Source organism: Capricornis sumatraensis, chromosome 23 (genome assembly GCF_032405125.1).
Source record: "Capricornis sumatraensis isolate serow.1 chromosome 23, serow.2, whole genome shotgun sequence".
NCBI classification, from domain to species: domain Eukaryota; kingdom Metazoa; phylum Chordata; class Mammalia; order Artiodactyla; family Bovidae; genus Capricornis; species Capricornis sumatraensis.
The window spans coordinates 22,276,752-22,348,036 of record NC_091091.1 but is presented as its reverse complement, the minus strand read 5'-3'; the positions used below and the strand labels follow the sequence as shown (position 1 = coordinate 22,348,036).

The window sequence follows — 71,285 nt, the reverse complement described above, 5'->3', positions numbered from 1 at the left end:
CCAAATACCCTACACTAGGGAAATGATTAAACCAGCCAGGGAACATCAGCACAAAGGAATAGTATACAGCCAGTCAATCCTAAATGAAATCAACCCTGAATATTCATTGGAAGGACTGATGCTGAAGCTCCAATTCTTGGGCCACCTGATGCGAAGAGCCAACTCATTGGAAAAGACTAATGCTGGGAAAGATTGAGGAGATGGGGGTGGCAGAGGATAAGATGGTTAGATAGCATCACTGATTCAATAGATCTGAGTTTGAGCAAATTCCAGGAGATAGTGGAAGACAGAGGAGCCTGACACGCTGCAGTCCACGGGTTCACAAAGAGTTGGACATGGCTTAGCAGCAGAACAGCAACAAATTCAAACTGCTAACTATGACACAGACAAGCAGCAGAACATAACACCTTCCTTGGTGAAGATGCTGAGCAGCGTAAAAATATCAATACTCCCCAAGAAAATTTACAGACTGGATTTACTAATCAAAATCACCCTAGAAATTTTCTTGACCTCAGAAAAACATTATTCCAAGTTTCACGTGAAAGAGTAAATAGGTGAATATATCACATAATTTTTCTAAACAAGAGCAATTTTGACTAGATGTTCAAACATTTTGTTATAGAGCAACTAAACAGAAACAGTGTGGTATAGGCGCCAAGATAGACACTGAAATCAGTGGGACAGAAGAGAGCCCAGAAACAGAGCCAGTCACACCTAAGAAATGAATATAGATGTTTGAACGCAAGGGAGAAGGGAGCGTAACTCAATAAACAGGGTTGGGAAAGATTTACCACTTGAACAATAAGTTATTTTATATCATAAAATTTAACACAAGAAGGACTAAATGATCAAAATGATGACTAAGAGGATGCAGGGAAATGACGTACAATGTAATGTTAAATTTTAAAAATTCACAAAAGAGTGTATGTTCTTACTGACTACAGGGGCTTCCCTGGTGGCTCAGACAGTAGAGAATCTGCCTGCAAAGCAGGAGACCCGGGTTCGATCCCAGGTTGAGAAGATCCCCTAGAGAAGGGATAGGCTATCCACTCCAGTATTCTTGCCTGGAAAATCCTATGGACAGAGGAGCCTGGTGGGACATGACTGAGTGACTAACACACACACTCACTGACTACAGTGCTGAAAAAGTACAGGTCATAACCTTGATAAGGATCAAGGGATGGAACATTACAATTGCTGTAACAGTTGATGTTTCAAATTTTTTATTGTTGAGAAGATAGGAGTCTAATAAAATAGGGAAAGGAGAGGTTGTGAGTCATCCCACCTTTCCATTAACACAGAGAAGTTGGGGCTGCTTGTAGAAGGGGCAGGACTACGTCTGCTCTAGCTCAGATGAGGGGACCCCAGCAGCATAGATTCAGGACAGCTAACAGGATACTCACTACCTTCCAAATCTGACTCCTGAACTTGGGCTTCCGTGTCCCCAAGCCAGCTCCTACAGCTGGTTATACTCACCAGCTCCCTAGAGGCTAGATTGCTGGGTTCCAATTTCAGTCATTCATCTAAAAACTGTAAATTAACCTCTCAGGATCTCAATTTTCTCATCTGTAAAATGGGGATAGCAGTAGCACCTATTCTTAGAATCATTATGAAGATTAAATCATTTAATTCATGTAACTCCACATAATAGTGTGTGGCCCAGAGTAACTTCTCAGTTAAAGTCAGTCATGGTTTGGGGGAATTGAAAGTTGACAGAATGCTAAGGGAGAAGTCAGAAACAGCATTCGATTTCTGCAATACCTATGTCTTCTGGGTCTCCAGCTGGTTGTGAAGCTGAGCCCACCTGGCTCTCTCCCTCATCTCGACTGATGAGGCAAGAGAGACTGGGCCAAGAGGGGCCCTCCAGCGCAGACTAAGAATCCAGTGCTGACACACAGGGCTCAGCTGCCTCAGATTCTTCCTCCCTCCATGGGGGTTCTGCCTCCCCTCTCCACCCAGGGACAAAGACCAAGCCAAGTCACCATCAGGGATTTGGGGGAAATAGGCTTTGTGCCTGGGGGATAAAAAGCGGCCAGGCTCTGGGAGCTTGGCTGCAGGCCATGTCTCACTGGCCAGAGGCAGCTCTCCCAGCCAAGAACTGGGCACTCCCCCCGACCCCAGCGAGCTCTGTCCCGCTTGGAGTATGCTTGTGTCCTTCAGCGATCCCTCCCTCCTGTTCAATTCCAGCCACAAGTCTTCAGGCTTACAGGAAAATGGAGATGCTTTTCTTGTACTGTCTTCCCCTGCTCCTCTTGCTAAATCAGGCATAGATGGGTGGGAAGGGTAGGGGTACAATGGTCTGTTTCTCTGTACACTCCTCGCACATAAACCTGGCAGTACCCTTATCCTTTGATGAACACTTCTGTGTTTATTGCTATACGGCATTGTCATTATTACCTTTATTATAATTAGCCAAGGCAGGACTTCCTAGGACCCCTACTTAGTGTCCTCCAGGAGGGGCAAAGAGAGTGACTACTGGGTCCATTCAGGATGGAGAGACATGCAGGGCAGGGCTCTTTAAGAACCAGATTGCAAAACACTTTCTTCTCCTGGAAACCGGACCAGGGGACCCTCTAGGAACCAATGTGATTATAGAATAAAGTGAATGTCAGCCCTGAGGAGGGGCATCCGGAGGGTCAGCTGCAGAAAGAAGAGAAGGAGGAAGCCTGAAAACGGCCAAGGGTCCTTCCTAACTCCATAGTGAGGCTAATCCCACAAACGTGTTGAAAGACTTTTGAAGCCAGACCCACGGAATGAAACCTTCTTTCATTCATCCATTCACTTATTTATCCATTCAGCCAACTTTGTGCTCTTTGCAGACAAACGCATATGAGGACAGCAGCTGGGTGACCACCGTTGATGACCATTTCAATGCCACTGATCCAAACAACGTTTCCTCCAAACCAGTGACTGAGCTGGACAGACCTCCTGGGGGGAGTTCACAGCGGGCAGGCCCAGAAACACTCTCGTTTCTGTCAAAGCAGGAAACAACCACTTCTCAACCTCTCTGGAATTCCTGGTGACTTTGTAGTTAGCCTGTGTTTGTTATTTTTGCTAACCCCTGTTTGCCTGTAGTTCCTGATGATTAGAAAAACAAGCAAAGCAAGCCTTAAACACGAGAAGGGGGACCTATGCTTATTTCAGAGCTCAGGAGCAGCAGAGACCTGGAGAGGTGCAGAGAGAGAGAGAAGTCAGAGCCTCCTCCCTGTCCCCAGCACTCCCCCACGAATGTCCCCAGCCTCCCCCTCACATTCTCTGCTCCTTTCTCCTCCCCCTGCTCCCTGACATGTCCCCTAGTATCACACAGGGGCTCAGGCCCCGTCCCCCTCCCCCTTGGGAGTCTGGCCTTGAGCCTGGGGTGCTGGAGAACTTGGGCTGGGCCTGAGCACCCCCTCCCCAACTAATGAGCATTCGTCCTGGGATGAGCCCTGGCCTCCAAGGGTCAAAGGTGGCAGCTTTATTTACTCACAGCCATGCTCTCACTGCTCCAGTCCTTTCATCATTTTTTATAATGGAAACAGCCCAGTGGCCACAGGCGCCCTGGGAGACCACCCCACTACCTCCCTTCTCCCCGCAGCCTCCAGACACACAGACACTTGTATCCCTCCAATAAGGGCTCAGATTTCTCAACAAAGTACAGCTTTACTCTCAGGACAGTTCTCAGCTGTCGATTTGATCACATTCCTCTGTCTGTTTAGAGCCTGAACCAGAGAGGCTGGGGGTTGGCCTCAGCCTGTGAAAGTGGGCACAAGGTTGTGAGAAACGGGTGTCGTGCATGAGCCTGGGGGTGCATGGTGTGAGGGTGCATTTGTGTGGGAAAACCAAGGTAAGTATAACACATCTGTCTTGAAAACATGTTTGTGTGTGTGAGAACCCCTGTGAGTGTGTATAAGCATGAGTATCTGGGTGTGAGTATTTCTATGTGTGCTTGATAGTCACATATGTGAGTGTAAGAGAATGTGCACACGTGCATGAGAAGTTGGGTGTGTGTGCATGTGTTTATGTGTGAGTTTGTGTGCAGGCTTGTGGCAGAACATGTACACATGTGCCTGCCTGCCTGTGTGTGAGCACACATAGAAGTTTGTGTGCATCTCCAGGTATGAATAGTGTTTAAGGCCGTGTCAGCATAACCTAAAAAGGTCTCAGAACTGTAATGTTAAAGCAAAGACAGACACAGAAGTTAATGTGCTCTACGATGCCGTGTGTATGAAGGATATGTGCGTGCATGCTAAGTCACTTCAGTTGTGTCCGACTCTTTGCGACCCTATGGGCTGTAGCCCACCAGGCTTCTCTGTCCATGGGATTCTCCAGGCAAGAATACTGGAAAGGATTGCCATGCCTTTCTCCAGGGGATCTTCCCAAGCCAGGTATCAAACCCGCATCTCTTTTTGTCTCCTGAATTCGCAGGCGGGTTCTTTACTACCAGCGCCACATGGGAAGCCCTTATATGAAGGATAAAAATAGGCAAAACTAATCCATCGTATGAGAAGTCAGACTAGGGTATTGTGCCTGGAAAGGGGGCATGAGGGAATCCCTGGGATACTGAGAATATTCTTCATTTTGATCAGGATACTGTCTACATGGGGGTGTCTACCTTTTGGAAACTCCCTGAGTTCTATTCACATATATAATAATAAACCATAAGGTGTATAATTTAGATATTGTGTGAATATATGTTGTAATTCAACAAAACATTTACCCCCAAAATGAACGTGAAGACTGTCTCCTGAATCTCCACCCACATGCCTCACACGTGCCCCCGTCGTCCCTTCTGGCCACTTGCTCCGCATTCTCTTCCTTCCCCTCCTCACACCCCCTGAAGGCGGGGTGCCTCGGTGTTTAAGAGGCGTGTGTATCAGGGTCGCTGAGTCTGGGGTCCTCCCCAGCTTCATGGCCCTCCTCCCTACCTCCATCTCACCTTCCTTGGCCTCTCCTTAAAGCTCAGCGACCCCATCTGAGACAGCATCCTAAGGGTAGAGCTCAGATGAGGGGAGATTTGGGTCCATCCTCTAGGAGCCCTCACACTGGAAGTCTGCACTGGGCCAGACCCCAGGTGTACACACGGATGTGATAATGTTAGAAGTCCAGTCACTCTCAAGGGAGACAAAATGCACACGGGAGGGAGCGGGCACTGCAGGTGTGTGTTCACTGTGGGTTTTTAGATGAAAAAAATCTCAAGAGGGTCTCTCTTTGGAAACCCCCAAAGACAGAGCTTGGCCGCACTATTAAAGCTCCTGGGATCTGGTTTCTTAAAGTGAAAGAAGGCGTTCTGGGCTCCCGTACTGTCCCTGTGATTATGGGTATACATGACTGTGTGCACGTGCCCGTGGGTAATGTATGTGGCCACGCATGTGCTTGTGGCTGTATGTTAGGACACGCACGTGAGCCCCTGTGATTCCAAGGGGCACAAGAGCGCTTGTGCTCCACACGGGGGACAGAGTAAGCACACTTCCTTTCAAATTACTTTACCTTGTGAGTCCCACAACACTGGCCTGCCACACATCCCACTTGGAGGTTCAGACCCTCAGATTTCTGCAGGTCTCCAGGACCTGGGGTCTACCCTGGGAAGGGGGCTGTGCCTCTGAGGCAGGAGGGTCAGCTTGGCTCAGCCCTCCCATCCTCCTCCAGGCAGACTCATTCACTCCCTTCCACAGGCTGGCGCCTGCCCTGGCACCCTGAGGAACCTGGCTCTGTCAGCTACATCCCAGGCCCCCCTCCCACCACACCCACCCCCTCACCCCCCCACCCCCGTCCCTCCCTGAACCAGGGCCCCTCCCACCCTCTCCCAAACCTGCTCAACCCGCCCAGCGGCCCAGCATCTCCCAGAGGTGCCTCCTGCACCCCTCTTCAGGGGAACAGCCATCACACAGAACCAGGAGAGACAGTGAGAGCTGGGAGCGGAGTAGGTGGAGGGCGGGCTGACCCCTCAGAAGGGGTGGGGAGATTGGGCTTGCCGTTTCCAGAGCTGTCCTGATGCTTCTCTCAGATCTTAGCTATAGTACCCCCTGCCCCACTGCCCAGGTCTCTCCTGCCAGTCAGGACTCTGATAGCAACCTCTTTTTTCCCACCCCCACCCTCAGTGGCTCGTTCTACCCTGCGGGCTCAGCTGACATTCTATCTAAGTGACCCAGAGAGGCCAACGGGACTTGCCATGCCCAGGAGTGTCCTGGAAGCATGGGAGGGATGAGAGACAGCTGGAGTCGCCACACCCCTTCCCAGGGCTCCCTTTGAGGATGGGGGCCTGGCTCCGGACTCTTGGAATAGTGACCCCAATTTTGTGAAGCACCTTAGGTCACAAAGCGTGGACAGACCCACCCAGTCATCTCCCCCTCCTTGCTGGAAGACAGGATAAGATAGTGTTCCTCCCTGTGAGGGGATGAGAAACATTAACGTGTATACACAGATACACAAAATAAAGAACCATTTGTTGAGTGCTCATTATGTGCCAGGGACTGTTCTAAGAGTTTTCCACAACTTAGCTCTTTTTGGGCTTCCTTGATAGCTCAGCTGGTAAAGAATCCTCCTGCAATGTGGGAGACCTGGGTTTGATAGATGGATTGGGAAGATCCCCTGGAGAAGGGAAAGGCTACCCACTCCAGTATTCTGGCCTGGAGATTTCCATGGACCGTATAGTCCATGGGGTCCCAAAAAGTTGGACATGACTGAGAAACTTTCACTTTTACTAGATCTTTTCACTTCACAGCAATCCTATGGCAAAGGTACATTCATTATCCCCATTTTAAAGACAGGAAGATTTGTTTAAGACCATATCTCCAGTAACTAGTGGGTTCAGACCCAGGCAACACAAACTGCACTCTTAACTGCCACCCTACGATATTTGCATAATTACCCTTAAAGATACACACACCTAGACAAGCCATCTCATATACACAGCATAGAAATACATCATTATCTTCCCTTGTAGCTCAGTTGCAAAAGAGTCTGCCTGCACTGCAGGAGACCTGGGTTTGATCCCTGGGACGGGAAGATCCCCTGGAGAAGGAAATGGCAACCCACTCCAGTATTCTTGCCTGGAGAATCCCACGGACAGAGAGCTTGGTTGGACACGACTTAGCAACTAAACCACCACCACTCATACTTAGTATAAGCCATCTCATATACACAACATAGAAATACATCATTACCCAGATGTTAATCATACCTAACATTCATACAGCAATTCATTTACAAATCACTTTCACACCTGGACACAATACCTACCGAAGGAGGGATTGTTATCCCATAAACAGACAGCAATTAAAGCTGCCATTTACTGACTCAACTGAGGTTCAACTATTTGCTGGAAGTGGTTCATCTTCTCTTCCTTTCTCTCTTTAAATAAAGGTAAAATATGATTTTAGTAAATTAATTTTAGCAGTAAAATTAAAACTGTACAAACGAGAATAAAGTGAAAAGTAAAAGTCCACCTTCTTCCTCCTGATATTCCCACTTGCAGAGGTAACCATTGTTAACAGTTTCCTTGTATATCATTCCAGAAATTGTCAATGCACACAGAAGCAAATAGTACTAGACATTATATGTGGATCTAACCCTTGGGAAGAAGCTTTGCTTCTCCTCTTTTACAGATGAAAATTTCTTAAAGGTGGGGCAGCTCTCCAAGGTTGCTCAGCTACGTCGTCGTTGAGCAAGTGTGGTTGTGAATCCACCTACCTGGCCTGAAACCTGTGTTCTCATTCCCTCTGCTCCCCAGGCCCATTGCATCCTCTTTCACACGCTGGAACTGTGATGTCCAGCCCAGGTGAGAGGCTCCATCACCCCTATAAACACGTCTGGCCCCTGCTGCTCTGCACTCTAGGGCAGGGTGGGGAGCTCGTCTGGAGAAGTTCATTTCCTCCATCAACTCAATCCGGGGGACAAGTAGCTGGGCTGATCCCTGCTAAAAGGAGGGTAGGGAGCAGGCCTGGGAACCTGACTGAGATCCCTGCAGGGTCCACGTCACCAGAGGGACGCGTCCCAGGGTGCCCCTCTCGAGTCCACATTAGGCTCCCCAAGGCCTTGAGGATTAGGGAGGGCTGCAGGAGACAGGCCTTGTCTTCACGGTGCCTCCCAGGCAGGGACACAGGATCAGGGAGCGGGGTGAGTCCAGGGCTCCCAGGAAGAAGAAGGATGTTAGATATAATGTCAGTCTTTAGATACGAACTTCAACCCTCCGCTCTGCCTCTAGGAGAGGCTGACCATGGACACGGCAAGGACTATTCCTAGCTCCTGGGTGTAAGAGGCTCTGGAAGCACCCTGCCCTCTGGGTAAGAATTCTGTGACTGCTCCTGGGTCAGCTTTCAGAAGGACCTCCCCCCGACCTGTCTTCAACTTCTCTTGCTACAGAGCCTGCAAGGGTGGGACCTGGGCAGGTGTGAGTTTCCAGGGTTTGGCTGTAACCCAATGGCACCCCACTCCAGTACTCTTGCCTGGAAAATCCCATGGACAGAGGAGCCTGGTGGGCTGCAGTTCATGGGGTCGCTAAGAGTCCGGACACGACTGAGCAACTTCACTTTCACTTTTCACTTTCCAGCATTGGAGAAGGAAATGGCAACCCACTCCAGCATTCTTGCCTGGAGAATCCCAGGGACGGGGGAGCCTGGTGGGCTGCCGTCTATGGGGTTGCACGGAGTCGGACACGACTGAAGCGACTTAGCAGCAGCAGCAGTAGCAGCAACTGCTGAAGCTTTCAAGACTCCCAAGTGGCTGTTCTGACTCCCAGTGGGCATTCTGACACAGGTGGCCCAGGTTCTCCCTGATGGTCCTTTGTGCCTTGGAGTTACCACCCAGTACCCACATTTCCTGTCCTTATATATAATCTAGAGAATGGGCCAGGGCCGGGATGGGACCACCCTTCCCCAGTCCTCAGGGGAGACTCTTTGGGATAGAATTCTCAGCGAGTTGCCCCCTTCCTATGTGAACAAGAGGGATTGTCCTTCGGGAATGCCTGAGGTCTGTTCTCAGGGGAGGGAGAGAAAGCCAAGGCCAGGCTTTTGAGGGCCACGGGAGGCACTGAGGCTTTACCCATTGCTCAATCACCCTGGGCCACGCTGACTCCATGGGACAAGGCGGCTCCTCAAGAGCTCACCCTCTCCCTCCTCTGCACATGGCAGGGCCTCCCCAGATCCCTGTCACTCCCAGGATCACGCCCACACATCTGAGCATGGACTGTTTTAGAAAGCTCACGGCTCTGCTGAGTACAGGATGGGTGTTTGTGGGACACCCCATTTCTATCTGTTGATAGCACTAGTGCAGGATCTGAAATCCAAGGACACAAGTCTCTTTCCAGCTTGGCTTGACTCTGGGCTAGTCAGTTTCCCACCTTGAGCCTCAGTTTGCCCGTCAGTAAAATGTGATTTGGACTAAATTTAGAATCATGGGAATCTGGGAATGAGCTGGGGTGAGTGAAGTTGGCAGTGGGGGTTCTACTTGTGGAAATTGAGCAGGATCTCTCTCCAGGAGGAATACTGTGGAAGGCAGGGGCCCCTAAAAAGACATCATTGGTCAAGGAGAAAGGAAGCATGTATGTTTGTTATGAGTGTTTTCATGAATGTATATGTGATGTGCACATGTGTACACAGGGGCACGGACTTATGTGTAAGGGTGTGTGTGTGTGTGTGTGTGTGTGTGTGTGAGGCTAATTGATCCCTCCCTCCCAGTTGGGGTGGGGGAAGGGCCAAGAAGGCAGCCACTCATTAGGAGGCAGCTAATGGGCCCAAATGGCCATGTCAGCAAAGGCTGAGCTCAGATGAGCTTCCTCCCGGAGGGGGGAGGGGGAGAGATGTGAACTAGGAGGAGGAGGGGAAAAGAGAGCGAAAAAGATGGGATAAGGAAGGGGGAAGAGTAACGCTTTCCCAGAAGAAACTAGAAGACTCGACATGTCTCCAACGCTGTCCTGGTTAATAAACCCTCCCACCTGCGAGGAGAACAAGCTCTTTGACCAGAGAAGTGGAGATGGAGAACCGGTGGGGGAGGGAAAGGGGGCCCCAAGGGTTTCTGCCCCAGACACAGGCAGACCAGCCTGCACTCAGTCTAGAGACACGAGGACACACACTGCATATCGCACACCCTCAATATGCACCCGTGCACGCAGCGGACCATGTGCCCACCCTGGACATGCCCCTCGGGCACCTGTGCCCACGAGAACGTACGTGTGCGTTCACCCAAGGATGACGGCTCTGAGTCTGGTGCAAGGGAGATACAAATGAAGAGTCCCTGCTCCAGGCGCTGACGTTTAGTGGGGGCAGCGCTAAGGAAATAGACCACTCATGTGCTGTGACACATGCTGTACCGTAGACGCACCTGTAAAGACCACGAGGGGGTCACCTGCAGATCTCCTCGCCTGGAGCCACGTTCAGACTGAGGAGCAGGCAGTGAGAACCGAGGCCTGCAGCCCCTACTCCTCTTCACTCAGCTGAATCCTGTGAGGGCACCCTTCATGTCCCACCCATCTCCACCACACCTTCCCCACACCAGATACCTGCCATTGCTTACAGTTTCTCACTTCCAATTGTGAAAACACTACCGGGCAAGCCCTGATTTTGGCAAATCAGATTCCTAGTCCAGGGACCCCAGTGATGATGGAGGAGGTCTCCAAACTTTACGTATTTCTTCCTATCTTGCACCACTCACAAAGAAGACTTCAGAGGAAATAAATGTTAGGCCCTAAAAATGCTAGAAGACACGTTAAAATTAAATAATTTTGGATTAAAGAAGGCTGTTTAAGACACAAGCTATAAAAGCCATAAAGAAGAACACTGACAAATATACAACTAAATTTTAAACTGCTATGTGATAAAAGGTCAGAAATTGCATAGAAAGACAGGCAACCGAAGCATAACAGATGTTAACATCCAGAATAAAGAATGCTAACACACTAAGAAAGAGATATTTAAAAGCACGTTAGGTGGGAGTTGGTTAGGATTCGGTGCTTTCACTGTTATGGCCTGAGTTCGATCCCTGGTCAGGGGAACCGAAGCAAGCAGCATGGTGCCGCCAAAAAAAATGCTCTAGAAAGATGGGCCAAGTATACGAACAGGCAATTTAGGTCCCCTGGTGGTTCAGATGGTAAAGCGTCTGTCAATGTGGGAGACCTGGATTCGATTCCTGGGTCGGTAAGATTCCCTGGAGAAGGAAATGGCAACCCACTCCAGTACTCTTGCCTAGAAAATCCTATGGACGGAGGAGCCTGGTGCAGGCTACTGTCCATGGGGTCGCAAAGCGTCAGACACGACTGAGCGATTTCACTTCAGGTCCTTCACTTCACTTCAGAAATACAAAATGTCCAATAAACTTAGGAGAACATGCTCAGCATTACAGATGCACAATTCTAATCATAGAAATGCAAATTAAAACAAACACCAGATTCATTTTTGCTTAATCCAATAGATTAGCAAAAATTCAGAAAGCTGATAGTATCCAGTGTTGGAGAAAGCATCCATAACTGGGTGGTCTCATCGGTAATTGGAAGCACTGTAAACAGATCCAGTCTTCTTAGAGGCAGTTTCTATTAAAATCAACAATGGCCACCTTTGTCTTAGCAACTTTATTTCTAGATCCTCATTATCCTAACGAAATATTCACGTCTGCCCACAGAACCATATACCAGAGAATTTACTGAGCATTGTGTATAACAATGAAAAATTAGAAGCAACCTAACAGTCCACTGGTGAGAGGTGGCTAAATAAACAGTGAAACCCCATGCTACAGAATATTTAATATGTCACAGTTAAAAACTATGAAGTAGATCTCTAGGTATTGATTCAGGAAAATCTCAAAGACATATTTTTTCCCAGCCATATTTTTAATTAGAAAAGCAAGTTGCAGAAAAATAAGAATACTTGTCTACAAAGATAAAAACACACCCCAAAATGGTGTGTTTCTTTGTATATGTAACATACAGATAAATGCATAAGAAATGGTCTGGAAGGATACCCAGTAAACTGACCACAGCTGTGAACTCTGGGGGGAAATTCTGGAATTGGAAAGCATGCTTCATCTATATTCCTTACAGCAAGAATTTTGAAATTTAAGTTTTAATAAAAGTTTACTGAATTAATTAATAACAGGATCAGCAGTGAGACTTGACATACACATAAGACACCCAAAGTCTTGGCCACTGACTACAGAGGGAGGCCCTCTTTGGCAACAATCCTGCTTTGGCAAATGTCACAAAGGTTTGCCTTCCATTCCACTCCTGAAAAGTGAAAATTAGGGAGCTGTCCAGACGAACTGGCTTGGATCCCTCGTTTTACAGAAGTAAGGAAAGATGGCCAGAGCTCAAAACACAGCTGCCGAAAGATCACAAAAAGTTAATGGAAGGGGGAGTGTGGTGAGTTGACCTAAAATTTGTCATCTAAATATGGGAGACCTGGGTTCGATCCCTAGGTTGGGAAGATCCCCTGGAGAAGGGAAAGGCTGCGCATTCCAGTATTCTGGCCTGGAGAATTCCATGGACTATATAGAGTTGGACACGACTTGTCACTTCACACTTGTCATCTTAGATATACGTCCAGGCCCAGGGGCTCCTGGGTGTACCCACAGCCTCCAAATTCTGCCCCAGCAATCAAATTTTTAAAAATTCCTTTTATGTTATATTTATGTATTTGTTGGCTATGCCTTGCAGCATGTGGGATCTTAGCTCCCTGACCAAGGAGGCAACCCATGCCCCCTGCATTGGAAGCACAGAGTCTTAACCACTGGACTGCCAGTGGTTCTGGGAGTCCCTATTAGGGAGCTCCCTAATTTTCACTTTTCAGGTGTGGAATGGAAGGCAAACCTTTGTGACATTTGCCAAAGCAGATTGTTTGTCCCATAACAAATACTGAGTAGTGGCTGGCACTAACGGTCATTCCATCAGACAGCCCTCTGTGGTCGATAGGATCCTGCCTTATGTTGACGCATTTCCTCACTTGTTCCTCAGTCCATCTCTGAGAGGTAGCTTCTGCTGCTACCCTTATGTCACCGATGAAGAAAGTGATGCTCAGAGAGATTCAAGATTTGACCAGGTCCACTCAGACAACAAGGGGCCGAGCAAGACAACCTCAATCCTTTTGAATCCTAATCCCCAACTCCTTCAGCTGCAGCAAAATCCCTTCCAGGGTTCCCATCTGTTTCCCACCTAGTTTTTCTGGGCCCAAGATTTAGTCCTGGCCTGATATTTGCTCTGGGAATAATCCAGACTCTGAGGCTGATCCCAGGCAGAGGACTTAACTGAGCCCTTGGGATGCTGATGAAGACCACGAGAGGCAGTATCGAGTGGTGGTTAAGAGCAGGCATTTGGCATTAGATGCAACAGGGCTCCAGTCCCAGTTTCTAGCCTGGTGACCTTAATTAGAAAGTTACTTAACATCTTTGCCTATTTCCTCATCCATAGAACAGGAATAATATGAGACTCTCTCAGGGTTGTATTGAACATGCACAGAGATAACACACGTCAAGGCCTTAGTTCAGTGTCCAGTACAAATATGCTGAAGACGCTATGGCACATATTCATGCTGGATGGCGTGCCCACTCTGGTCAGCACGACTTGAATTTTAAGTTTTTTAATTTCTTTTTTAAAAATAATTTTACTTCTTTATTTGGCTGTGCTTCGTCTTCGTTGATACAAGTAGGCTTTCCTCTAGCTGTGGTGCCCAGGCTCCTCGCTTCGGTGGCTTCTCTTGTTGTGGAGCATGGGCTCCAGAGCACAGGCTCAGTAGCTGTGCTGTACGGGCTTGGTTGCTCTGTGGCACGTGGGATCCTCCTGGCCCTGGAATCCAACCCGTGTCTCCTGCATTGGCAGGTGGGTTCTTTACCACTGAACCACCAGGAAAGCCGTGGATGTCAGTTTTAGCACATGCTTGTGCCATAGAAGAAGCTGTATCTTCCTCTGATGACCGAGCAGCTTGGAAACTGTAGAGGAGCGCCTGGCTCTAGGTGATGCTGAGTAGGCATCCAGCTGCAAACAGGAGGTGAGTCCCCACAAAGATGAGTCCCCACACAAGAAAACAGGTTCTTGGAGTGGACCGTCCAAGAGGCAGTCTGAGCTCACAGTAGGGGATGGGGGAGGGCCATGGTCAAAAGCAGGATGGGCCAGTATGCCAAGCAGAGTTGCCAGGAGGCATGGACTGGAGAGGTCTTGTGATACTTCGGGTCCAAAAGAGACTCTGCCGGATAGGAACCATGGGCCCAGGTGCTTTGTGGATCTGGATTTCTCTTCATCTGGGTGTCTGTGTCTGGAAGGAAGCCAGAGAGGGATAAAGAGAACAAGGTATTCAGAAGACTTCATCCCCAAAGCAGCCTCCAAGTCTTGGCAACTACTGACAGGGAGCATCCAGAGCTTCCCGAGGTCAAGGAGAGGGGCTCTCTAAGACATCAATTCCGCAACATCATTTCTACAAGGCTGCTTCTGTTGCCTCTCCTCACCCTAGTCCTGCAGGAGCCTAAGGCCTAACAGTTACTGGATCATGGGGCAGCAGGTGTGGAAGGAAATGTCCACCTTGCCAAGGCATGGGGCACTCCTCTTCACTAGTTGCCAAGTCAGCAGCTGACTCAGGGGCCACTCTTAAGCCTCCTTACCCTCCAGCTCACCCCACATCCAACTGATCACCAAGCCCTCCCCAGGATTACTAGCTTCTCTCTCCCTCCTCACCACCTCCTTCGCCTAGGCCAGCACCTTCCACCTGGACCAAGGCAACAACCTCCTGTGCTGTGCTGTGCTTAGGCGCTCAGTCGTGTCCAACTCTTTGCAACCCCATGGACTGGAGCCTGCCAGGCTCCTCTGTCCACGGGACTCTCCAGGCAAGCATACTGGAGTGGGTTGCCAGTCCCTTCTCCAGGGGATCTTCCCAACCCATAGATCAAATGCAGGTCTCCCACATTGCAGGTGGATTCTTTACTGTCTGAGCCACCAGGGAAGCCCAACAACCTCCTGGCTGTAACCTAATTCTCTGACCCACTGCCCACATGGCCACAAGAACAATCTTTCTAAACTATGTGTCTGAACAAGCTACCCTTCTGTTAAATACACTCTGGGGTTCCTTATTGCCTTGGAAGTCAAATTCAAGTTCAAACTCTTTGTCAGGTTTTCAAGGTCCCTGCTTTCCTCTCTAGTCTCATCTCTGATCATTCACCATCTCATAATTTATGCTCTGGCTGGACAGAACTACTTAAAGTTCCTCAGGTTCTCTCCTCAGAACTCCTGAAACAGAATCTGCATTTTAACCTGATCCCTAGATGAGTTGCCTACATATTAAAGTTTAAGAAGCACAGCTCTAGGCTAATTCTCCCAAATTCCCTGAGAGTTAGAATTGCAAATGCTTGTTCCTGGGCACCATCCTAGCTCCACCAAGTCAGAATTTCCAGGGCAGGGGCCTGGGAAGCTGTGTATTTACCAATACGCAACCGATTCTTTTTCACCAGGAAAGTTTGGCAATCATTATCCGTGCTTCTCAATTTCAACTGCACATTAGAATCCCCTGGGAAGCGGGGCTGGGAGGCGGTGGGGTGGCGGGGTGGGGATTAAAAATATTTCCATGATTAGAGAGGCTGGTCCGCATGCAGCCAGGCACCAGGCTGGCTCAGATCATCCCCAGGTGATCCGTGTGAGATGTAGAGGTAGGGCTGAGAATCACTACACTCAGTAGATGGTTTCCAAAGGCAGGTGTGTGGACTAGTAGCACCAGAATCACCTGAGAAGCTCAATGAAGGACCAGGGCTGCCACAGACCTAGAACCCTGGGGTCTTAGTGGGGAATGGTCTGCAGAAAGTTGAATGAGAGACCCAGGGAGAGAGCCTCTACCCTGGGGCCTTCACCTCCATAGAGGAAGGCAGCAGTAGTTTCCAGAGTGTGATGGGTTGTGGCAAGATGGGTGTTCCCTGAAGCAGAGCAGAGGAGGACGGTGCAGATGGGAACCTGAGTTCAGCACGCAGAGCCAAGATGGACAGACTCTGCAGCCCTACCTGCTCACTCTCTCATCTAACCAACCCTCCTGAACCTGGGTCTGGAGCCTCGTCAGGTGGGCTGCGGCTCTGGCATGCTCCCTCACCCCAGCTTGGAACCTGGCTGGGGTATGAGCCTGTCTTGGAGGTGGGAGTCAGGGGAGGGAGGCAGAAGATGGAGAGAGTTCACTGACTTCCCAAGAACCTACAGCTGATGGATTACAAAATGCTCTCTGCCCTATAACTGCATTTGGTGCTCACAGTTACCCTGTGAGAGGTTTTCTCCACGTTTGTATGTATGGAAACTTAGAGAAGTGATACGTCCAAGCCACAGAGCTGGTCAATAGCATAGCAGTGATTGGATCCTGGATCTTCTGGGAACTGTCTTTCCCACTCATGTTGGTTCCCCCACACCCTTGCACAGTCATTTACATTCAGAAGCACCCACACATGCACATGCCTGGTCACACTTGCTCTGAGACCCACACATTCACACTCTCACACTGATGAATACACAGCCTCATAGACACACACACTCCCAGTGGCCCGCATACATACTTGCACAGACACAAGCGCACCCACACTCACTCTCATGAAGCCCTGGTGGCTCACCTTCCTTCCCAGAGGCCAAGTCTCTAATCATAACCTTGACCCCACTACAAGTCTCCACTTACTTATCTGTAAATCAGGGCTGCTACATCTGCCTGCCTGAAAGGACCGATATGAATGTCAAATTACAAAAGCATTTTGCACAACACATGGAAAATACTCAATAAATAGGAGCTGGTTTTGTTACCCTTGCTATCATTGTTGTTCAGTTGCTAAGTCATGTCTGACTCTCTGCGACCCCAAGGACTGCAGCACGCCAGGCTCCCCTGTCCTTCACTTTCTCCCAGAGTCTGCTCAAACTCATGTCCAATAAGTCAGTGATGCCATCTAACCATCTCATCTTCTCTCGTCCCCTTCTCCTCCTGCCCTCAGTCTATCCCAGCATCAGGGTCTTTTCCAACAAGTCGGGTCTTTGCATTAGGTGGCCAAAGTATTGGAGCTTCAGCATCAGTCCTTCCAATGAATATTCAGGGTTGATTTCCTTTAGGATTAAGTAATCTCCTTGCTGTCCGAGGGACTCTCAAGAGTCTTCTCTAGCACCACAATTGGAAGGGATCAATTCTTCAGTGCTCAGAACCTTTGATATTATGGTTGTTATTGAACATGTCTCAGCTATGGCCTATTGTAGAGATCATCCAATGGGCATATGTGGTGACTTTTCCTGGGTAAAGCAGAAGGGCAAGGGTAGGGGTAAAAGCAGGCACTGGGGTGAGAAACCAGAGAACAGTGAGTCAGGGGCTCCTCCCAGCTGGGGGCAGGCACAGCTGGTTTGGAAGGCAGTTCCTGCCCCATCACGGAGGCCCATGAGAGCTGGGGGCCTTTCCCTAGTCTTGGCTGCCTGGCATCCCATCCCTCCGAAGCAATAGACAGAAATCAAGGCTCGTCCATCAGCAGTACCTGCCATCATCTTCTTTATCTCTGGCCCCAGAGCCCCAGCTGGCACCACTGCCTTCTCACTGTCACTCCCCCAGAAGCTTTGCAGCATTCTCCAGGCACCCCAGGAAGGCTTGAAGGATCAGAGACTTTCTTCCTCATGGACAGTCTGACTGGGAAGCGTTTTCTGCTAATTTACCCTGAGATGGGAAAATGAGGTTCGGGACCCCAATCCAATCCAGAGAACGCATCCTGCAGAGCTGGACCCCGAAGCCCAGCTGTGACCCCTGTCCTCAGACACTGAACACCAGGTCTGTGCGAGCCAGCCTGAGGAGTCTAGACCTGCCTCTTCTGGAGAGGAAGGCCAGACTTACTTGGCCAGTGGCTGGGGCCAGACTTACTTTGGCCACCTGATGCGAAGAAGTGACTCATTGGAAAAGACCCTAATGCTGGGAAAGATTGAAGGCAGGAGGAGAAGGGGACGACAGAGGATGGAGATGGTTGGATGGCATCACTGACTCAATGGACATGAGTTTGAGCAGGCTCCGGGAGTTGGTGATGGACAGGGGAGCCTGGCATGCTGCAGTCCATGGGGTCACAAAGAGTAGGACACAATTAAGCGACTGGACTGAACTGAACTGAACTGGGGCAAGACAAGAATTTCCAAACCACTCCCAGGGCTCTATTAGATGAGAATGTAGGGAAGCTAGATGTGGGAGGGCAGGGCCTGGAGACCAAGACTGCCCTCTCTTGGCAGCCTGGGCCTGGCTGAGGAGGTCAGTTACTCAGGAGTCCCCGCTCCCCAGGGCCCCATCACTAGAAGCGGCTCTCATCGCCTCTAAGCCCAAGTGCATCCCCCTTTATCAGCCCCCCTGGCACCAGCCTGTCTGAGCCTCTCCCATCTCTGTCACCTGGGACATTTGTTTTGGAATCTGTGGTGACTGTGGTTAGAGCGTAATTGGGGTTGAAATGCCCACTCGGACCCTCTGAAGGATAAACGAGCTGGGCTGGGGCAGCCCTGGAACTAGTGCGAAGAAAGACATGAAGACAGCAGTCTGAGGAAGCCAGGCGAGCCGGGTGTGGCAGGCTGGCTGGGAAGGCAGCGGGGGGTGAAGAGGCCAACAGTGTGCCTGCTGCCAGGGCAGCTGCTGTAGGGAAGTCAGCCATGGAGGCCAGCTCCCTAGCTGCCCTGGCCTGTGGCTGCCTTCAGGAAGCTTTGGTTTTAAGAGGGCTTTCCTCTAGCTCCAGGGTGGTCTCTGGTGTAGACTTTAGGAGGCTTGGAGACAGTTCCATCCCTTGGACCCCATCCCCACAGCTTGGTCGTAGGCCTAGGAGTCACATCTGGAGAAACATGTGTTCATTGATGGGGACTTCCTGACCTTGTCTTCAAGGAGCCTAAGAGCAGGAAATAGGGCCCTGCCTAGGACTGGACATGGAACAACAGACTGGTTCCGAATAGGAAAAGGAGTAGGTCGAGGCTGTATATTGTCACCCTGCTTATTTAACTTATATGCAGAGTACATCATGAGAAACGATGGGCTGGAGGAAACACAAGCTGGAATCAAGATTGCCGGGAGAAATGTCAATAACCTCAGATATGCAGATGACACCACCCTTATGGCAGAGAGTGAAGAGGAACTAAAAAGCCTCTTGATGAAAGTGAAAGAGAGTGAAAAAGTTGGCTTAAAGCTCAACATTCAGAAAACGAAGATCATGGCATCCGGTCCCATCACTTCATGGGAAATAGATGGGGAAACAGTGGAAACAGTGTCAGACTTTATTTTTGGGGGCTCCAAAATCACTGCAGATGGTGACTGCAGCCATGAAATTAAAAGACGCTTACTTCTTGGAAGAAAAGTTATGACCAACCTAGATAGTATATTGAAAAGCAGAGACATTACTTTGCCGGCTAAGGTCCATCTAGTCAAGGCTATGGTTTTTCCAGTAGTCATGTATGGATGTGAGAGTTAGACTGTGAAGAAGGCTGAGCGCCGAAGAATTGATGCTTTTGAACTGTGGTGCTGGAGAAGACTCTTGAGAGTCCCTTGGACTGCAAGGAGATCCAACCAGTCCATTCTGAAGGAGATCAACCCTGGGATTTCTTTGGAAGGAATGATGCTAAAGCTGAAACTCCAGTACTTTGGCCACCTCATGAGAAGAGTTGACTCATTGGAAAAGACTTTGACGCTGGGAGAGATTGAGGGCAGGAGAAGAAGGGGACGACCGAGGGTGAGATGGCTGGATGGCATCACTGACTCGATGGACTCGAGTCTGAGTGAACTCCGGGAGTTGGTGATGCACAGGGAGGCCTGGCGTGCTGCGATTCATGGGGTCGCAGAGAGTCGGACACAACTGAGCAACTGAACTGACTGACTGACTGACTGGGGTGGGAGATTCCATCAGGACACAAAGGCCCTGGTAGGAGCCAGGAGGGGCACCCCAGGATCCCAGCTAACACCTGCTGAGAGACAGCAGGGAGGGGTTTACAGCAGGAGAACCGCAGAGGGGACAGTCATTCCAGTTGTTTTCCTAGGACTCCAGTTGAGGCAGCTGGGCTTGAAGAAGGCCTGGCTGTCCTGCCAGCTCCACCCTCAGGGCTCAGGACGTTTAAAAGGCCTACGTTGTGGGTATGTATGCTCGGTAGTGTCCGACCTTTTGTGACCCCATGGACTGCAGCCCTCCAGGTTCCTCTGCCCATGGGATTTCCCAGGCAAGAATATTTGAGTGGTTTGCCATTTCCCCCTCCAGAGGATCTTCCTGACCCAGGGGACTGAACTTGAGTCTCCTGCATGTCCTGCATTGGCAGGTGGATTCTTAACCCCTGAGCCACCTGGAAAGTCTAGAGGGCCACAGCCCAGCATGTCCGGTGGAGGTATCTCAGTGGCTAGGAAGCCACGCAGTGCTACGCATGCTGTGCACACCATCACGCTGCAGTGTCAACCCAGCCTCAGTAGATGGCCTATGGCCATACCGTTGAGGCACATGTGTGGGCTGAGTGACTTGGGGAAGGGTTAGACTGGGGGTCTCTGGAAAGCCTAGTGTTTAAGCCACAAGTCTCTTGAATCTTAGGAAGCATTTGCATTTTGAGCAGCTGACCACTCTACATGGAGAAGGAAAGAGGAGTGGGTCTGTAGGGGAACAGAGGTCCTTGAGAGGAATGAGTCCAAGCAGCTCACAGGCCTGTAATCAGTTTGCTCCAAATGCTGAGAGCTGGGCTTTGCTGGACACCTGCTGACCATATTATACCAGGAACTCCTATCTTGGATGCTACCAAGGGTCTCCCAGCCAAGAGAGAAGGAGTGAGAACTGATGGACTTGAGTGTGGGAAGGCTGGTCATTTCAGGAGAGTGGGCCAGGGCCAGTGAAGCCAGGACTGGCTACTTGCTTCCCTGCAGGGGTCCCACTGCCCACATGTACCTCCTGGGCTCCCAATTCTTCTCCTGAGAGCATCTCACTTGGAAATGCCACCAAATGGTTTTGATGTGAAATGGGCCCTGTCTTTTGGTCCCGCCAAGGTTCAGGGCCCTTTCCTTAAGTGAGATTCCTCTACCTCCGCTCACTCCCCAACACTCTTCTCCTCGGGAAAACCTACCATTCCAAAGGCGCTTCCTCACCCAGGTGCTGTTTCCCTGCCTCCGGGAGCTGCCATCCTGGGTTTTAGGTCTGCCATCTGGTGGACATTGCCATAACTACTGCCACCACCTTCCGAGGCTGAGGCCAGAGACAGCGGCACAGACCCACAGAGCGCTGGGGGAGGCAGGGCTCTAAGTCCCGTGGACACACCCACATCCTGCTTCCTGGGACCAGGAACTCCCAAGAGCTGGGCTTGATTGGCAGCAGAGACTCAGGTGTTGAGCAGGAACCTCCAGGTAAAGTCTCACTGCTCCACCCAGCCCAGTCTTAGGAAACCCAGGGGCCACCAACAAGCCCCATTCTAAACCCTGTTTCTTCCATCCAAAACTGCAGAGGTGCCTGAAGGCTTAGCTCTATTTTCTGGAGCTGAAAATTTCCTCCAAGTGCTCTTGGGTAGGACAGATACGCGTGAATGTGGCCCCTTTCTCAAGGGGATCAATCCCCCTTGATCCCCTTGCCTGGGGCTCCATGTCTAGACCAAACTAGTGAATGGCATGGCTGCCATGCAGACCCAGAGGTCTGAGGATCCACGCTGGAGAAGGAAGGATGGAAGCCCTCATTACAGGATTCCTCCACGAGGCCGGCAATGGTGAATAATTTATGTACAAGGCGGAGAAGACAATAAATCAGCTGCAATGATTAACATGAGCTATTTTATGTGTGAGAAAGATCTATGGCAGGAGGCTGGTGATTAATGCTGCTGTTTGCGCTGGCTTCTGGGCCTTTATATTCAATTATGGTCCTAGAGTATGTGGGGGGTCCTGGGGATGGCATGGGGCAGACAGGGAGCCCAGGGAAGGAACCATAGATTCCTAGGACCAAGGTGAGATGACAACAGGTGGCAGCCTAGCCCTGTGGGCACCCTTACTGATGAGAAGTTTCAGTTAGTGGGATGAAATAGTGGCTATTTCTGTAATGGAAGTCACAGTGCCTCTGGGATCACCTCTAAATACTTCGTCAAGGGGATGCCCTGGGAAGGGGACAGAGATGGAAGGTGGCATCCTTGGGAAAATCAGACTCTTCTGGCATCAAAGGTTGGGTTTCTGAGCCCCCATTTGCCCTCCCCACTCCCACCCCTGTTGCCACCACCACCATGCTAGGAGTCGAGTAACATCCAGCCAGCCAGTCTGGGGCGGGTGGGCAGTGGCGAAGGCTAGAAAAAGTTCCCCGTCAGCAACAGAGCTGGGGAGCCAGGTTCTGGCTCCAGATCCTCCGCAGTGATGGTGGCAGCCAGGCAGGCAGGGGACGAAGGCTCGGGGTGTCCCCCTCCCAGCTGACCCCAGGAAGCCCTAGGACACCCCCTCCTTGGATTCCCACACTGGGGCCTCTCGTCCTCAGCCAGCTCCAGCTGGCCCCCATCAGTACCGGGGGTTCCAAGTACCAGTGGCGGCTTCGGGGTTAAGTGATTTCGCCCTGCCCTGCCCCTCCCAGCCCTGGCTCCTATCAGCCCCTTCCTCCCTTTCCTCCTCCTCCTCTTCAGCGACCTCTGTGCTTGTGGACATCCCTCCCCTCAGAACCTAAGGGCTTGTCAGGAGGCCCAGGGTGGGGGGTAGGGGTTCTTTGGGGAGCTGAGCTGATGGCTGGGCACAGAGACCTTCTGGGGGACTAGGGGCTGTGGAGTGAGAACTCCCCTCTCTCCCCCAGCCTGGCTGGGAGCCTGCTGTAAGTCATTCTACCACAGGCCAAAGCTTCCAAATCTCAGTCCTGGGGCAGGAGGAGTTGCTCAAAGAGAAGGGAAAAGGAACATCATTGCCCTGGCCAAGGTGGACGGGCATCAGGGGAGGCTGGCAGGGGCAGACCAGGGTTTCTGGCTGGAGAGTCTCTGGTTCATCTCCCCCAAGTCCCCACCCTTGCAGAGCCCGCAGCTTTCAGGGAAGCAGTTCTGAGTCACAACAGTGTGAGCCTCTGTGTGTGAGCCTGCGTGAGTATGAAACCTGTGTGTCTGGTGAGTATCTGGCTCCAAGGTGGCGTGTGTCTGTACATCTGAGCACCTGCTGAGTCCCTGAGCATCTGTGTGGTGAACACACACACACACATACTTGACGCTGAGCCCCACCTGGGGCCCCACTCACAGCCCTGTTTAGCCAACCCATCGTTCCCCAACAGCAGTCTTCCTTGGCCCCTAATCCCCTGTTTGCCTGGCTCATCCCCCGGACTCCTTGGGACTCCATTAATGAGCCCTGGACGCCCCAGGACAAGCTCCAAATTAACCCCACTGCTGACCCCGACATGGACACCTGTAATTAGGCCAGGAGTGGCTGAGGCAGAGAAGGCCCTGGGGCTCAGTGGGGTGAGGGCAAGGCTGGGCTGGGACAAGGAGCCTAATGCCCAGGAATGCTCTAAAAGCTGTGCTTGGCTCCAGGGCCCGCCGCCTGGCTCACCTCTAATGCCTCACAAAGCCTCCCAGACGGGACTCCAGGGGGATTACTCTATGGAGGGGCCCAAAGTCCAGTAGGACTGCGCAGCAGGCCCACCCTGCCAGCTCTGGGCTGAGAGGCCGTATGGAAGGCGAGGACTACTCCGTGGTCTCAGAGCCCAGCAGCTGGCCCTAAGGTCATTAGCTGCCCAGAACCCATGCCCATGACAGCAGCTGCCCAGGGAAGAGCCAAGTCCAGGCTGGCTGGCGCCCACCGCCAGGGCCAGCCCCTCCCTCACCCTAACTTGTTTTGTTTGCTCTGTGCAGCGTGTCCGGTAGCTCCATCCGCATTAACCCCTGACCCTGACTGTAACTCTTCCTCCCCTCTGACAACTGTGTTTACCCGATGACTTTCTTGGGAGCAAAGAGAGGACTTGTGCCTTTCCTCTCCTGCCCACCTCTCCTGGGGAAAGCTGTACTCTCCTCCGACTCCCTGACCCAGCAGCTGCCAGCAGAACCCGTTGTCCACAAGTGTGCCTGAGTACAACTGATGTGGCTGCAGCTAAGGCCTGGGAGGCGGCACCTACACCTATTTGGGAGTGAGACTGGATGTACAATCATCTCGATGTGCAATCTGGCAACATCTGTAAAAAACTTTCACTAGAAATCTCATTTGACCCACCAATTCTGCTTCTAGGAATGTGTCTATGTATGTCTGCACTTGTGCTCAAAGGCACTGTAAAAGCTGAAGACTAGTGACATTCTCGGTGTCCACCTAGAGGACAAGCTATAACGATGAAGCCATGGTCCTAAGGTGGAACAGTATGCAGCCATTCGAGAGAATAATCTGCATGTTCCCATTGAGAATAATCTTCAAGGTAAACAGATAGCAAGGTGTAGAACAGAATAGAGACGACGCCATCATTGTGGGGGACAGGGAGTAAGGGGAACACAAATATAAGCATTCACATACCTTTGAAAATACCTTTTAGGGGGGCTTCTCTGGTGGTCGAGCGGCTAAGACTCTGTGCTCCCGGCGCAGGGGGCCTGGGTTCAATCTCTGGCCAGGAAACTAGATCCCACCTGCCACAGTGAAAATCAAAGATCCCACTTGCTACAACTGAGACCTGACCCAGCCAAAACAAACAAAAATCAATAATTTTAAAAACAGGCAATTGTTTAAAGCAATGATGGTATGTCCCAGTTATAATCATTGAGGGGCCATACAAAAATGAAGCAGACCTATGAGTACTAGCAGGGAAACACCAGAGAGACAAGAGTTAGGGGGAAAAGCACACTGGCAAGACAACACACAAATGTCAATCCATTTATGTAAAAGTAAAAGAAACCGAGAAACAAGACTGTCTCTCCGTGTAAATACATGTTACATAAATGTATCCCCGAAAACCCTGTCCCCCAAGATAAACTCCAGTTGATGACAGGGAGAAAATGAGATGAGGAGGTTCTCTCTGTATATCTCTGTATATATCAACACAACAAGACTTCAAGCATTTCTTATATAATTACAAAATAAGATGGAAGCTTGTAAAAATAAAAACAGCACCACAGTCACTCTTTCAGTTTCCTCCCATATCAGCTTTCAGAACCTTTGTGACCATGACATTGCAATTCTCATGTTACAAAGGGACAGCTGAGGCTGAGAGAGATTACGCATCTCCCCCGAGGTCACACAGCAGACACCAGCACAATCAGGCCCCAAAGCTCATAGCTTGTCCATACCATCACTCCCCAGAGGAGATGTTTCGTCCATGTTCTGAGCCTCTTCAAGGGTGTGTGCACATTGAGCCTGGGTTAATAACATCCCCTGGACTCTTGCCTTCACATAGTGAACCCTCTTTCCCTCCTGTCTACCTCACTCCCTCCAGCCCCCCGAGGACCCACTGATGAGCCCAGCTGGGCATGGGTTCCAGAAGTGGGTGCAGCTCCCTGCCTTTGCATGGCTGCCAGCTTCCCTATCACCTGCTCCTGTCCTGGCTCCTTCTACCAGGGAGAGCTCAGTACTCTTTCCCCGCCAACAACACCCTCCATAGAGCACCCCCGTAATTACACTTAATGGCAAAGACCATAAGAGCTTTATTAACTTTATTACGGACCCAATTAGCAGCTAATGCCCCATGACTACTGTCCCCCCCAATAATCCCATTAAACATAATGAAGCAACCATCCCCCCCACCCCTCAGGGGTGGGGGCCGAGGGGACGGGGAAATCCATCTTCCTGGGCCTGATTCTGCCCCCTCAGGCCCATTGGACACCAGCTCAGGCCCAGAGTTTCCCAGGGACCAGGGCTGGGTGTGGGAAGACAGAGATTAATCAGCAAGTATTTTGATGCCAGCCATTGAGTCTACACACACGCATGCACACACTCACATACACACCCAGCCTGGCTGATGTCCAAACGACTCCTTTCTCAAAGCAGGGATGTGGAAACACACACAGCCCTCAAACACAGCCCTGTCCAGGACACAGACAGTCTTCCAGCCGGTCCAAGAGGTCCTCAGAGTGGGATGTCCAAGTCGAGGGCCTCTGCCCAAGCTTGTCCAGAGTGAGGGATGGGAGAGCCAGGAATCAGGGAAGACAACATCTCCCCAACGAAGCCACACCTTCACCACGCCCCGGGCCCTTCCCCTCCTTTGGCTGATGGTTTCAAATGTTTATTCAGCACCTACAATGTGCCAGAGGCAGTCTGAGGCCCTCTCTGCCATCTCTCTTGAGCATCACCCCAAACCAAGGAAGTAGGCATTATTTCTCCCATTTTACAGATGAGGAAGTGGAGGCCCAGAAAGTCAGCCAGTTTTTTGAAACAGATCTTCTACATGATTTGCCTTAAAAGATCTCTCCTCTCCTTGCCCAGCACCCCACCTTTCCCCAGCCTAAGGCAGAAGGAGCAGAGATCATGGAGATAATTCTCTGTTACCTTCGGATGGAAAACTATGGCACAGAGAATGTTCGAAGGACCATTGTGGTAATCACAGCAAGACAGCCCTTGGGGATCTGATCCCTCAGTCACCTCGATAGGGTGAGAGAATTAGAAATCAGAGAGCATCCCCATTCTGACACAAAAGGCCCCTGAACTGGATTTCCCTGGTGGCCCAGTGGTTGAGAATCCGCCTGGCAATGCAGGGGACATGAGTTTGACTCCTTGGCCCAGGAATATTCCTCATGCCTCAGGGAAACTAAGTCTGTGTGCATCAACAACTGCGCCTGTGGTCTAGAGCCCCTGAGCTGCAACTGCTGAAGCCTGTACCCTCTAGAGCCCGCGCTCTGCACCGAGAGAAGCCACCACAATGAAGAGCCCTTGCACCGCAGTGAGAGAGCAGTCCCTGCTGGCCCCAACCAGAGAAAGCCCGTGCACAACAAGGAAGACCCAGTGCAGTTATAAATAAATTCATTAATTAAAAAAAAAGAGGCCCCTGAATTACTAGATCCCAGGTTGCAGATCCAGGGTCTGGCGCGAATGCAAAGACTGGTGGGGGTAGGGAGTAAACAGTACATGAAAACAGCCACAGCAGGTAAGTCCTCAGCCACCTCAGTGATCAAAACCTTAAGACTTGGGGATTCTGGTCCTGAGGGTCTATGCCAGGGGTCTCCATCCACCCCCACCCCAAGCACAAGAATGGCCTCAAGATGGGGTTGTGGGGGGCACAGAAGGTCCTGTGGCCTTAGGTCCCTCCACTGGCCTTGGCCCCGGAAAACGGGTAGGGAGTAAACACCGCAAGACTGACAGGGTGGAATCAATGGCTGCCCTGAGCAAGGGGGCGGGGGCTCAGAAAGGGAGACCCTTGAACCTTTGCTTGGAAACAGGCTCCCTGTTCCCTTCCCCCCTCCCCCTGGCTGGCCCAGCCTGGAAGCAGCCACTTGAAATGGGTCCCAGAGAGCCTGGGAGAGGGGCTGGCCTGGCTCCAGCCTCCAACTCCCAACGCCTCAGCCAGGCCCCCTTCCCCAGGCCCCCTCAGGTCCAGCCCCAAATGGGGTCAGGAGGTGAGAGGGAGAGCTTTCTCTCTCTCTCTCTCTCTCAACCAAGTCAGGATCTACAACCCCCAACCACCACCACATGCTCAGCATGGCACCCCTCCAACTGGTTCATCCCTGGGGAGGGTGGGTGATGCAGGCAAGTAAGCCCTCTCCTCTCCCAAGAGACTCTGGGAACTGGGGAAGGGGGCAAATCCTCCTCCCCAGGGTTATTGCAGGGCAGAACCCTGGGTGGGGCCCCTATTCTTCCCTTGGCCCAGGATGAGTGTTCTTTGACACCAAGCCCCCATCCCCACCCTCTGAACAAACAGCACCACCCTCCCCGCCTTCCTTGTACCCAGAGGGATCTGCTTCCCAGGGAGCCTCAGCTGGAAACATCTAGAACAAGCTGATAGGGGCTCTAGGGAACCTTGGTGGAGGCCATGTGAAGCCTGGGGGCCTTGGGGGAACATCAGCTTGTGCTGAGGCTCTGGGTAGGGTGCAGGAAATGGCTTTATAGTTTCCTGGCTGTGTGAGCTTCAGCAAGTCTCCCAACCTCTCTGAACCTCAATTTTTCATCTGTAAATGGAGCTGAAAATAGAACCTACTTCACAGTGCTTTTTTTTATAAGCATTAAAGTTGTAACATATAAAATGCTTATACTTCAAATCCAGTGAATGAGAGCTGTGTTGCTGTCAGGCATGAGGTGGTACCTAGAGTGGTAACAATAATAATAACCAGTGCTGTTAGAGCATTACAGGGACCAGCTCCCCACCCCCCCGCCCCCCACCTGCCTACTCCACCACCCGCGCCTGATCCTTACTGAGAAAGGAGGAGTGAGCTTGTGTCTCCTCACCTTGGCCCTCCAAGGTCTCTGCTTCCTAGAGCCCACCCTAGCACAACAACTTCAGAGGGCTGACTTCGTCCTGGCTCACTTCCAGTAAGCCCTAAAGGTGCACTCCCATCACATCTTCTTATGCATGCTCACGTGCTCTCTCTCACACACACACACACACACACACACACACAATATTCCTTCCTTTCCCTGAAGCAAGGAGGAAGAAAGAGATATAAAGGTTTGAAGGACGAAAATTAGCTGAGGGAGGTGTCAATGTCAAGGTAGCACCCCCACCCCTACCCCTTCTCTGCCCAAGGGAGGGTGTTTCCACAAGTCTCTGCAGGGAGACCCCCAACCCCACCCCCAGGTGTGGACTGACACTGTCAGGCGAGGAGGAGAGTGAGCAGGAGAGGAGGTAGCTTGCCAGGAAGAGCAGCTACCCAGCCCAGGGGCTTGAGCCAGAGCTGGGGCCCCCACACAACCCCCACCAGGACTCAGATTTGTGGCCAGGGCCGGAAGAGGCCAGAGGACAACTCAGGATGACCTTCCGGATCACAGCTTCCTTGAGCAGAGCCAGAAGCGCCAGGGGATGAGCCAGCTGGTTGGGGAGCGACTCTTTTCCAGGAGGCAGGAGGAGTCTAGGACGATGATCTCCATGATCCAGCCCCACCGCTGGCCTGTCTGAAGCTCTCATTGCAGTCCCTGCCTCTATTTCCCTGCCTCTTAAAGAGGGCCAAGAGCTGTTACTTGCTCTGCTTTCTAGGAGTGGTCAAACCGAGCGAGGGGTGGGAAGTCTGGGAGAGAAGGGCCCGGCAATCCTCTCAACCTGTCTCTGTCATCGTTAACAGTCACAATTATTATTATTTGGAGAGACGAGCCAGAGGTGGTCAGGGATGTGGTTGGGTGAATGGAATGAAAAAGTCCTCGGTATGTGCCGTCTAGCCAGGTTAATACTCCTGCCTGTCGGCCTGACAGCTCCAAGATTGATTACTCAGGCCTCTCGCTCTTTATAACTCGATCAGTCGAATTAATCTCTGGCTGTCGGCCCATCTGATGCCTGAATCACAAATTTAATTTGGAGGTGTACAGCTCCTCCCCCATCCCATCTCCTCCTTCCTTCCAGCCTCCCCTTCTCCTCTTTCTTCCGCTTCTGCTTCTCCACCGTTTCCTGTTCTCCTGCCTCTGCTTCCCTCTCCGCCTCTCAGGCCCCTCCAGGGGGCAGTGGTGGAGGAGGGAGATGGGAGTGGGTGGCCCTGAGTCAGCAGCCCCTCTACCCAGGCCAGGGGAGGGGTCATGTTCACCCACCCACTGGGCAATGCGCCCACCCCACCATGCTCCACCCCAAATGGAGAAAGAGGCTTAGCTGACACTAAGTAAGACATATTAATGTACTAAAGACTTAATGAAGTTGGGGGGGGGGGTGAGGGGTGGAAAGTGCTTGCTTTATTAGTTTATGGCCGATTAATGGGGACGCCATTACTGTGATGGAGATGGATTGCTGCTGTCAGCAGCCTGGGCTGAGGGCCGGCCGCTCCACCCTCGGTGGTGGGTGCCCGGAACAGTCAGAGAGAACTTCATTAGAGGAGCCTATGGGGTCCCACCTAGGGAGGCCTGAGGTGAGCCTGGAGGGGTGAGGGCAGGGGCTCAACTCTAGGCTTTGGGAGAGAATTCCAAGGGCTGGGGAGCTGGCAGCTCTTATCAGCTGGGAACTCCAAAGGCAACAGGGCAGGGAGGTGGCCTGACTCCAGATCTGCACACATCAGGGCTCCTTAATGTCACCTGGAGGAAAGGGAGGGAGGAAGCTAAGAGAACAGAAAACCAGGATCCGCTTGATCTGCCCACGATGAAGAGAGGGAAGAGCAAGGAAAGTGAGCGCTATTCCTTCCATCGTCCCTCAGAGTGGGACATGTCCAAAGACCCCTGGTTCGCCAGCCCCAAGGACTGGCCCACCACCCCTGGGCTGCATGCTTCTCTAACTCCAGAATCCTCGGTGCTGGAGCCAGATACCACCCCGCACTCTGAAGACAGAGTGGAGGAGAAAGCCACACTGCCTCAACTACCTGGCAGTTGCTGACCTCCCAGGCAGCCAGTGGGGAGCAGTGGGAGTGGTGGGGGGAGGACTCCGGGGAGAGCAGTGGGGGCTGGGAGGCCAACACTATCCAGCGTCCTGGTTTCCCAGGTGGCTTCCTACTCTCAGCAACTTCTTACCTCCACGCCCCAGCCCCCGCCTTGCTTTCTCTGAAGAGGGAGAAGGCTGGATGTGGCACAGCTCTGCTCCAAGGATCCCCTTTCTATTGGAGGATCTCTTCATGTTGAAGTATATGACTCTTCAACATGGCCATTTTGACGCAGGAACATTAAACTTTCACTAATTATTATCAAACAGTGTTCAAAACAGCCACTCCACAGCCCCTCCCTAAGCCCCACTCTGTCCTGAGCCTCTACCAACCCGACCCTATCCATGAGAAGAACCAGGGATGAAAAGAGACTCCAGGATGGGCTCAGAACCCAAATATTCTGTTGACCAAAATACATGGTACTAAAAAATATTTTGACACTTGCGTGCCCGCTCAGTCACTCAGTCATGTCTGACTCCTCATGACCCCATGGATTGAAGCCTGCCAGGCTCCTCTGTCCATGGGATTTTCCAGGCAAGGACACTGGAGTGGGTTGCGTTTCCTCTTTCAGGGGATCTTCCTGACCCAGTGATAGAACTCAAATCTCCTGCGGGTCCTACATTGGCAGGTGGGGTTTTTACCCCTGAGCCACCCTGGGAACCCCATATTTTGACACAAGTTAGGCTGAACAGTTATGGCAAAGTGAGCTCCAAATGCCCTGTCTGGTCTCTTGGCACTGCTCTTTACTGTGTTTGTGATTCCATGTGGGCAGGTGTGCCTAGCTCCATGGGCTACCCCACGTCTAACCACCTGCCCTGGGTCTGAGCATGCCATGTGTCTGAGTGTTCTGCAAGGGCTCGCTTCTGTGAGTGTCAGGTATCTGTCCGCCTTGGAGCGTGGACACTCCCTCCTTGGGACACTGAGTTTGCCACTCACGTCTGCTTAGGCCGAGGGCCAACCATTGGTTCAGGGGTCACCACCCAGGCTCACTCCCCAAGGTAGAAGCTACCTGCTCAGCCTAACTGGGAAATAAATACCCTGTTTCTGAGAGTAATTTAATTATTGGCTCCCATGGACTAGTGGGTAATTAAATTCCGTAGCTCCCAAAGTAATTAATTGCTATGCAAATAGTAATGCCCTCTGCTTTGGAGAAGAGGATCTCGGCCTGGGTTTGCCCTGCAATTAGAAGCTAATAATTACCCTGTCAGTTCCTTGCTTCTGCCGGGTAATTACCTGCTGAAACCCCACCGTCACTGAGAACGTTCCCATCACCTGCTGCTGTGACTCTGGCTCTGGTGGCCCTAACAGCCAGGGAAGGACACCCCTAGAGTGCTGGTTGATCTTGACATCTTTCCACTCTGTACCACATCCACAAATCCCAGGACCTTAAAGAGCTGCCCTTCCTTCTGACCAAGAACAACTAAGGACAGAACCTCTTTAGCTTCCCTTTGCTTAGGAAGAGGAGCCCCAGCTCCTCGATGTATAAATTCTTGTTAGGTGGGTTTGACTGACCTATACTGAGATTCCTAGATGTTGGGGACTTTCCCAAAGAGTATCTAAAAGATAATCTTCATAAAAATCATTTTCACCATGTGATGGATTTTTGATGTGTCAACTAGGCTATGAGAATGGAAGAGAAGGCTGCTGTTATTTGGTAGCAAACACACACCTTCCCCCAGTTATTCAACCAAAGAGTAATCTAGGTCCTGCTGAAAAGGGATTGTGAAGATGTAATTAAAGTCCCTAAGCAGTTGCCTTTAAACTAGAGAGATCCTTTGTGGGCCTGACCTAATCAGATGAGTCCTTAGAAGGGACTGACTATTCTTAATGGAGGAGACTGCAAACAGCAGCTGGGCTGACACCTGCTCACTGTAAAATCACTATATCTTCCCTTCCCTACTGTCTGGGGACAACAGACTTGTCAGTACTCGGGGCGGAGGGGTGGTGGTGTCCAGCTTGTTCCTGATCTTTCCTTCCTGATTGTCTGACCTACAGATTTTGGGCTTGCCCCTCTCAGGCCCACCTCCTTAGGAAACAGTCAGAGCAATAAGAACCCAGGATGTCAACCCCCATAATCACACCAGACAATCCATCCTCAACCTGAGTGATACACCCCTTTTCAGAGGTTGGGAAACTGGAATCAGACACAAAACAGTGGCTGACCAAAGATGTGATAGCTGTTCAATGGGAAAACAAGGTTTGAACCTGGACCCCCCATGGACCTGGCCCGAGGTCCTAAGTCTCAATTAGCTTATACCTGTGCGCAAGTGAGACAGTGTTCATGTATCCCCCACTTCATAACTCACAGGTATCACTGTGGTTAAGCTGAGTTTTCACGTCTTATCTGAATCTTATTCTCTACCTCAGCTCCAGGCCCTTTGTCCCAGATTCTTGATGCTGTCTGATTCCTTCCTAAGCCCACGAGTCTGAGAGCAGTAGCACCTATGTGTCTTTGAGGCTCTGGTCGTTCTTTTTGAGATACATCTAGACTCCACTGCCTCTGAGCCCTCCTCCTCCAGGTCTGAAATCTTTCAACTGAATCCCTGGAGGATAGCGTCCTGGTGGTCCCAGAGCTGAGAGTTCACCTCCAAAGTCTGGATGCTGGATGGAGTATGAGTAAGGGAGGATGACGTCTGGAGACTGGACTGAAGGGCGGTGAGCCAAGAATGGGTCCCAGGAGCCTGGGAAATAAGAGGTGAAGGGAGCAGAAGGGACCAACAAGGGTGAGGATCCTTACCCTCTCCACACTTGGGTACCTCCCTCTTCCCTTCAGGTCTCAGCTTCAGTGTACTTCCTCAAAGAAGCTCTTCCGTGTCCCTAGAGGAGGGCTGGCCTCATGCCCCACGATCTCCTTCTCTTATACTTCTGCTCTGGGCCAGGTGAGCAGGGAGGCAGAGGGCCCGGGAAGAGGAGACAGACTTTGCAGAGGAGCAGCTCTCCTCAGCCCACAGGACCGTATCTAGGACTAAAGGTGGTAGGAAGCACTAGAGGCTTTGAGACCAAAGTCTAGCCCTACACATGCCTTGCCCTTGGGTCAGAAACACCCTGGGATGAGTGTGAACCACCTAAGACAGACCTCCTCCACCACCACCAGGGAGGATGAGAGGGAAAATGGTAGGCAGAGGGTGGCATCAGGAAAGCCAGAGGTGGTAAACAAACATGCTTCCCAAACTTCGCATGAGGATGTGGGCAGGAACTACAGGGAAATGCTCAAGATTCTCAATACAGGCAGTGAAGATCCCTTAATATCAGTGAGGGTCTTATCTATTTGGGAGAAGTCAACCTTGGAGAAGGCCCTTACCCCTTCTCCCTTGTTTCACTCTGCCCAGCCCCCCATGACAGAAGGAAAGTAACGGTGTCTCTTGGTCTGGAGTCTGTACCCTGCCTTGTATTCCCAACTTCTGTTTCTCATTTGTTGTGGGAACTGTTAGAAGTCGTGTTCCTACCTGTGCCTTCATGAGGTGGCAATTTCTTGCCTCTTGCTAGAGATTTTAGGACAAAAATGCATGATCACTTACAAATTAGCACTCTTCAGAGAGCTCAGAAAGCAGTCCACAGGGGTGGGAGCCATGTCCCTCCCATCAGACTGGAGGTTCCCTAGACACAGGGGACCAGAGTCTAGCCCCAAGGTTAATAAACAGTGATTCTTAACAAAAAAAAGAGAAAAAAAAAAAACAAACTATGACATAGTCTGGTAAGGACCAGGGGTCTCAGAACACAGTCAGGGGTTGACAAGCACCCTCCACACAGCCTGGCCTCCTGTCTTGGCTGGTTCGGTTACTGCTCCACTGACAGCTTTTTAGAATCCTTTCACAGTTTTGGCCCCACTATAATCTCTGGGTGATGAATATTTCCCCTAATGAACTGATGGGAATTGGATTAGGTTGGAATGCCCGTGTGCTTAGACTCTAACTGATTAAACCCCCATCTGTGCAAGGCCTGATTATGAACAGCTCGTTACATAAAATTTTTGAGAGGGGGTTGGGAATGATGTTGGTGTTTGAGTTCTGCAAAGGAGCAGGAAAGAAAAGTGTTTGTCTAGAGCTTTGGCAAGGTCTAGTTGCTTTTAATCTGATCAAGCAAGCACTCCCTTCCCCCAGAGCACATCTACTTTCCCCCACTTATGCCATGGGTTCAGGTGCCTGCACCCTTACCCATGAACCCTGCCCAGGATTCTCTGAGCCCACATCTATCTGTCCCCTGCAAGGAGCACTGGCTGCACAGGCAGTTGCTTTGGGTAAAGGCAGGAGAGGGAGAAAGGGTTAGAGGGGGAGAATTCAGACCTATGGATTCAGTTCTCACCACCACATGAGGCTCAAGCTGTTTGTCCTTACACCAGAATTATCCAGTTGCCTTCAAAAGAAAGTGTAGGGAGTTTGGAGCCCCATCCAGGACAGAGACTCTGGGCAATTCCTGGGTCCTTTATTGGTCAGGACCAAGGATAGCACCCCAGCCATTTCAAGGATCTCCAAAGTTCCAGGTCCCTCCACTCACTTCTCTTTCTTCCCTGCCAATCATGTTTCTCCATTCTTTAACATTCTCTTTCCTTCTCCTTCTTCTCCCCTTTCTCTTATTTGTCCTTCTCTTCCTCCTCCTCCTCTTCTCACTCCTTCTCCTTATTAAGCCCAGGGACAGAGCCTGGCTTGTGGTTCTCCACCACCAGGTCTGTGCCCTAGAAATCCCTCAAGAAGAGTTATTTAAGTACCTCAAAGAAGACCACCCTACCTAACCTCTATTAAAGACCTTATCCCCATGACTGACTCTCAGCCACACCATCCAAGAACACATACACACACGCTGAAGTCTGGGGTCTAGCAGGAAGTTACGGCAGAGATTGTGTTTGAAAGAATGGCCAACTCTCCCTCTCCCCAGTGCAGTCAGGGATCAGCCCCACCTGATTTAAGTACTCCAGCATGACTAAGGCTCTAACTCCACAGCTTTCCCCTCTCTTCTCCTTCCACCCTTTCCCTCCCCCTCCCTTCCTCTCTGCTCCTCTCCTCTGTGTCTCTACGAAAAGTGGCAGCAGCTGCCAGAGAAGGCATACCCTTCAATGAACATCAGCAATTGTCGTGACTGAGTGTCTCAGCCTTCTTTCTTGGTTAATCTAACTTGGGAAGAGTTGAGGTGTGCTCTGGCTCCGCTGCCCATGAAAGGCAGAGAATAAATAACAAGCCAGAGGCATAAACAGATGTGCAGATATATGCAGCTGGTGCTTTCCTGCCAAATTACTGCGGACGGAATGCTGGCAGGGGGCCAGGATGCCTCCCCTCTGCTTGGAGTTTGGCCACCAGGACCCATCCAAGCTCGCCATCCATTTGGCAACATCTGAGTGAGGGGAGGGATGCCAGGAAAGGGAGTGGGGAGGCTGCAGGTGCCCTGAAGCCTGGTTAAGCACTCCAGAGGTTTATCCCAAAGGCTCGGGTGGGAGGGAGTTGGCATGGTGGGGGAGGAATAGGGAGTTCCAACCGGGTGTGCCCTGAAGGTTCCTGAGAGTCCTCTCCCCAGGGTGGGGTTTAAAGTAGCTTTAGAGTGTATTAACAACACTACGTATATACATCACCACCCTCACTCTCACTCAAGGACTGCAAGTTCCCATGATCTCTGATCACATATGACACTGCTCAGAGGTGGCATGGAGTGCAGCAAGCAGGTGGCAGCTGGATGAGAGCCAAACATGAAAAGACATCCCTGAAGACTCCAGGCCTGGAACAAGAGACAGAGGAGAAACTGGCTGGAGTTTTTGAGGCACAAGGGAACAAAGCAGGTGAGCAGGAAGAGACAGAATGCCCAAGAGGGCTTCCCTCTTTGGACAACCCCAGATCTGAATTCAGAGAGACACCAAGTCACCTTCTAGACTTCATCCCAACCACAAGGAGTCTTTCTCTTCATCATTTTGTGGGGGTATGGAACAGTTTTTCCAGTGCCTGACTCCTGCTCCTCCTCCAGCTAAGGTGATACAGATTCCTGACCTATGGAGATGGGAGATACCTGTTCTGGTGGACTATAGTGTGATGATGGATCTTGAGTGGACTCAGTCTTGTAGGCAATGGGAAGCAAGAGAGTTCTGTGATACAGGAAGTGGCCTAAAAAGACATGATGGTCAATGGAGTGAAAGGATGGGTTGAAGGGAGGAGAGATGAAGAGTGGGGAAGCTAGTTAGGAAGCTGTTTTTATTCAAGCCTGATGGTGGGATCCACAACCATGCAACAGAAAGAAGAATGAGGGGAGAGTTGGTGGGAGTTGGTGATGGATTGAATAGGAATCAGAGATAAAGAGGAATGAAAGTGAAAGTCGCTTAGTTGTGTCCAACTCTTTGAGACCCCATGGACCATAGAGTCCATGGACTTCTCCAGGCCAGAATACTAGAGTGGGTAGCCTTTCCCTTCTCCAGGGGATCTTCCCAACCCCAGGATTGAACCCAGGTCTCCCGCATTACAGGCAGATTCTTTACCAGCTGAGCTACAAGGGAAGCCCAAAGAGGAATAGAGTGGTGATTTAATTTATTGCCCAATCCAGAACAGTTTTGAGTACAAGGAGATACTATCAATCATTTTACCAGGGCGGTACACATATGCTGGACAACTCTGGGCAAATCTGGACACACAGACACCTTGGTGAAGATGATCCAAGGTGTGGGGCTTGGGCAATAGCCTGTGTAGGGTGATGCTGACCAAAGCAAGGAGGCGGGGAGGCAGGGAGCAGGATGGAAGAGGAAGGGATCAGGAGCTTGGGACTGGGCTTTCTGCATTTGAAGTGCTGGGAGACATTCACCTGTAAATACTCAGCAGGCCTGTCTGTCAAGCATCTGTGGACTCTTGCTTGGAAATGTGGGTTTCAAGCTTCAAAGAGAAAGTCAGGGTTAGACATACATACACTACATATCTCTTGACCCAACAGTGCCACTTTAAGAAATCTGAATCGCAGGTGTGCTCATTCTTGTGCAAAATGACATAGGTTTATGGAGGTTTACTGTGGCATTGTTTGTAAGAACAAAAACTTCAAAACAGCATATAAGCCAAGCACTAAGGAATTGGTTAAATCTATTATGGAGTACTATGTGAAGTATACCTATATGGATCAAGATGTATCCTTATGTGCTGACCTGGCTAATATGTCTGACATTTTTTAAGTGAAATGAGCAAATAGAAAAATAGTAGTATGACATAAATCAATGCAATAATTATTTTAAAATCTAATTTGTGTGTGTTTGTGTGTAGTGAATATGTAAAAGACCTAGAAGAATACATACCATATTGTTAACCCCAGTAACTTATGGGGAAGAGAGTAGAATTAGTGGCAAGGAGGGAAGAGGGGCTTTTGCTTCTTGTCTACACATTTCTGGATTGTTTGAAATTTTCATAAGCATATATTCATGTACTATATTTTAAAAGTAAAGAACAATAAAAAGAACTCTTGAAAAACAGACTAGGGAGTTATGAAGGGGATGAGTGGGGGAAGTGAGGGTTGGGGCTGGAATTTGAGACCTATTCCCACAGAAGGGGAGCTGGGAGAAAGGAGGCAGGGCTAGAGAAGAAAGCCTAGAATATTCCCCAAATGACTGGAACTCATTTCTGACCTCCAAGGCTGAGACAGACTCTCCACTCCACAAATAAGGCTGCGTGAACCATTCTCTCCAAACTCCAAGCCTCTCCGTCACCAAGGCTGAGTCTATGAAGAGCCTAGATTTGTTCCAGGGCCCCTAACGGGTCCCCAGAGAAGGCAATGGCGCCCCACTCCAGTGTTCTTGCCTGGAGAATCCCAGGGACAGGGGAGCCTGGTGGGCTGCCGTCTATGGGGTCGCACAGAGTCGGACACGACTGCAGTGACTTAGCAGCAGCAGCAGCAATGGGTCCCAGGTGACCCGCTGCTGCTCCAGACTCCATGCTGTTAGAGGAAAGTCCATTTTTTTCTTAAATGCCACACTTGCCTAGGAGACCAGCTCCATCCTAGGCACCACATTGCTCTGGGTAACACAGAGCCATCCTAGGTGACCCCAACGCAGGCAGTCTCGACTTCTTCCTGTTTCTCTCCTCTCCCCTGGTGCTGTCAAAATGGACAGCGTTTCTTCAGGTGAAGAAAATAATAGCCAGAAATGAATTCTTTCTTTTGGAGCAGGGCTGTGTGTTTGGGGGCAGGGAGGAGAATCAAGGGGACAGACAGCAGCGTGACTCACTGGGGTTCCTCCCCTGGGGAGATGGAGCCTGGCAGACCAGGGTGTGGGACGCTTTGAGGTGATTTCCTGACAGGGCTGTCAGCGTCTCACTCCACACTCTCAGCGTGAGTCCCCTGCAGCTGAGCCAAGGCTTCTGCTTCTTTATCTCTCCTCATCTCTCCAGGGCTCTCTTCCCTCTCCCAACAATCCCTCTCCCCACTTGCAAGTCCTTTCCGGAGCTAGCTTTCTGCCTCCAGTGCTTCACTCTCCACTCTCTGCAGAGGCATGTCCGTTTTTCTTTTAACAGAAATGTATAGAGTCAGCTTTTCTGGTGGGGTGCCCTGGCCCTGGGCTCCTGCCCAACCACAGCACATTTCATAGATGATTGGAAGTCCAGGGATGCACAGTATAAGGGGCAAGGAGGCTGTGTGTGTGTGTGTTTGAGAGAGAGAGAGAGAGAAATGCACTCTGGGGCTGTGTCTGCGCTGCTCCAGGGTGGGAGGGGTCCACAGCACATGTGAGGGGCAGTGGGGGCACAGCTGAGCCTGCTAAGATTCCTCAGATCTTACTAGATTATGGGACACGAGTCTTGACAATGTCTTTAGAGTTTTTCTCATCAGTCCTCCCTCAACCCCTACCCCTGCCACTTTATAAATGAGAAAGCTGAGGTCCAGAGAGGTTAAATGACTTATCTTCGGTCACACAGCTAGCTAATGGCAGAATCAGGGTGAGAACCAGGGATCCTTACTCGTGAACAACACTGTGCCCACGACTCAGTCAGGGACCTTAGAGCAAAGGTCCTGTTTCTCAGACACTGCAGATGACAGATTGAGTAACACCGTCTCGAAGAGATAGAGAAAGCTAGAATCTCTTGGCCTTCAGGCTGCTCAGGGGACAGGCAGAGCCCTTTCCCTCTGCACCCCACCCCTGGGAGTCCAGCAGTGACAACGACACCCCTCCTTCCGGTCTCCTCCCTACTCCCTGGACAGACCCCAGCGCTTGGCAGTCTGGCTGCTGGGAATGCTGTAGTCACGTTCGCCTCCTTTGCTGCAGGTGATTCTTGCCTGACCCTGAGTCCCACTTGCTCCACCCAAGGACCCAGCCCAAATTTGTCTTCTTCCTGTACAAGCTCTGAGTCCAGCCACCCCCATCCCCACCCTCACAGCCTTACTTGACTTTTTAGAAGCATCGTCTACCCCTCACTCCAAATCTGGAATCCTTTCCAACGGTAGCCCCTATGAGACTGATCCCTGTTTACTGATTGGAAGAATAATTCATCCTTAACACGAGCATGAGTCACCTGCCACAAATGAGAAAAACCAGCGTGGCATCCTCTGCACCCCCTACACCACCCAACACTCTCTTCCTTCCTTGTCCCTGTGCAACACTAGCGTATGAAGGACTCCCCCTCACACCGCTGTGCTCCCAAACCACCCCCCAGGCCTTCAAGAGGCTCCTGAACTCCCCAGCGGGAAGAGGCGCGTGCACGTGGCTTTCTCCCTCTCCTCTCCCTCTGAGCACTTCTCCCAACTTCCCGCAGTTCCCCAGGAAGAGAGTGGAGAGAAGGGTGCAGAAAAGAGGCTGGCAGGGCAATAAAAACGTCAGGGTCCCTCCTCTCAGCGGCTTCTCCGGCTTCTCCCGCGCTCTCCCTTCGCCCCCTCCCTCTCCTCCCCGCTCCCTCTTTCTTCACTCTTCAGACCCTGCAGTCATCTCCGCCGGCCAGCCGGCCAGGCAGGCAGGCAGGCAGCCGCGTTTGGGTATGAGGCGGGAGAGGTTAATTATTGCTCCCCCGCCCCCCACGCCCCCCCACAAGATGTATCTGACTGTCAGAAGCGGTGACAGATGAAGACAAAGTACAGGTACGGCTCCCTCCCGCGAACCCGGCCCTCGAAGTATCAGCCAGGGGTGGGAGTGGAGAGGGGGGTGCGCTACCCAAGTTTTAACCCCTCTGACGCCGGTCCACACAGTGGGGGAGGGAGGCAGGAGGTGGGGAAGCCTGAGTTAGAACCCGGTCCTGGCCAGGGCAGCTGAGCCCAAGAGACCTGTTGGCCTTCTCACACGCCTGGGGTGGAGAACGGGTGAGAGGCAGGGGGGACTGTCTCAGAGGCTGCAGAATCCAGGTCAGGAGAGATGGAGAGATCCGTCCAAGAATGTTACAGGCACAGAGAAGCGGGCACACGGAGTCGCCTAGCGGGTAGGTCGATTTGGGGGCCCTCTTTCTCTATGACCGTATCCCACCTTACCCCCAGCTTTGTTGCCAGGTGTCCTTGGGTTTCTGTTTGTTTGTTTTGGCCTCACAAGGCTGGCAGGACTAGGGCACCAGGGAAATGCCAGGCTTGTGTGTTTGAGGAGAATTGTGTGTCTCAATCTACGTACTGATGATGAGACCACTCAACTGTCTTGAAAAGGTCTAGATATGTTTGGTATGTGTGTGTGTGTGTGCACATGTGTGCATACCCCCTGATGCTTGTAAGGGGTATGTGGGGGTACCTGTGAGGTGTGAGGGGGCCTGTGCTGTGAGCCTGATGTGTCAGGAGTGTTTGTGTAGGACAGAGAGCATTCGCCTGTAGCTGTGGAGGTGGTAAAGGAATTTATCTTCAGGAGGGTGGATGCTCCAAGCTTGCAAGTACTGAGCTGCCTACATTCGGGAGGGTATGTGGGCAAGGCATGTCTTTCTGTGGGTACACAATGTGTGTCAGTGTGAGGGGCTCTGGGTGGTGATCGAGGCTGCTGTGAGTGGGAGCCTGATTGTGCAGGCCTGTCTGTAGGGTATTTGTGTGCACACGCACATGTGTGCCAGCCCGAAGCTGCCAACCTCTTCCTCTTATCGGCATCCCTCCCTTTCCTGACTCTCTTCTCACCATAAGCAAACAAGGTAAAATAATTACTTTTCCATTTAAATGCCCCATGTTTGAGCCAGAATGAAAACAAAGTGATTTAATAAAATTGTCTTTAAAAGGGAAAGGAGGAAAATAAACGTCTGCTCTGCTCCTTTCCCTGGTGTTCAGGGAGGCCCCAAGTCCTTCAAAGTTAATTAAAACAGGAACTAAAATCGCAGGATTGCTTACTAACCTCTTCCCCATCTTCGCCTTAAGGGGAAGACAGCCCCCAGAAGCCCTGCCTCTGGGCTGGACCCTGTTCCCAGGCTATTTCTTCTGGGACCGACCCTCATCCTGGACAGGCACCCTGGCTTTCCTGCAGCCACATCTAGGGCAGGGGGTCCCTTCCCTCCTCCCAAAGAGTTATTAACGGCCTCCGCTGGCCATTTGAAGTCCTTAATAGACATCTCCCTCATCAGAAGCTTCCGGACCTTGCCTCCTCCCAGGACAGGACATAGCCTGCCCTAAGCCCCTGCTGCCCCTCCCCACAGGTCTCCTGAGTCCCCAGCTGCTCTGAGCTTTATCTGTCTTCACTGACCCCCTGGCCTGGTCCTCAGCTCCAACTCAGCACTGTTCCGGCTGCTTCCGCCTGGTCTGTATCTGTTCCCCATCAAAGGCCCCACTGGAGCTCCAGCCCTTCAGCAACCCTGATAAAAGAGATGGATGGAAGTGAGTTTCCAGGGTGCCCCTCCCTCCAAGCACAGATCTAGAGCCCTGGGTTCTGACAGGGGGTCCCTGAGGGGGTGGGGGTGAGGGGTGAAGACTGCCAAGCTCTCTGGAAGCCCAGTCCCTACCCATCCCCACCTTGTCATAGCCCTTCCCCTCCTCCTAAGACCAAATTCCTCAGGCCTCCTATGGGCAGGCACGGGACTGTGATCACCCACACACCTCAGCAGGGATCTCTGTACTAGGTACTTTGCTCCACCTCCATGCAACTCCCCCACCCAGAAAAAGTGATAGTAAAATTGACCATTTGTTGAATACCTATTGTGTTTCAGATATTACTTACAAGATCTCTAATCTCATCACAGCACTTATAGGGGACATTTTATCAGTATTTTGCAAAGGACTGGGAAGAAGGGAAACTTAGAAACTTGCTCAAGGTATGCACTTAAAAAGCAGTACCACATACCTCATGTTCCCTCGCTAGCCTGTCCTTGCCCACAGAGCCCCATTTCTGTTCCAAAGACCTAAAATTACCCTTCACTTGATCTTAGCCCAAAGGCTAAGAAACGATATCATCATTACCCTTCAGAGATCACTTCCACTAGAGATCCCCACTACTGCCCCAAGAATTTAATCCCTTCTGGTACCAGGGGAAGGGCATGGGAAGCAGGGAAGCCAGAGTTGGAACCTGGGCCCCTGTGAGAGCCAGCTGCATCCAGAAGACCTATGGAGCCTTCTCCAGCTCTGCCCTAATGATTGGGGGTTGGGGAAGGGGGATCTGAGGGGAAGCAGGAAGTAATCGTCCCTAGAGCCCCCGACCTTCATCCGGGAAGACCCCTTCACTTCTCATGACCCCATTTCAGTACCCTCAAGTCCATCCCACCTCCCATGATGCTGCCCATCAAGACAGGGTAGACCTTGATTGTGGGGTAGCACTTGTCACCAAAACTGATTTTCATAACTGTTCACCCTGTTCTGAGAGCTCTCAGTTGCCCAGATGGCAGAGAAAATACTGAGAATAAAGCCAGGCCAGGAACCAGCCTGTGTCTTAGTCCCTGGGGTCACAATCTAGGGACCTAAGATCTCAACTCTGGGGGAGAAAAGGGCTGAAGAAGGGGAGGAGAGGCAATGAAGGGACATAAACTCTGGCTTCAGGATGAAGCACAGGAGGCTTAGAAGTAAGGATCAGGCATGAGGTGTCACCACAGACCAGGAGTGAGGATGGCACCTGAAGACTTCTGGCCTCGACTGTGTCTGGAGGACATCCAGCAAAAGGAGGGAAGGAAGGAATGATTCGGAAGTGCCTTTCCTAGTTCAGTCTCAGAATGTGTGTGTGGCGAGGGGAGGTTCTGTGACCTTGCCAGGTCACAGTTGTTTGAAACCCCTGGGCTGAGCCCAGTCTGGAAGCTGGTAATGGCAGTGGGACAGGCAATGGCCCAGAGGGCAGGGATGGAGCTTCGTGGGACAGTGGTGCTGTGAGCTCTGCCTTCTTCAGCCAAGAGGGAGTTACCTAAGGCAGGCAGAGTCCTGGAGCCTGAGCTGTTCTCCTCTGTCTACAGCATGTCTGGGACCCAGCTTGAGGAGAGAGGACTAGAGAAGAATATTAGGGGCTCCTGCATAGAAAAGGAAGGGGTGGGAGAAAGGAAAGGATGACTCCATCGGAGCTGGCCTCCAAATTCCACCCCAAGACTGGTTTTCCCTGCCACCAGAGCCTCTGCTTCTGTACCCTTCCCCAAGCCCATCCCTTATCCTGACCTCATTACTCCCCTCAGACGCCATCTCTGTCCACCAGCTCATCCCTCCTCAAGAGTTCTCAAACCACCCTCATTATCTACAACTGAGTCCCAGAGCTCCCATCACTACCTCCAGATCAGATCCCTTCCAGTCTCTAAATGCCCCTCCCTCTGTCCTCCAAGAATCTATTCCTACCTCTAGTCTCCCAGACTCCATTTTCTCCCACCCTCCCAACCCATCTTCCTCCCTCCTAAGTTGCTCTGCTTTGCGTAGAGGTGAGACTTGATCTTCATTGACATTCCATCACTCTAAGTGAACTTACATAGCTGTTTCCTATTTAAAAGAACCTAGTCATTCAGAGGAACTATCCAAAACTTATCCTAGAAGGTTATAAGCCTGTGTCTCCAGCCTCTTTCCCTTTGCCTTCAACTGCCTACATACTTGAGAGTCCTAGGCAACGGGCCCTAAATGTTTAAGCAAAAAAACAGGGAATCTCCAAGCCCACCAGAGAATTTAAGACCGTCTATTCCTCACACATATATATGTAAGCATAGCTACACAAACATGCACATGCAATCCTGTAAACATACGTGTATGTAATTAATTCACATGCACATCTTAGAATAGAATGTTAAGTTCCATGAGGGCAAGGACAATGTGCTTTTTTGTGGTGTATCTGCAGCCCTAAGAACAGTGTTGGCACATAAATATTTGGTGAAAGAATGGCATATAATGAAATATGTATTTGCAAATACATGTATGTATACAGCTATATACATATAACAAGGGACTTCTCAGGTGGCTCAGTGGTAAAGAATCTGCCTGCCAATGCAGGAGATGAGAGTTTGATTCCTAGGTTGGGAAGGTCCTCTGGAGGACAAAATGGCAATCCACTCCAGTATTCTTTCCTAGGAAACTCCATGGACAGAGAAGCCTGGCAGGTTACAGTCTATGAGGTCACAAAAAGAGTCAGACATGACTTAGCAACTAAAAAGCAACAAAAACACATATAATAGCACATCCATATATACAGTGCTTATATACAGATATACATATATGCACCTACATGGTTATCGAATACATATACATGTCTTTATATAATCTACATACATAACATACTGTGATGTACACACATATGAAAGTGAAACTTGCTCAGTCATGTCTGACTCTGCGACCCCATGGACTATACAGTCCATGGAATTCTCCAGGCCAGAATACTGGAGTGGGTATCCTTTCCCTTCTCCAGGGGACCTTCCCAACCCAGGGATCAAATCCAGGTCTCCCACACTGCAGGTGGATTCTTTACCAGCTGAGCCACAAAAGGAAGCTGGTACATACATATATGTATACATACGTGTATATGTAGACACACATATACACACATAACTACTACAAACATATTATAGATATCATATATATACCACACATACATGTGCACCTTCACATACATATATAAACACAAATCCAAGCACCTTTTTACTCAAATTTTTCCAAATTAACGGTCTCAAGACCCTAGACCCAAGTTTGGCTGCCGCAACCAGAAGTAACCACCAGATGGCACTCTTTCACTACTTCCTGTACCCGTCATCCCCCCCAACCACCCCCGGCCCCCCCTCACCCGACCCCCGCCGGGTTGCCAGAGGTGTCGCCAGAGATGTCTCTCCAAGGTGTCCCCTACCTACCAACGCCAAGGACTTGTCCTTGGTCTCCAAGGTCTGCAGTCTCGGCCCTCTTTGAAATCAGTTCATCCTCTCGTGCCTCCAGGCTTCTGTTGGAGAAGTGGATTCCCCCTTGGGGCTCCAGTTTTGCTCAGCCCTCGAGTGTATACACACACACACACACACACACACACACACACACACACACACACACGAGTTCACCAGAGAGCTAAGAGTTGGGCTTCACCTGGACTCCCTCTGTTCAGACCAGCTCGGCTCAAGGACACTTCCTTGAAGCCTTGGAGCTAACAACTGGTTTCAGTGGCTCTATTCCCCAGATGGTCTAAGGAGTGAGCCAGGGTCATTTGAACACGTGTAGCACCTACACACCTGTACACACAACTCCCTTCCACAGGTTACTCCCACATCCTGCGTGGACACCCAGCCGGGAGGGGAGTAGCCAGGCCCTGAGACTTAGTACCCTCACCGAGGGAGGGGCGGGTCTCGGTTTAACCCTTCCTGCTCTGGTCCAGTCTTGACTCCAGACGTCTGGTTGAGGGCTGAATAGAAGTGCATTCCACATCTTAGGCAAACTACTTAAAATCCCAGGGATGGGGGGAGGGGGGAGGGGGGAGGAAGGGACAGAGCCTCTCCCGCCTCAGACCTAGACCACTGAGAGTCAGCTCTCCTGGAACCTCACATGTCCGGGTGTGAGCAACCTAGGACGAAAGCCGCGAGAAAGGCTTGGAAACCCGTGGGGAAGCGAAGCCGGGAGTTCTGACAGCAGCTCGGCTTCCCCTTCCCCCTCCCCATTCCCTCTTCTCCCTTGGGAGCGGCGGGAAATTATTTATTAAAACGCCTCCTGCGCTCTCATTTATTTGCGGAGAATAATCCTCGGCAATGCAGCGCGTTTATTAAACTTTTCCCGTCCCCGCATTACTTTAATAATAAATCGCGTGTCACTTTCCAGCGACGTTATTAAAGCCGGTCCGCTGGAGCAGAGGCGGGGGAAGGGGGTTGGAGGTGGCGGGGGAGGCAGCAGGGGTTCCTCCTAGTCAAGGCTGTGGGGCCTGAACCTGCAGCGCCGCGGAGGGGAAAACTGAGGCTAGAAGGAGACTGCACCTGAACATCCTGTAAAGTCTGCAAAACCGATCCGGGAGTACAGGTTCTGCGGACGCGTGTGACCCTCTAGGATCTAGTAGAGCCTGTGGTCTCCAAGCGGGCTCAGTAGGATTGATGGGCCCGCCAGGGGGCGTCTTTGAGCCCAGCTGGCCCAGAAGTCGGTAGCGAAGAACAAGTCAGGGGCGGATTCCCAGGCGGATTTCGGGGACCCAGACCCCCGTCTCCTCTTCCATCGCAGAGCAGACCTCCTTCTGGTCCAGACTCTTAATGGCTTGCTCCTCCCCCCAATCGCCGCCACACCGCTAACATCCCTATTCCTGATTTCGCTGTCAACTTAGAATTTGCCCTAAGTATGCATTCAACCCGCTCGAGCTGTTGAGCGCAGCTCCAGGAAACGCCGGACTCTAGTCAGGACTCGGCAATGTTGTTACACGGGAGGTGCGGCCAAGCCCTTGGGTTGGGGTCTGGGCCACACCCCTCCCAAGAGGCCGGGCTCCCTGCGTTGGGCCTCAGAGGACAAGCTCAGACACCGAGCCAACCACGACTTCTCCCGTTGTGGCGCCAGGCTTCGGGCGGAGCCCAGGCGCGTAGGAGGCCCTTGACATCCACACACAGGGTCTTGGCCTCTCGAACTTAAGCTTTCATTTTCTCCTTCAAGCAGTCAGTAAACACTGCGCCTCACCAGTGTCCCTGGAGAGGGTGGAGAGAGCTTTCGGGAGCGAAAGAGTACGGCTCTGTGAGGGACCTCCAGAGAGAGGACATGTCAGTTGGGGCAGATAAGAAAACAGACTTTACATGACTTTGTCTGAGTTCAGCTGGAAAATGGGCGGATTCATAGGGAAGTCCTAGGGTGCGGCTCATACATGTGACCAAATTTCTCCCCTCCTCCATCCAATTTATGCTTTCATACTCGGTCCTACCCACATAGATCTGGTTCCCCACACTGCCTGGGGAGGGGACAGAGGCGCAGGCAATCTGTCTCTAGATCAGCCCCAGCGGAGTGCAGACTGGGAGGATACCCTCCCTCCTAATCTGATGGCTCCAGCCTTCCTGCCCGTGCAGGAGGGTGAGGGGGTGTGCAGCTCAAGCTTCCTCTACATCTGGCAGGCACGTGCTTAGAGAGCAGGACCTACAACTTCTGGAAGCCAGATTCCTAGTACCCTGGAAGGCCTCTTAAAGAAATGTGGTCTCTGTGTGCAGATCTGCATGAACCATCTGTGTGGCTCAGTTTGTTTCATAAGTCTTTATTGTATGCCTACTGTGCCTAGTCCTGTGCTAGGCACTGTCCAGTACAAAGTGGTATAAGATATGGTGCTGCCCTCACAGAGTTTCTAGAATGACAGAAAAATTAGACATGACCAAATGCCCATCTTACTGCACTGAGCTAAATAAACTATGCTCTATCAGGCTCTCCTGGACAGCAGATAGCAAATGCCAAACACTTAGTAAGTGAACTGGGATTTATGAGAGGGAAATTTTCTAGAAGGTGAGTTTTGAGGAAGTGTAAACTGAGGTTAGGCAAAGATTATGCTCTAGGAAAATAAGACCAGGATCTATGCAGAAAAGCAGTCAGAAGACTGGTTGAGCAGGGTTGGAGGGAGGGCTGCTAAAAAGAAGTAAATGATCCTGGTGTTTCCACGCCTTTGTCTCAGCTCTGCTCCTCCCCACCCAGCCAGCCACCCACCCACTTAGCCTACAGACCAGCAGGCAACTGTTACGTTCTGCCCAGTTGGTCCACACAAGACTGTCCGGGTCAGAGCATCTTCTGCATGGGCCCCTTTGCATCCCACCTCCCCTAGTCTCTGATTCTCTTCTTACCCTCCTTCAATTTTTGTCTCTCCCATCACCATCACATCTCTCCCACTAAAGGCATTAAATCAATCTGTGAAGGGGCCGTGCTCTGCCTTTCCAGATCTTTTCAAGAGAGGGAATGAAAACTACCCCCACTCACCCACCCCCATGGGCCACAGCTCTGCACCTAGTAGTAATCTTCGCCCTCTTCACTCCCAGCCTCCTCCTCAGGAGCCAGGTGCAGGGATGAGAGCTGGGGGATGCCTGTGGAGTTCAGCTGGTCTGCAAACACATATAGACAAAGGGGAGAGAACAGGAGAGAGGTGCTGTCAGTGCCCACGTATCCCAGTCTGTGGGAAAGCCATGCTTGTGTGTGTACCCACATGCACATCACACCTGGACACACAAGTCGAGGGCCTGAATCCACCACCTTCCCCCAGCCCCCAGAGCTCAGGGCTTTCCCTTACCTGGTGTGAGGACTGTCAGGCTAGCTGGGGCCTCAACCTGGCCTAGGGCATTTCGGGCCAGGCAGCGGTAGGTGCCCTCATCACTGGGACGCACAGCCTGGATCTGCAGCCAGCCCGTCACCTCAAACCTCTGCGGTCCACCCCTAAACTGGAGCCAGGAGGAGTCAGCAGTATTCTTCTAGGAGGACCCTGGGCTGCCCTGGGGAGGCCTCAGCTCCCTGCCCCTACCTGCACGGAGATGTGGGGGTCATCCCCTGGCAGCTGAATGTCCAAGCCGTCCTTTCTCCATTCTATGGAGGCCATGGGATAGGCAAACACTTCACACCCAAAGATCACATCCTGCCCTGTCACATTCCAAGTGTCATATGGGTGCAACAGGATCTGGGGTGCTGGAGGTAGAGATGGGAGGCCTAAGAATAGAATGGCACACCCAGCCCAGCAAGGACCCCATATAACAAAGCATTTTGAATGTGTTTGTGAAGGAACACAATATGTGCTGCATAAACATGACAGGTACACACAGGTAGTACATACAAATGTAGCTGCAGCTACACACAAGGGTAGGAACGCAGAGATGGAAATGCACAGGGACACAGAATGCATGAACAAGCACAGAGACCCACACCTCAGCTTGGCAGCCACAGGCTGTCCCTGATTGCTCCCCTGTCCTCATTCTACCCTCCAGGCCCCTATCCTAATGTGTTGTAACCAACACCTCCCTCCCCCACATCCTCCCCCTTCCCTACCAGGTGCCAGCTGCCAAAGGCCAGAGAAGCAGCCCTTTCCCCACCTCCACCCCCAGGGAGGTGGGGCAGCCACATGGCAAAGGCAAAGACACTGAAACCAATTTGGGCAGCAGGCAGAAAGCCTAGAGTTGTGGGGGGAAGCTCCTGCGGAGCGTTTGCTTTCCCAGCAGCCCCAGCCAAACCAGACCCCTCAGGAAGTGAAGGTTACTAAAGCAGCCAAAGAAAACTTGAGGCTTCAATGGCCCTCAGCCCCCTGGGATGGGGGAGGAGAAGCTGGGAGAGCCCCCCTTCTACACTAATCCCTAAATAAGAGGCTCGGAGCCTAGGTTAAGTAAGCACTGGCTTTAGGAAGCTGCTCAAACGAAACTTGATTGCATCTCACAGCAAGCCGTCTCCCTGCCTGGATTCCGGAGGCCTGGACAGTCTGAGAGTCTCCCTTCACTAGCTCAAAGTTGAGGCCAAGCGTCAACTATGTGCCTGCTCTCTCAGAGGGTTGGTCTCTGCCAGCCGGCTCTGGAGCTTGCACGCACCCCAGCGCACGCCGCTTGCTAACAAAGCCCCGGACCCGCACCTTCAGGCGGCGGTCTCCGCGGACCACCCCCAAGAGTAAACTCATAATGGACTCGAGGCCTCCCTGGCTTCATCTTTTTCACTCCGCTGGCCAGACATCCACGCCGTCCGGAGCCCGGGAGCAACGCCACGAGGAGCCCCAAGTGCCGGGGGTCGGGGCCCTGAGCCACGCGTACCCGATTCGCAGGGCCCAGGATGCGCCACGGTGAGGTTGGCGTCCGGCCGAGCACGGGCCGCCTCCTGCAGGCGGCAAATCTGAGCGTAGGTGCGGCCGTCGGAACCGCAGAGCGGGCGCTGCGAGCGGCAGACACACAACGGCTCGGGCACCTCTCCGCGACTCAGGTCGCCACCTGCGTCCAACCGGCACTCAAGCTGCTCGCCGCAGCGCCCGTAGAAATGGGCGCTGGGGTCCAGGTCGCAGAGCTGGCCCTCGAGGTTGGCGCATTCCCAACAGCAGCCGCACGCGTCGCGCACCCGGCCGGCCAGGCAGCCCCGCGGCGCGGCGCACTCTTCTGGCCGGCAGGGAGCGCAGCCCTCGCCTTCTGCCAGCAGCCGCAGCCAGCCGCGCCGCAGGTAATCAGGAACTGGGGGTGGCCGCGCGCCAGTCGGAGGCGGCGTCCGCACCACCAGCAGTAACAGAAGCAGCAGCACGGGCAGCGCCAAGGCAGCGGCGGGCGGCTGTGGCATGATTAGCTGGAAGCTGAGAGCACTCGGGGCATCAGCGCGTGAGTGGCACCCTGCCGGGAAGGAAAGCCAGGTCAGGAAGGTCAGAAGCAACCTCCCTGTTTCTCTTACCAACTTGAACCCTGGCACTGTCCCCTCCTCTGCTACCTGGGAATCAAGTAGACCCTGGACACGGAGGCAGAGTGACCCTGAAGGGGTCGTCAGTTACGGTGGGTGGTAATTGAGGGTTAGGGAGACGTGAGAGGAGGGAGTGGTAAAGCTCAAGCACACACAGGCATCACCACCACCACCCATCGAACTCTGAAGCTTCCTGCCCCAGAGGTGGATGCGGACGGATGGTACCAGGAGGAGTTGTTAACAAGGGTGGAAAGGAAGTAGGGCGGAGGGGTGTGTGTATGTGTGTGCGCGTGCGTGTGTGTTGCGGGGGGTGATGCCCTGGGGCCCAGAGCGGCTCACCTAGTGTCCGGGACTGCGCCCCTCAGAGCAGCCGTGACTTCTGTCCAAAAAAGCAGGCAGTGGAAAGGGCCCGTCAGCCACCTCTGCTCCGACTTGAGAATCTCTGACAGAGCCCACGGACTTGCACTCGGAGATCAGCTCCTCCGCCCTCTCTCCCCGCCCCTTCGACGTCGCATACCCCACCCCCTCCCCTTGTTCTGAAGCTGCCAATTTTATGCAGCCGCAAGGGACCCTCCTGGGCCACTTCCCCTAGCCTGGGCCAAAGTCACAAAACAGAAGAGCAGTAACCGGACACCCAAGCTGGGAAAGGACTAGAGTTGGGGTGGGCTGGGCTGGGCGTAGGGACTGGGGGGTAGGATGGGAGAAGACAGTAGTTGATAAGCTAGAGTTGGTTGAAGGCTAGGCCCTGTAGCATCTGACTTTACAGTCCCATCCGCTGGAAGAGTTGCATAATGGCAAAGCAGTAGGAATTCTGATGCCAAGTCGAGCGCTCCTGCAAAGCAAAGCCAACTAACGTCTCCCCGCTGTCCAAGGGCGATTGCAGGCCTGTCTACTCCACTTTCCTACCAAGTCACCAAGAGACTCGGGGCTTAATTCTGCCTCCTCACATCTGGCCGCCTCCTCCCTCCCCACATCCGGCAGGTGCTTCAACCCCAGGAGCCCGGTGATTAGAAGTTCCAGCCGACTAGCGGCTGCAGGGAGAGGTGGGCGGGGCAACACCCCAATGGGCAGCGCTCCGGGTCGGAATTACAGGTTATGCTTGCGAGGCAGGCAGCCCCGGAGGCATTCGGTCTCGAGGCCGCCACTAGCGCCAACGTGGCACTTTGGGCTGGGGGCGGGGAAGAGAGCATTCCTGGAGGCCTGCCCGCGGTACCCGGGGTCTGCCAGACCCCGCCCCGGCCTGCTCCCAGCAGCCTACAGAAGCTGCGCGGCAGTACAGTTTGTAGGGTCGGAAACAGCTCTGCAGCCAGGGAGGGGACGTTATTCAGTCAGGCTCGGTCCAGAAGGAGCTGGCCCGAGATAGAGCGGCTTGGGCTGGCCTCTTCATCAACCCCAAGGTTGGGGGCCGGGCCTCCGCCTGGGCCTCTGGACCGCCCAGAGGAACAGGATCCGCATGCGCACCGAGGGCTCTTGAAGTCGAGCTCTCGGAAGAGGTCTGTAACTCTCAACACAGCCAAGCCTTTTCATTTAGGGGGTCCTTAGCGGCGTAGACGCCACTCCTGACTAGAGGAACTCATGAGGTATGGGTAGGCAGACACACAGTCATGCAGTTCTCAAACGCACAAGGGGTCGCAAAGCAAACTTCACGCGAGGTCTCCTAACTGTCGCGAGAATCAAAACAGGAAGTCTAGGAATGCAGAACAGGAAAAGCCCGCGGGTTTTAAATCGGAAAAAGAATGGGCGGAGCCAGGTGTGGCTGTTACGGGTAATTCTTTGTCCTTGGGCCTGGGGGCAACTGAAGTGTTGATCCGGAGCAGAAATGAACTGTAAGGGAACTGCGGGAAGCCCTGAAAAAAAGGAGGGGATGGGGGACTTGAAATTGCGGGGCTAAATATTGGAGCCACCTAAGGACAGGTCTCTGGCTCTGGTTTACAAAGTACCTTAGGGCAGAGATCGATGTCATGGTTACAGAGCGCAAGCAGTCTGGGGTCTCTTAGTGAATTGTTGTTGTCTGGTCGTTAAGTCTTGTCCTATTCTTTTGCAAACCCATAAACTGTAGCCCGCCAGGCTCCTCTGCCCATGGGATTTTCTAGGCAAGAATACTGGCGTGGACTACCATTTCCTTCTCCGGGGGATCTTCCGGACCCAGGAGTAGAGGCCGCGTCTCCTGCTTTGGCAAGCGGATTCTTTACGACTGAGCCACCTGGGAAGCCCCTGTCTTCTAAAACCAGGAGCCAATATTTAAATAACAAACTCCGCAGATCTAGAAGCTTCACTTATCCCACCTTGTTGCCGGCTATTTACTTTCAGCCTTTGCTATGCTCTGGTATTAGGAATTGTGACTAACACAATTCTGACTAACTCATTCTGATCTTGGGAACCTAGCCCTTCTCCTGGAAGCACAATAAATTCTAGGTAAATATTTATGGATTAAATGTAAAATTTTTCCAGAGTGTAAAAGTCAAGTTTAACGTGAATTTTTCAGTCGCTTTCGAAGGCTGGATCGACAGGGTAGGAGCGCCCTCTGGTGGCGTTGTGATTGGTGACTAGAACATGACCGTGAATACGTAGGCATCAAAAATGTTGACTCTACAGATCTGCTTCTATTTTTTTTTAAGGTTATAAAAGGGACCTGATTTAAATCGGAAGAGGGGTCAAAGTCGACAACTTCATTATTTCTTTTTTCTTTTTGGCCTCCATACCGCACAGCCTGTGGGATCCTAGTTATGGGAACCAGGTGACCACGGATGGAACCCGGCCTCCTCCCCCTAAAGCTCTGAGTCCTAACTACTGGACTACCAGGGAATTCCCGGGAGATCTCATTTTATTAAGTAGAGATTTGTTCCAGGAAAACTCCACATATTGTAAAAATACTTTCAGAAGGAAATTTTTTGCTTAAGACACAATTTGAAAGTTTAGATTCTTCCCCATTTCCTTATCTGATGCTTTGTCCACTAAGGCTCCAAAACATACTCAGTAACATTTATTTGTATCATAAATAGTAAAGAAATAGCAAAAAAAAAAAAATGTGCATACTCGTACTTTGAAAATGTAGACTCAGTTTGACCAGACCATGCAAAACTGTTGAGCCACAGGAAAAGAATTCTTTTTTTTTTAACTGGAAGATAATTATTTTACAATATTGTGATGGTTTCTGCCATACATAAGCATAAATCAGCCACAGGCATACAACTGTCTCCTCCTTAAACCTTCCCCATCCCACCCCTCTAGGTTGTCTCAGAGCTTTGGGTTCCCTGCATCATACAGCAAATTCCCACTGGCTATCTATTTTACATATGATAGTGTATATGTTTCGATACTACTCTCTCAAGTCATCCCACTCTCTCCCTCCCCCACTGTGACCAAAAGTCTGTTCTTTATGTCTGCATCTCTTTTGCTGCCCTGCAAGTAGGATGATCAGTACCATCTTTCTAGATTCCATATATATATATGTATTATTATGTGATGTTTGTCTTTCTGGAAGGATTGTTTTAATTCAGATGATGTGAGTACAGCAAAGGATGGTGGGTGACAGCATCCTTTTGCATTAGCATGAGGGAGACGAGTTCAGATGAGGAGGGTTAAGTTAAAATTTGTTGAAGAGCAGATAATCCTGCCTCTTACCCCTCCTCACTTTTTCCTGTAGATGCTTGTACTGAAGAAGGAATGAGTTATAGAATATAGTGTGCTTTCCACTGTGAATCACAGCCTGGAGTTCACAGGTTATCATAACTTTCCTTTTTTCAGCCACTGACCAATGAGATTATTTTTAAATATAAAGACAGTATGAAATGGGTCCTAGATAGATGAGCAACATAAGATGAAGCAAGGCATAAAGGATCAATGAGGTAAGAAATTTCTTGGTAAGAAATTACTTGGGAGGACTCACACATTCTAACCTATCACTTCTTGAACCCTGTTTTGACATGACTGGTGAAAATAATAGGGTTGCAACTTTGAGGAAAAACCAACAGTGAAACAGTTGGTCCAGACTGACCCATTAGAGATGGATACAGAGGAATTGTTCTTCCCGTGAACATTAGAATCAGTTAAGTCAAAAAAGGCTCAGCATAGATAATTAAGACAGAATACCTTGTAGCTAGCTGGGCCTTCCCAGGTGGCACCTCGTGGTAAAAAACCTGCCTGCTGATGCAGGAGATGTAGAGACACGGGTTCAATCCCTGGGTCGGGAAGATTCCTTGGAGGAGGGCATGGCAGGCCACCTCAGTATTCTTGCCTGGAGGATCTCTTGGACAGAGGAGACTGGTGGGCTATAGTTCATAGGGTTGCAAAGAGTCAGACATGACTGAAGTGACTTAGCACGCATGCATGCACCTGGTAGCTACCCACTATGACAAATAGGTGAACTCAGTCAAAATAAAAAGTATGTGTAGGAAAATAGGGTTAAGTGAAAAGGAGAAGTGTATGAATACTGATTACAGCTGTGTAAATATTTATTACACCTATCAACAAACACCCTAAGAGAAATTGGAATGAGGCATATGGTTGAGGGTAATGCTTATAATCCTTTATTTTGTAAAATTATTTTTTATAATAAAGTAGAAGCTGTTTTTATAGGTAAATTAGGATGGTGAGATAAATGTAAAATGTTGGGATAACCAGGTGAGAAGGTAGGCATTATAAGTTAGCTGCAAAAAATGGTACCAAATGAAAGCTGCTATCCAGCAGACTAACTCTCTGTAAAACAGAAGCATTAAGGCAACTTGAATGAGCTTTAAGACATGCAGAAAGAAATCAGGTGAAAATTTTCTTCAGTTTACTTTTCTTATGTCAGGGGAGGCAACTCCTCCCTCCAGGCTCCCGTTTTCCCATGCACCTTTGAGATGGAAATCATAGTTGCATAGTTCCATCTAACCTAATAACTTGGCCACATTTTTGTATTAGTAAACTTAGAAAAAAATGTTAAAATCATTGAATCTTTCTACATTTCTGTTCACTTTGTTTTTAACTTTTTATTTCACTTCAAAGTATAACAGACAAGAGGAAAAGTGCACAAAGTAGAGTTCAATTAATTAATACAAAATGAACACTCACGTGATCATCTTTCAGGTCAAGAAATACAACATTGTTTACACCCCAAGAAGCTCCCATCATGATTAGTCCCCCCCTTTCCTCCTAGAGAACCACTTCTAAACTCTATGTTTCAATTTTACCTGGTTTTGACTTTTATATAAACCAGGACACACCTAAGAATAGAATTGCTGCTTCATGTGATATGCTTGCATTCAACAGTAGTTACTACCAAACTATTTTTCCGAAATTTCTTCCCCCTATGCCACATCCTTGCCAACACTTGATATCATCAGTCTTTTTCATCTTAGCCATTAAATAAATTAGAGATTATGATTCTAAGATGACCAGTTCCACAAGGATTTCCTCCCCTTTATTTTGAAAAATGTTTACACTTGCATAGAAATTACAAAAATAGCACAGAAGGTTCCAATGTACTTTTCACTCACCCTGTCCCAATGATAAATCTTATATGACCATGATATAATTATCAGAACCAGGACATTGACATTGCTACAATACTATAAACTATGGGCCTTAATTCACATTTTACCTGTTTTTACATACATGTATGTGTGTGTATATAATTAAAAATTTAAGGTGAGTTAATGGGTCTTGAAAAGACCCTGATGCTGGGAAAGATTGAAGGCAGGAGGAGAAGGGGACAACAGAGGATGAGACGGTTGGATGGTGTCACTGACTCAGTGGACATGGGTTTGGGTAGACTCTGGGAGTTGGTAATGGACAGGGAGGCCTGGCGTGGTGTGGTTCATGGGGTTGCAAAGAGTCGGACACAACTGAGTGACTGAACTGAACTGAACGGAGGAGCCTGTTGGGCTGCAGTCCATGGGGTCGCTAAGGGTCGGACACGACTGAGCGACTTCACTTTCACTTTTCACTTTCATGCATTGGAGTAGGAAATGGCAACCCACTCCAGTGTTCTTGCCTGGAGAATCTCAGGGACAGAGGAGCCTAGTGGGCTGCCATCTATGGGGTCGTACAGAGTCAGACACGACTGAAGCGTCTTAGCAGCAGCAGCAGCAATGGGGTCTTCTGGTGTTTGAGAGGTAAAGTTCATGCTAAGGGAAAAGGCAGTAAAATCTGCAATACTAGACAAAATGTCCTTTAATATATAAGTTGCTTTTCCAATTATTACCCAGGGTCATTGAAGGGAAGGGAGGCTAATTGTCAGGAAAGCTAGATACTCTCACACATTTCACACTCCACATCTACCTGCTGGGATGAGTCCCAGGTACACTAACTGAAGACTGCATGTTATGGCACACTCAGAATGGAAGATCTGGTGATGACAAACGATGTCCTCCGAAGCAGCAGGCTCTTCAGTCCCACCTGACTTTTTACTTGACGATGTTGTGTGAGTCCAGTGAGATACCTTCCTGCTGACACCTCTACAGTGATCCCTCATTTCTTCCACCTTTATTTTATATAACATCCAAATGATTACCAAACTATCTCTGGTGCAGACCTTTATACTAAAAGTCACACCAGTATATCCAAACTGATGAATCTATTTCTCATATTTTCTTCCAAGCAGCCAAGAAAGAAGGCCATAAGCAGCTCCAGCCTACATTATGCTTACGCCCCCCAGAAAAAGCATTAGTACTTTACAGAAAAAGCATCAAATTGTTCTACTACTTTGGCCACCTGATGCGAAGAGCTGACTCATCAGAAAAGGCCCTGGTGCTGGGAAAGATTGAAGGCAGCAGGAGAAGGGGATGACAGAGAACGAGATGGTTGGATGGCATCACAGACTCAATGGACATGAGTTTGAGCAAGCTCTGGGAAATGGTGAAGGACAGGGAAGCCTGGTGTGCTGAGGTCCATGGGGTCGCAAAGAGTCAGACACAGCTGAGAGACTGGACGACAACAACAACATCAAATTACAGGGAACTATGTTATTGACTCGGCTGGGGTGATGTGCTCAAAAGGAATTAATCACATGGCCGAGGCCTGACCAGCCTGGAGCTTGTCTCCCCTGCATCAGGTGCAATCAATGCCCCACTCATTTACCATTGACCACCCCAAAGATTTCCTGCAGACGGTTCCTGTACCATCTCATGGGTCTCTCTACCTGTTGAGTCCTCTGGCCCTTAGACTGAGCTCAGCTAGCAGGGCAGGCTAAAAATGCCAGAGTTAACTCAGGAGCAAGCTGTAGCCAGTGAAGCCAAGAGTTGGAGGATAAATACCCCTGCTTCCTTTCCTTTCAGGGGGATAATTCTGTGCTGTATTCTGTCCAGGCTTGTGGAAGGGTTCTCCCTCACTGAGGCACCCTTTATTTGCTTTCCCTCACTTCCTCTTTACCTCACTGTTTTCATGGATAACCTCAAACAGTCCTTACGTCAGGTTCTGCTTTCTGGGGAACCAAAATTAAGATAAGTTCTGTAGAGGGAGGAGGCCAACTGAACAGTTGCATCAAGACCATATGGACCAGGAAAAGTTCTTGGACCCCAAACTACATTTGTTAGTGGCAATAGCCTTGCTTACGTCCCACTTTCAACCTTTACTCTTAAGACAAAATAGAGCTTAGCATTGCCTTCTGTGGCAAGTTAGACAATAGGTTAGTATCCAAGATTCTCCTGAGCTGGTTGTTTCCCTGAAGCCAAGGACGAAGCTGAGAAATGTATGCTAGAACTCCAAGGAAAAACTGGTGGGGGGCTTTTTCGTGGGCTGATGGAAAATGGAGAGGACCTAACTAAGCCAGGAACGAGTTGGCTTTTAGGTAACCAAATCACAGAGAATCCTGGACTCAGAGCATCACAATATGGTATATATAATGCTGGGCAGAGAACAATTGCCACCTCTGTTCAGTGTGGACAGCTTGGTACTAACAGAACAAACGTGTTAGAACATGGGCTAGAAAGAAGAAACATGAGGGTCAGCATAAACCTTAGAGCATGTTCACGAGTCCATAAACCTTACATGTCAGTGTGACACAGCCTTACAAATCCCCAATTCCTTGGTGTATTTTCCACCATTTTCCCCAGACATAAAATACAGGAAGAACAGCACCTAAAGATGACAATCAATCAGGCAAACTGTGCCTCACAAACCTCCTGCTGGTCCTGTCCCCTAACTGGGGGACCCCTCAGGGGGAATTTGTTGAGTAGATTCCCACTGAAGTTGAGCTCAAGAATTACATAGAAATACGGCGCTTTAAATTAAGGAATTGAGATCTTCGGGGCCCTGGGACTTGATTTGCTGCCACACTGCCCTCTACAACTTTTTTTTTTTTTTTTAAGATTTATTTATTTATTTTATGGCTATGCAGGGTCTTCGTTGCTGTGCGAGGGCCTTCGCCAGTTGTGGCAAGCCAGGACTACTCTAGTTGCGGTGGCCAGGCTTCTCTCATTGCAGTGGTCTCTTGTTGCGGGGCATGGGCTATAGGCATGTGGGCTTAGTAGCTGTGGTGCACGGGCTGAGTTGCTCTGCAGCATGTGGGATCTTAACCTGACCACAGATCGAACCCGTGTCCCCCTGCATTGGCAAGCAGATTCTTTACCACTGAACCACTAGGGAAGCCCCTTCTACAACATTTTAAAAGAGTTTAGATTTATCACAAGAGAGAAGGCTGCTGTATATCAGTCTTGTGCTTTGGGAACTGTCAAGCTCCCAGCTGCTGGGTGCTGTCTGCAAAGCAGGCAGCAGCTGCAGTGGGAGGCAGCTTAAAAGGCCCCATAATCTAGAAGGGCCTCTGAGAAGTTCTTATTTTACCATAGAATCCAGGCTTTCAGTCAGCTTGGCCAGCAGCTGTGACCCATCTGAACCTCAGTTTATTCTAAGAAACAAGGAATTCAGCCTTCAAACGTTGTATTTGGCATAGTGGGTTTTCTTTTTAACTGCCAATATTTAAATAATGAGAAATTTTGTATAAATTTAGGGGCCAGAGTCATCAGGCCAGGATGTTCGGAGAGGCCTAAGGGAGAGCTCCTAGTGCTGTTCCTAATGCTGAGATTAGGAAGTGAGAAAAGTTGGACCTAGTGTCTAAGCTCCAAATGCTGCCAGATTTTTTGGAAAGAGAAGAAAACCCAGGGAGTCTGATTCACCTTGCAACCACTGAAGATGAGCACTGGCTGCTGTTGGAGTGGGGCTGGCCCTACCCAGCTCACCACAGTCCTGACCAGGCTTACCTCCCTCACTTAAGATTCCTGCTGGTCCATCTGGCCTTTGAGTCTATGATCCTCGAACTAGGTGGTTGCTTCAGCTCTAACATGCAGTAATAACAATGACAATAGTTACCGCTTATCAAACCATTCCAGTGTTTTAGGCATTGTGGCAAGCAATATACATACATCAGCTAGTTTCAGACTTACAAAGATGGTATTATTAACCTTACTTTTTAAATGAGAGGACTGAGGTACAAACCTGGAGGTAAATTTGCCCACTGTCACACTGACCAGTAAGCAACAGAGCCAAGACTTGAACCTGGAGCTAACAACATCCAAGGCCTGATTCTAACCATCAATTATCCTGACATCACTGTATCTTTGTCAGCCTGGCTCCAGTGCAGCTACAGCTGGAACTGAAGCTGCTATCTTATCATTTAAATACCCCATACTCAGGAGCCAAGCTGTAGAAATGCAGGTGAGCGTGTGCCCAGATCAGGAGATGGAGAGATGATGGGGAACCTCGTTGGTCACAGCATCTAGGCACCTGAGACCAAAGTGCTTCAGAGCTTGCATCATCAAGACAGGGTGCTTCCCAGGGGCAGTCTTTAAGACTCCCTGCTCCCGATGCTGGGGGCCCAGGTTCAATCACTGGTCAGGGAACTAGATCCCACATGCAGCAACTAAAGGTCCCACATGTTGCAACTAAGACAGCACAGTCAAATAATTTATTTATTTATTTTCAAAAGAGAGAAGACAAGAGAGATGAGCTTGGGTTTCTGGGAAGGCAATAGGAGAAAGGCAGGCTAGTCCCCTGTTAGAGGCCTTGGAGAGAACCCCCAGCTGCTCTTAGTGCTGGGACAGGCAAGTGGGAGGTGAGAGCATTTACAGATGGCTGATACCTGAGCTGCTGGTGTTGGCAGGAACCATCCTGCGCATATGTGGTTGGGCTGGAGGGCCTGGTAAGTGAAAATGAGGTGGTTTCCTAAGCTGGGTGGCAGTGTGAGCGTCAGAGCCGTGGGGCTTTAGGGCCTCTCTACCCTCCTTGCTTGAGTGGTTGGTCTGTGGTGACCAGGAGGCTCCTTTGCAGGAGGCAGCCCAGCTATCTCACAAGAAAAAAAATAGCACTGGAGCCCTCCTTAGGTGCAGAAACACAGCAATTTACTCAAAGCCTCCGGACAATAATACACTGAAGTGGTAGAGGAAGGGAGGAAAGGTCATGTTCTGAGGCGCCTCAGCTCGGTCCAGGGCGCTGGGACGCCACACACCTGGCCCGGCAGGGAGCAGGCAGGAAGAGGCGCTGTCTGGGGGTGAGGATACCAAGCGGTTCCGCGGCCCGGTCAGGCGGGTGACCCGGAGCCCTGAGCCCGGCGGCTTGGCTGGGGTTCCCGCATTCGAGACCCGGAGCGGCCCCTGCGAGAGCCGAGAACGCCACAGGCAGGTGGCAACGCCGGGCGAGGAGGTCGACGGAGGGAGCTCTCCAGCCCACCCGGAGCCCGGGGTGCGTGCGCGTCCCACCTGCGCGAGGGCACCTAGCCTGCGGGAGGAGGCGCGGGAGTCCGAGCAGGGTCGGATTCCCAGCCAGCTCTCTCCTCACAGGAGGCGGCCCATTATCCGGCGTCGTTAAAGAGCAATTAGATGGAAATTAAGCCGAGAACAAGTATTGATTATCTCATTAAGGCCGGGGGAGCCCTGTCTGTCGGCGAGAGTTTACCGCGGCTCACCCCATTATCTGCAAGGTGAAAGCCTGCGGTCATCAACATCTAGTGAAGTATCGATCTGGTCCCAAACCCAGTCCCGCCCCTTCCCTCTAGAGTAAGGGTTCTAAGAGGTGACACTAGGGGTGTGACAAGGTGGAGGAAGAACTCGGGCCCCCCACTCTCTCTGTCTTAGCTCGTTCTCTGTAGTTGCCTTCCTTTCTTGCTCCCAAATCATTTCACACCCTGGTGCTGGCCCAGGGGCGGGGCTGTAGGTATAGGGACTGGAGAGGAAGGTCAGAGGTAGTTCACAACCCTCCAGGCCTGGAGAGATGAGACTCCCCTAGTTTTACATCCAAGGAAGAGAAACTAGAGTTGAGACTTAATGGAAAGAATTTGCCCCAGCTGACATAGCGAATAGGGCACCTCCGGACCCCAAGCCCCTTGAGGGAGGGGGAAAGGCTTCGTTCTGGTTGACCACCATCACCAAAGGCAGAGACACCTGGGACCACCCCACAGATTTCCCATTGCTCAGAAACCTCAGAATTCAGAAGACGTTTCCTCAGGATCCCAGATGATATGACATTTGGAGAAAAATCACAGTGTGTTGGAGATGAGTTTTTTCATCGCACCTTTGCTTCTAGTTTGGGTGTGTGACCTTGGACAAATCACTTTGCCTCTCCAGGCCACAGAATCCTCTAAAGAATGGAGTCAAAAGAGCTCTATGGCTCTTGAGTCCTCAGACACCATAATCTGACCGACTAACTGCTGAGCTCCTGCCTGATAGGGGCTTCCCAGGTGACTCAGTGGTAAAGAATCCACTTGCCAATGCAGGAGACTCAGGTTCAATCCCTGGGTCGGGAAGATCCCCCATAGAAGACATGGCAACCACTCCAGTATTCTTGCCTTGGAAATCCCATGGACAGAGGTGCCTGGTGGGCTTCATGCGGTCACAGTAGAGTTGGACATGACATGACTAAACAACGAGAACCCAGCAGGTAGACACTAGGGAGGCAGCTGAGTGCCCAGCTTCTGCCCACACTCCATGAGTTATGACCTCAATGGAGAGAACATATCAAACTGATAATCGCAGAAATAGTAATTCACAATTGTGATACGAATTACAGTACATATGCTGTGAGGGTGTTTAAGAAGAGGGTGGTGGGATTTACATAGGAAACAGATATTTCCATTAAAAAAAACACACACACACACACACACAGGGAACAAGCCTGTTGCCTACTCATCCACTGACCACAAAATTACTGAAGGTGCTCCAGAGCCCATGGTGAGTAAAGCGATGGTCCCTTCCACCTGGAGACCGGTGTCAAGTAGGGGAGAGAGACAATGACATAATAAACAGAGAAAAGCACACACATGGTCCGTTTACTGAAAAATATGACATGGGGATATGAGTGAGAATAAGAAAAGGAATTTACTTAGGAGAGGGGGTCAAGGGAACCTCTCTGAGAAAGCGCAGTTCAGTCCATCATTTAAAATCAAAAGTCCTTCAGTCAAACCCGCGGGGAGGAAGGGAGAGGGCTCACCTTCCTCCCCTGCTGGCCTAGCCTCAGACCTCTGCCCAGGTCGGAGACGGAGAAGGAAATAGAACTGCGGTCTCTGGCACCCCTGACCCTTTTGTGGGGCTCACCTGATGGAAAGGAGGTAGAGAGAGGGATGGCGGCGGGTGGTGCGGCGGCCACCAGGTTGGCCAGCGCGGAGCGAGCGGCGCTGCAGCGATATCTGGGCTCATCTCCCTGCCCCGGAGCCCGGCAACTATTAATCTTGGTTGACGGTTTCTAATGTCCTAATTGGGAGATGGGGAGAGCGGCCCAGTCCGCCCTAAAGGTAGAAGCAGCTAATGGGCCTCTTCATCACCGCCAGGAGCGAGTCCCTGGCGGAGAGCTAGGGGCGCTTCAGCAGGTGAGACGCGGAGCTGGCAGCGACCCTTAATGAAGCTGCCCGAGCGGCGGCGGACCGTGAGGGAGCTGGGAGGGAGGCTGTTCCGGGGGTGAGTGCAGAGGTCGCCCATTCCCGCCCGGCAACCCAGTTCCGGAGCTCACCTGGGCACACTTTATCTGAGGAGACCTCCTGGGCACTCAGTGCTGGGGGTGAAGGTGCTGAGTTAGCCTTGCGCAGATAGGAATCTTATCAGAGGTGACAGGAGCTGGGTAGGATACACAGGAAGGAGGAGTGTCTGAAAGCCCAAGCCCCCCTACCGTAAGCAAGGGCTGGGCACGAAGGGGGCACTCTGATGTGTGTTGACCTACGAGGCCTGGGCCCTACATGTGCCGGTAAGTAAATGTTAGGAACAAGAGTGAATTTGCAGACCTCTGGGACCCCCTGACTCCAGAGCGCCTGGTCTTTTCATAGTTGTGCCCCTCACCCCTCGGTGACTCACTTTCCCTTCTGGGGAGGGTTGGTTAGCTCCCAGTCCTCCAGCTCTCAAGCCCGTCTCTTCCACCAGCACCTGCTAGCGGGATCTGTCTCTAACCCAATCCTTCCAATGCAGCCCTCCTCACCCCCGCCCCCATCCTGGTCCAAACTGCCCGAGGAAGAGAAGCGGGGCGGGGGCGGCGGCGGGGGCGGGGAGGTGGCCCCCATGCTTCCGGGTCGGTGCCTCTCCTCCGCCCTCCCCAGGGGCCCACCGAGCTTCTCTTTGGGATTCACTGTCTCACTCGCTGTCAACCTCTTTCCCGCCCCCTCCCTCTTCCAGCCGCATCAGAAATGTATTCTCGCCTAATCCCGTTCAATTACAGCATAATAAAACACATAATAAAAACCTAATTCATTTTTCTCCTGCGCCCCCCATCTCCCGGCATCTTCTTGCTCGGGATTAAAAATTTGTCTTCATGTTCGTGGCACCGCAGTCCCGGCGGCTCCGCATCTTTAATGTATGAGCCGGGAGTTAGGGACCAGCGGGTTCTGCAGTCTTCGCGCCGGGAAGGCGCCCACCAGTCACCTAAGGACGCGGACGGGGAAGGAGAAAGAAGAGTACACCAGCACTGGGCCTCACCAGCACCCACCCTCTCCCTCCCCAAGGACAGAGGCGGATCAAAGGCCAGCAGATTGGAGTGGCCGCGAGATAGCGAGTCCATTCTTCCAACGGATCCAGCGTGGCCTCCAGGGGGCTTAGTGTGGGGCAGGTCTCTGGGGATTTTACCAAGGAGGCTGGGCTACCTGATGCAGCTCAGCTGAAGGTACAGAGCAGCGCTGTCTTCGGCCTCCATTCTCTCCTTTGCTTCTGATCTGAGCTGACCCCATCAGCGAAGCTCCGGCTTCTAATTTAGCAGCACCATCCCCAGTCCCTAGGGACACTACCACCGTCTGATCAGTGTGAACTACTGGATCGCTGAAACAAGGTTAGAACTCCCCAGGAGGAATTATTAAGGTTTTAGTAAGAGGACTTCCCTAGCATCCAGTGCTTGGGAGTCGGCTTGCTGGTTCAGGGGGCATGGGTTTGATCCCTGGAAGATTCTACATGTCTTGGTCAGCTAAGCTCCACACCGGCTACTAAAGCCTGCAGGCCTAGAATCTGTGCTCTGCAGCAAGAGAAGCCACTGCAATGAGATGCCCGTGCACTGCAACTAGAGAGTAGCCACCACTCGCCGTGACCAGAGAAAGTCTACACAAGAAAAAAAAATTTTTAAGAGCTTTACTATTAACAAATTAATTTTTTAAAATTTAATTTGATTTAATTTGTAAAAAGGAATTCAATAAGAGAAAAATTTCCCACAAAGGCACAGTACCTGGGGAGCTTAGAGAGGGCAAGTCTGAGACCCAGATGCAACCCAGTGATATTCCTGCATTTCTTCATTCATTTAGGGTAGGAGTTACCAAATTTTCTACATTAATGGAGCCCTTAGTTTTTCAGGAACTTTTTCACAGTACTCTAGGCCAAAAGAAATATCTAACAATTCCCTTTAAATACGTAGTTCCAAAACAACTTAATATTTACATCCTAACTTCTTTGTGCAGCTGTTTGAAAACCTAACACACATAAATTGGAAGAAAAATAGAATGGCTTTATATTATTCTTACCAATGAATGGAAAGTGTTTGCCTGTTGGGCTCTGCATAACTTCTCAAACCTTGGAATCAGCTTGGATACTGCCATCATTTCCTATTCCACAGTGACTTTCGTGTAGTTCTTGCTTTTTGTGATAGCAACCATCAAAAACCCAGTTTTGCAAAGACATCTTTAAAAGTAAGGTAGCACAATTTAATTTTGAAACTGTGAACTACCTCGAGCTAGTAGTTTGTGCAGTGTCTCAGAAATGTTGATTATTTTGGGGTTTCCCTGGAAGTCCTGAGTTTACTATGGCACTCTGAGGTGCCTCAGTAAATAGTTTGGAAACCACATATTTAGAGAGTCTACCTGTTTTCCTTAAGCAACAAGCCTTCTCAATGGTCTTAGAAAAGTTCAGTTCAGTTCAGTTCAGTCACTCAGACATGTCTGACTCTTTGAGACCCCATGGACTGTAGCATGCCAGGCCTCCCTGTCCATCACCAACTCCCAGAGTTTACTCAAACTCATGCCCATTGAGTCAGTGATGCCATCCAACCATCTCATCCTCTGTCATCCCCTTCTCCTCCTACCTTCAATCTTTCCCAGTATCAGGGTCTTTTCAAATGAGTCAGCTCTTCGCATCAGGTGGCCAAAGTATTTGAGTTTCAGCTTCAACATCAGTCCTTCCAATGAATATTCAGGACTGATTTCCTTTAGGATGGACTGGTAAGAAGTCATCTGATTTAGCCAAAGGAAAAGAACTAAAATCTTATCCACAGCTTATGGGTCAGATATAAACAGGGGAGTCTGATAGCCTGGGGGTTCAGGTGTTAGAAGCCAGCATGCAGAATGTGGCTCTGAAAGAAAATCACTAGCAGTGATGATCAAGTCTAGCAGGACGAACCAGACAAAGAAGCCTTGATTACCATAAAAAGCAGTTGCTTAATCTTATTTCACCACTGCCCACCACCACCCCTGATCCTACTGTGCCGTGATACCCTGGAAAGGAGGTCATGACAATGAAAGTGTATCACCAGAGACCAGCAACTCCGCTGTGGGAAACCGAACAAGAATGAGGTGCTGTCTCTTTCCCAGCATACCTTAAAAGATGGCAGCTCAAAAAAAAAAAAAAAAAAAGATGGCAGCTCACAGCCAGCCCCAAGAACTGGCCAGTCAGCACCACAGAAACTGCCAAGAGGAAAAGGCACTGGCATGTAGAAGGAAGCAGATAGACTGCAGAGCTGGAGACAGTGGCTCTGATTACATGTTAGATATTCTGTCCCCACCTCCCTGCATTTAAGACTCCTAGAGAGACGCAGAGAGGGAGGGCTGAGTTCCTTCTCTTGCTGGCTATCACATGTTGGAACATCTCTAGGAACAAGCTTCACTTTGCCTAGGGGACTTATCAAGTCACATTACCGCCAAGATTCTGACATACCTCCCTGGGAGGATAAGCTGGAAATCCCTGAAGCTGTGAGCCACTGTTTCTATTGTGACTATGTCATGTCTTTTAAGTTTGTTGAGGAGTAAAATAGATTGAGAGCCACTGTGTCAGTAAACTAACCTTGGACAAATATCTGAGTGTGGTTTAGAGCACTTTTGGATTCCACATTCATTTATTCAGGAAACATGTACCGTGTACCTACTGTGGATCAGGCACTATTACAGGTGCAGTGGGCATGCACAGGAAAGTGAAGATATGAGTGGTTGCTTAATGGGTATAGAGCTTCAGGCGTGCAAGATGAAAAAGTTATGAAGATCTACTCCACAATGACGTGAATATACTTAACACTACTGAACTGTACACTTAAACATGATTAAGATGGTAAGGTTTATCTTACGTGTTTTTTTAATCACAGTAAAAAAAAGTGAAGATATGATGCCTGCCCTCAGCTTTTTCATTTAAACTGGAGAGAAGCATTTGTATAGGATCAATAGGAAAACATACTGTAGCAAATACCACTCAGGTTAATTCCCAGCTCACGATAATTGCCCTTCTTTGAGAACAGCCCCAACCACAGAGAGGGACCTGAAGTAATGATGCACAATGCCCTTGCAACTTGACCCTGACCTCTGGCTACTTCCTAGGGGCAGACAACTGATCTAAGCTGCACCAATTTTTGAAACTTGAACAGAGGGACTGAAGCTGTTACCTTTATGACAGTGTCTGAGTACTGCCATCGCTGAGGCCTCTGGAACCGCTCAGTTTCTTGCCCTTTCTAAGGCCTGGTTGATTAGCTCCATCTCTGGTTCTGAGAGCTATGGCAGAATCCTTTCAATTGAATGAAGCTATCCACAATCATTCTCTACTGCTATCCACAAATAACTTCAACTATAACCCAAACCAGTAGTGCTCCTTCTGGGAAATAAAAGTTGAGGATTTGCTAGTGACAGAGGAGGGGAGGGCTTCAGTCAGAAAATAGCATAGGTGGTTAATTTATAGATTGAAATAGCAAATTCTTGTTTCACAAGCACTTTACCCTGAAGGAGCTGCAGTGTTGCCTGTTACAGACGGAGTTATTTTCCTAGTGGATGTGAGGGGATGGTGGCGAGGACAGAGTTGTGTGAATAGCCTAAATTATTCACAGTTCCTCCCCCATTCTCCTGGTCCTTGTTATTCAGTTGCAAAATGTTGCTGGGAAGACTGGAAGGAGAAAGCTTGAGGAGGCTGTTGCGGCTGCTATGGTCCTTCTGGCAGCCTGGGCTGTGGCTGCCAGTGAGGGAAAAATATTTATAAAAGAAGAGTGAAGGGGGCAGCTTCAGAGGCTCTCTTTGGGAAAATGATACAACTGATTCGAGGTTCCTCCACAAATTCTAGCAAAAGATTGTTCAGCTTCAGGACCCGAGATCAGTGCAACATGCAGGGAGACTGACGAAGAGGGGACCGCCTGTCGAGCACTGGCTGTGTGCCAGCAGGTGGGATGGGACTCTTCACCCAACAGTCCATTTCTACTCAGCGCTGGGCACAGAGCCACACTTAGCAGAGTTTACTGAACTGTGGCATGCACGGGCAGAGAGACGGAGAGACCACGGAAGGCGCAAGATGCAGAGTCAACAGCCTCACAGGCCGCTGCGGGGTGGTGCGGGTGGTGGGGGGTGTGGTGGGGGGTGGGGTAGGACAAACAAACAGGCCTTGGAACCCAGGAAGGGCCTCGCTTGATTCCTCGAAAACCTCGCATGTTTCTGGGCGGGAAGTCAAAAGGCAGAGGCTGGGGCGCTTGTGGGTTTCGAAACTGGGAGCTAGGAAGGGGATTTGGCGGATTTAACGGCCCAGGACCCAGAAGATCAACGAAGCGGATCTGTGACCCGTGACGCAGGTTCCAAGCTCAGGTAGGCATGGAGAACTGTATCCTCAACCTGCGGCGCTAAAGCCGTTGCCGGGGAAATGGGGAGGAGGCGGAGCCAACCGAACTTGGACTGACTGGAGCCACAGCAGGGGCGGGACTCTGCTTCTGACTGGTTATGTTCCTCGCGAGGGGCGTGGCTCGCTTACGACAGAGCGGCCGCAAGGGCGGGTTGGCTTGAGACTGACAAGCTTGACTGGGAGGAAATAGGACTTGGTTTTAACAAGTAGGGCACCAGTCAGGGCGGGACTAGGATAGTCTGATTGGCATAAGTCCATAGGGCAGGAGTTAAAGCTAACCCGAACCGCCTGTCCTACGCAGACATTGGTGAGGTGATTTGGGAGAATAACACTGAAACATATATATTCAGTTCAGTTCAGTTCAGTCGCTCTGTCATGTCCGACTCTTTGTGACCCCATGGACTGCAGCACGCCAGGCCTCCCTGTCTCTCACCAGCTCCCGGAATTTACTCAAACTCATGCCCATTGAGTCAGTGATGCCATCCAGCCATCTCATCCTCTGTCGTCCCCTTCTCCTCCTGCCTTGCCTTCAATCGTTCCTAGCATCAGGGTCTTTTCAAATGAGTCAGCTCTTCGGATCAGGTGGCCAAAGTATTTGAGTTTCAGCTTCAACATCAGTCCTTCCAATGAATATTCAGGACTGACTTCTTTTAGGATGGACTGGTTGGATCTCCTTGCAGTCCAAGGGACTCTCAAGAATCTTCTCCAACACCACAGTTCATAAGCATCAATTCTTTGGCGCTCAGCTTTCTTTATAGTCCAACTCTCACATCCATATATGACTACTGGAAAAACCATAGCCTTGACTAGACGGACCTTTGTTGGCAAAGTAAAGTCTCTGCTTTTTAATATGCTGTCTAGGTTGTCATAACTTTTCTTCCAAGGAGTAAGCATCTTTCATGGCTGCAGTCACCATCTGCAGTGACTTTGGAGCCCCCCCAAATAAAGTCTGCCACTATTTTCAACATATACATATTACCATATGTAAAATAGCCAGCAGGAGTTCGATATATGATGCAGGGAACCCAAAGCCAGGGTTTTGTGACAACCTCAAGGGGCTGGGATAGGGAGGGAGGTGGGAGGGGAGTTCAAGAAGGAAGGGACGTATGCATACCTAATGCTGATTCACATTGATGGGTAGCAAAAACCATAACAATACTGTGAAGTAATAATCCTCTAATTTAAAGAAAGAATTAAAGAAGAAGAAAAGATGTTGGCCTCCATTGGAAATACATACATTAAAAAAATAATAAATGATGTCAAACTCGTTAGCCCCAATGGCCAAGGAAAACAGCCCCTGGCTCCCTCCTTATAGCCAGGGTAAGCCAGGCCTCCAGATCCAAGCCATTTTTACCCCTTAGAACATGGACCAGGAGAGAGGAAGAAGGCTGGGGAGGAAGGCCAAGGATACTGATACAAGTTCCCAGAGAAGGTTCCCGGAGTCTGAGCACTGGAAGACAGGAGACCCAAGAATGGGGCAGATTACTTTCCAGTGAGTAAAGTGCTATCTCTGCCCAAATGCTAGCTTCCAAAGAAAATTCCAAGCATGTGGAAGCAGTTTGGAAAGCATACCTCACTAGGATTTTCCCCTAAAGAACCTGTGAAGTTAACCTAAACCAAACTTTTTTTCTTTTCAGAAGCTGGTGTGAAACTAGGAATTTTGGTGGCAGAGAAGCCTTCCTACTAACTGGCCCACTGGTGCCTCGGCCAGTCTTCTCTCTAACGTGGTTTAGTATTATCTGCAGAGTACAATAATTGTTACTAAATGTTCTTAATGATTTTGTTTTACAAAGATTCCTGCACCTCACTTCCTAAGTGGATTTCTTTTGCCTAGATTTTCCAGTAAAGTGTAAGGCCTCTTTTCAAGGGGATTGCCAATGGCCAAAGCTGTAACTGTAGAAAGAGGTTTCAAGATTTGACCCAGGGTGCCAGCTGGGCTTGGTGGGAGACACTGTTCCCTGGTAGGATGCACTTGAAACTGGTTATCTGTCATCCCATAGTTAATCAAGAATAGGAATCTTTGCTTATACTCCTTGTTATAAAACCCTCAAGCTTGGAAACTCTTCAGCGGCTTTGGTAAAAGGTCTGTCAATTTTTACTGCCCTGTAAACAAACTGGGCCAGGGAGGAGATGCCCTGGAATGTCAAAAGGACTAGAAGAAT

The 71,285-nt window shown here is 50.6% G+C and overlaps 1 protein-coding gene across 1 annotated transcript; it reads right to left on the bottom strand.

Annotated features, from left to right (window-relative positions):
• Window positions 1–48,502: 48,502 nt before the first annotated feature.
• Window positions 48,503–63,783, bottom strand: KAZALD1 (Kazal type serine peptidase inhibitor domain 1). The gene is made up of 9 exons (XM_068961802.1): window positions 63,619–63,783; window positions 63,403–63,508; window positions 61,573–61,646; window positions 61,323–61,467; window positions 51,847–51,930; window positions 50,275–50,835; window positions 49,011–49,171; window positions 48,783–48,930; window positions 48,503–48,597 (listed from the first exon to the last, which is right to left on the bottom strand). Exons 1-9 carry the CDS (start codon window positions 63,781–63,783, stop codon window positions 48,503–48,505), a joined length of 1,539 nt encoding a protein of 512 aa, XP_068817903.1.
• Window positions 63,784–71,285: the final 7,502 nt, after the last annotated feature.

Excerpts from the sequence above, each read along its gene's own strand:
- KAZALD1 (XM_068961802.1), bottom strand. The coding sequence starts at position 63,783 with ATGGGCGACCTCTGCACTCACCCCCGGAACAGCCTCCCTCCCAGCTCC. Across the intron at positions 63,509-63,618 it reads CTCCTGGCGGTGATGAAGAG|GGAGATGAGCCCAGATATCG; the intron begins GCCCATTAGCTG and ends GCTCCGGGGCAG. Across the intron at positions 48,931-49,010 it reads ACCCCCACATCTCCGTGCAG|TTTAGGGGTGGACCGCAGAG; the intron begins GTAGGGGCAGGG and ends TCCTGGCTCCAG.